The sequence below is a fragment of the Octopus sinensis genome, unplaced genomic scaffold, assembly GCF_006345805.1.
Source record: "Octopus sinensis unplaced genomic scaffold, ASM634580v1 Contig18900, whole genome shotgun sequence".
In the NCBI taxonomy this organism is placed as follows: Eukaryota; Metazoa; Mollusca; class Cephalopoda; order Octopoda; family Octopodidae; genus Octopus; species Octopus sinensis.
The window spans coordinates 315,891-387,979 of record NW_021836126.1 but is presented as its reverse complement, the minus strand read 5'-3'; the positions used below and the strand labels follow the sequence as shown (position 1 = coordinate 387,979).

At 37.5% G+C, this 72,089-nt stretch overlaps 3 protein-coding genes across 3 annotated transcripts; 1 reads left to right on the top strand and 2 right to left on the bottom strand.

Moving 5' to 3' along the window:
- Positions 1–3,204: 3,204 nt before the first annotated feature.
- Positions 3,205–4,719, bottom strand: LOC118761965 (ubiquitin-like modifier-activating enzyme 1). The gene is made up of 2 exons (XM_036500169.1): positions 4,088–4,719; positions 3,205–3,406 (listed from the first exon to the last, which is right to left on the bottom strand). Exons 1-2 carry the CDS (start codon positions 4,717–4,719, stop codon positions 3,205–3,207), a joined length of 834 nt encoding a protein of 277 aa, XP_036356062.1.
- Positions 4,720–27,870: 23,151 nt separating this feature from the next.
- LOC115231821 (probable ATP-dependent RNA helicase DDX56) lies at positions 27,871–30,528 on the top strand. Its single transcript, XM_029801754.1, has 4 exons — positions 27,871–28,000; positions 28,915–29,036; positions 29,727–29,906; positions 29,953–30,528. The coding sequence occupies exons 1-4, from the start codon at positions 27,871–27,873 to the stop codon at positions 30,430–30,432; spliced, it is 912 nt and encodes a 303-aa protein (XP_029657614.1). The 3' UTR covers positions 30,433–30,528.
- Positions 30,529–44,476: 13,948 nt separating this feature from the next.
- On the bottom strand, positions 44,477–49,218 carry LOC115231820. Its single transcript, XM_029801753.1, has 3 exons — positions 46,646–49,218; positions 45,202–45,952; positions 44,477–44,626 (listed from the first exon to the last, which is right to left on the bottom strand). Exons 1-3 carry the CDS (start codon positions 49,216–49,218, stop codon positions 44,477–44,479), a joined length of 3,474 nt encoding a protein of 1,157 aa, XP_029657613.1.
- Between the last annotated feature and the right edge of the window lie 22,871 nt (positions 49,219–72,089).

Here is a 72,089-nt window from a genome sequence, read left to right as displayed (position 1 = left end):
AAATGTCACCGTCTGTTCACAAATAATGAATGTTGCTTTGTTTAGTCCAATTTTGAATTCTTCTATGTTTAGCTTGGAGTGGTAGTATTTGCTCGTCATCTACGCTCGACATGCACATATCACCAATGTGTTCTTCCATTCCTCCCCAACTGGGCGAGTACCACGGGAGTAGTTCCCTGCGCGTGCGCTGAGAACTGGACGGAACGCGGATTTATGGAAACGGACGAAATCGAACGAGAATGCGGTCATTTCTGCCATAATTCCGAAAGGCTCGTCCGGCCTCACAACACTCTGTTTGGTCGGAATTGGAATTTCTCGAACCTCAAATCCACCCCACTGACGTGTTAGTAGAACAATACGCGGACACGTCGGATTTCCGAGTTTTTGACGACAAGGACTTTACCCACTTCCCCCAAAACCCCAGATCACAGTCAATGTGGTTCTCCAAGTCCTTTACGCAAATGTCCGGATGTGTCGGACACAGTTTAAATCAAAGTTCGCTAAAACTCCGGTCTCAATCCTGCCAGAATAAATGAGTCTGTTGTTGGGAGTCAGTCTGCACTAAATGTGAACGGAGAGAGGTAAAAACCTTAATTGGTATGGGACGGAATGTTTGGTGATGAGAGACAATCATTGTGGCCAATATTAAGAGTATTATTCCCGTTAATTATGACTGCTGCTAACAGGTTTAGTTAAATACTGCTCAGTGAAATAGTTTGCCGGCCGTTCTCGGCTTTTCCTCACTTGCAAGGCGGACATAAGTATTCGACGCGTAATACAAGTTTTCGGGGTTCTTGACGTCCTCTGCCATTGCACAGAACACGACAACGAATGGATTTTTCAATGTCAAATCTCCCCCGGCATTTGGTCCGCTTTAACTTCATTTTCCCACGACTTTTCTTCATTTTGACTCGATCGAGAACAAGCGTGGTGACTGAAAGTATTTCCTATTAAATGTCACGTGTGTTGTAGTCGCTGTCCACAATCAATCCGCATACACTGAGAATGTACTGGCTCTGCAATGGGTAGAACGTGGTTTCGTAGGATGAAATGCAAATTTTGTCAAAATTCTCCTCAAAATGAGTTAACAACAACTCGACTCGAACTACTCAATGCAGGATCAGTGGCTTACATTTTCGACACATCTTCACTTTTAATGTCCGTTTGTTCTTTAAGACAATCGCCGACCGTTTTATTATTAGCCACCAAATTGAGCGAGAATGAGTGGTATGCGCATTTTGTCTGCTGTTGGTTGAAGTGGCGTGAAGATGGTTGTGTGAAATTGATGTTGTTGTGGAAGAGTCATGGAAAATATATTCCTTTCTACTTTGTTTTTCGCTTGTATTGGTCTAAATACACCACCCAATCTCCCACAATTTTGTATTCCACTCTATTTTTGTCACCGGTAATGCGCAATCCGTAGAACGCATTCCACTTCGAGTTGCAATATTGTAGACCTGATTCTTTGGATGCCATTTCGAAGCATCTGAGACGAATAGCAATGTCCGAATTTTTCCATTTGATATTTTTGAATTTGGTTATTTCAAGTGACAAATATGACAATCCTGTGATACATCACAGCACTACCACCCGGTGCGCAAGACAACTTATTTGCAATGGAAATACATTTGTAAGCCAATCCCCCTTCAATGTCGACACTCGTACACAAAAAATATCTGATTTTACTGCACTGATTTTTTTTCACTGACAAATACGCGTTAAACTTCAAGAACCCGAGATGATCTACCTACACATTTCGCAACATCAACAACTCTTTAGTTTGCTTGTTTGTTAGTCAATGATATTTCCTCAGCATCAGCACTGTCTTGTTTGAAGTAAGTGTGGAAATGGATGTGATAGTCGTTGTATTACTATCGAACACAAGATAACCTCTGTTATACTTGTAATATGGTATAAATAAGTCATTCTCAATTTCAACCTCTAATGTCCATTTAGTGAGGCAACTTTTATTATGAGTGGACTGCTTTGGAGAATTCAAAAAAAAAACAATTCAAAACCGTGTGCTCCTTATTCTACAACGGTCCAGTTAAATAGTAATTAAATTGCCTCGGCACAGAAAAAGGATTCTCTCTAATGGTCTCTTCTACTTGGAGCAAACTCAATATTGATAAAATTAATGAGCTGTACGCTTTCTTTAAGAAGCATTTGGGGTCTCAACATCCGTAAACAAATATTTATATATACATAAATATGTATTTAATTTAATACTTAAAAAATCAAAATATAGTCATACTAATAGGATATTCGCCGCCAGTGAAAAGATTGGCTTACAATTTCCTCAGAGGAGGAGGGTAAATGGAATTGGATTGAGGATGGCCAGCTGGTAATATATATTATATATATTTCAAAATATATAGTTTGTTGACTGGATCACATTAATGATATTTCCTGCCTAGATTTATTCACATTAGATAATTTTAGTGGTGTATGCTTGTTGACATGTTTAGGCTGATTGATGGCACGAACCAAGCACACAGCACACGCAAATCGTCGGGAGCAAAGGTGCCAAGAAAGCAGCTGTCAGTGAAAACTGCCCGTAAAAGTGCTACTGCGGCAGCAGGACTCAAACGCCGCGAAGATTTCGGGCGGGAGCGTTGGCTATGAAGGAAATAAGACGATACCAGAAAAGCACGGACTTGCTGATAAGGAAGCTTCCCTTCCAAAGATTAGTGAGGGAAACAGCACAACACTACAAGACTGATTTGAGAGATCCAAAGCTCGGCCATTGGGGCACTCCAGGTTGGACTGGTGGAGTAATTGGGTAGGAGGCATCTGAGGCGTATCTCGTCAGTTTGTTTGAGGATACAAACATGTGTGCTATTCATGCGAAACGAGTGACCATTATGGTATCCGACATTCAACTCGCCAGGAGGATTCGTGGGGAGAAGAGGCTTAGTTCATTCACTTTTTATTTTATTCATTCTATTCGGATTATTCCTTGAACTAGTGTAAAGTCATATTAATCGATGGACTGGTAGGGGTACTGTAGATGATTCTATGTATTATGGACTTGACCTCCTCTACAAAGCCAGGGAAGGAGGTGCCATCCCTACTCACTTGGAAGGTCAGGAGGGTGGATGGAATTAATTGAACAAGTAAAGTAATTAGAAAGCCAAAATAGACAACTCTTGATTAGGGATAGGAAATAATGTTAATGAAACTCGTTGTATTTAAAAAAGTTGGTTACTCCATGGCCATACGAGTGCGCTGTTTAGGTGGTTGTGCTCTTGCTGCATGAAGAAGGAATATAAAATGGCATTTCCCTGAGACAACACGTCGACCGTTGAATCGATACTCGTCCCTCAAGTACTCGAACAATTGGGACAAAGTCATTTTATGAGTGATCTCAATGCGATCCCACAAAGTCCAGGCAAAACATGGTAACCTAATGAACAAAGAAGGCAACCTTGGAGACAGGACACTTGATTGGAGTGCACTTGAGCAACTGGTTGACAGCCGTGTCCCGAATATGTGCTCGAGTAGGACTCCAAGTCAGTCATGTTTTGCACAATCTTGTACAAACTCCAGGCACACCAATCCCACCACCAGAGAAGTGGTTGTCGCCATTGCCGGGACTATTTTTCCCGACACGAATCGAGCATTGTAGACCGTCGTCGGTTCGATTCCGTAGTTCTGTGCTCGCAGGTTGGCCACACACGTCAAAAACTGGGCATGCACATCGTCGTCCTTGTCGTACTGCAGAGGAGTGAGAGTGACCCTGCTCTTGTCCTCCACCAAACATTTTTCCAAGTCCTCCCGACATCATCCCCCCGGGTCAACAGGCTGCTGGTCATCCCGCCAATCTCGAGTCCCTCCTGGGGAGTGAAGACAGGGACTGTGAGTGACTGGAGTATGTCCACGACGAGAGTGACTGAGGGACTATTCCCAAGGACTGTGCTCGGAGGTGTGCGGCGAGAGTGATATATATGTATGTGAGTAGGCTGGGATGAGGAAAGGAGAGTACATTGGCGACATCGAGAGTGATGGGGGAAGGACATCGTTTGGGGGGAGCCCAGAAGGGAGTCGTGAATGGTGGGTGGTCTGTGTGAGTGTGGGTGGGGAATACGTGATCGGGGGGAAGTTGTGGAGTAACTGTGAAATATTGTTGGTAAAGTGGTCATGGAACTGTCGGAAGGCCCAGGAGACGCGCATGAGGAGGGGCCAATCAAAGGGAGCGTGCAGGGGTGGTAGAAATCCGAGAGCGAGGACAAGTGGATGAGGAACAGAGGAGTGAGGAGAGAAAGAGTATATTTGTGGGCGGCCTCGATCTGGTTTGTAGAAGACCCCGCGGAAATAGTCGAGGGCGAACTGAATGCAATGTTCAATGGAATTGAGGAAGTGTCGGACAGTGCAGAAGGCAAAGTCGTGAGTGATGGGGTCGTTGGAGAAGTATGACTCGGTGAGGTGGGGAATGTCAGGCTGGCAGTGCCCCTTTGCTCCGTGAGTGCCCGTCAAGTCTGTCGAGGGCAGTACAGTGAGGACAAAGTCTGTCGAAGCGTTAGAACTGGTTGTTGAATAGAAATCAGTAAGTAGAAATATAGGATGCCGACTTGATACTCCAATGCCTGGATGTTCATGTCCTTGTTCAGTTCCTTGATTGCTCGAGCTCGCAGCTGCAGTGGTCGATTTAGGGCGCATCATATCGGTGGAACGGAGAGAGAAATTGTCTGTTGTGGTGGACCTCTCGATTCTCTCCATGTCGATGACCCAGGTAGTGCCGGAGCCACAACTCACTCCCATCATTGCAAAGTTTTTGAGGAGGTTCACAGCCAATGGCGCCCATGCCGACGATGTTGAGGGACATGAGTCTGTTCTACTTGGTCGCCAAAAAGATGGACTGGGCCAGCATATCTATTGCCGGGGTGTACCAGACCTGTGTCGGGGACACACAGGGAGCAGAGAGTCGAGAAGTAAACCACTGGTGGATGGGATGTGAACTGCCGTGCATCCCTTGATGAAGACTTCCTGAGCACACAGACTCCCAATGACTGCGTCCATGGGGCAGAGGGCATGCTCCACAGTAATAAGAGAGGAAGAGGGTTGGAGGGAGGAGCTGGGCAGTTGTTGGAAGGCACGAGTATCAGTCTGGTGGAGAAAGGGGGAAACCTCATACCTGACTGAGGGCATTCGGTGATAAGTCGGGACGAATAATTGGGAGGTGCGGAAGCCTGAATGAGTGGGAGGCATATTCGGAAGGACAGTCGTCAATGAAGTAGGAGGAGAGAGTTCTACAATGAGGGGGAGGCCTACGAAGGACATGACCACGGGCACCTTTGACAGCCCTGACTACTCCTCCTCCCTCGTACTTGCCGAAAGAGGCATCAATGGAGAAGGACGAACTGCCTGAATGATGAGTGATGGTTACTGATGAGTCAGATAGGCATCGGGGGATGCTCGTTTATTCCATTCATTGCTTTCACTTGGGAAAACGTTGATCACGATTGTGTCGAGTACATGTCGTATCGTCGATGTCGCTGGACGCTCGTCCGTATATCACCACTCCAGATCACACTTCCGCAATGTACTTGTCAATCACGAACAGTAGGCGAGGAACAATCCCGTTCCGTGTCATACACTGTGAAGCCTCCCCAAAGTCGCAGAATATTTTGTCTGACAATCACAACCAACTCACCAACCCAAACACGCCCAACGAATTACACAAAATCAATGAGAATATTCGCCCCACGACACCACTCATTTCGATGTTGTTCCGTCACCACCACAATGCCTATACTCACTCAACACTTCCATAGTCAACTCCCCCGTCCTACACTCACCACCACGTTCTCGTTCAGTTCTCTCAACCGTCCCACCACACGCTCACTCGCTCTGTTTCCCCACACTCCCCCCGTAAAACTACTCCATCACTACTCACTCTCACTTGGCTCGACAGGTCCTCATAGAATATTCTAACTCATTTTGTAGTAATAATGTTCGAAATTCCGTCAGGGTTCCATTTCCTGCTGCATAAACATTGTTATGAGGATTGTTGTGATTTGATAAATACGTCTTTATCCCAGCCTTCAGAATCGAAAAACAGCCTTTTCGAATTGTATATTCTACTCGCACGCCTTCAAAATTTCCATACAAATAATAATTTCCTCTCCAGCTAAACTGTCAGATAATGCCGTCACAAATTGCTAAATTTGGATTTTATAGATCCAATCTGTGATTCAAATCTCACATTGTTCCATTGTCATCAATTGTTAAAGTGACGTTAAGATTCACTCCTTTGCTTGCCCTTACTGGAACTATCGCACGTGATCCTATATAGGATCGGCCGAATTTTTTTAATGTAGAGATTGAAATTTATTTCGTCCAGATGTATTTTTCTATTTGTATTACGTTGATAATCCAATGTAAATATTTTTCTATATTTTCAGGATTATTCCTGAAATTGGTTCTCTTCGCGACATTTTGTAGGTAATCAAGTCGGTTATATTGTTCCAATACAAACTTTATTAATTACCAATTTTCGTAATTCCTTCAATGTAATCGATGGATTATTCTCAATTTTTTCAATTATCAAATTCATATCATCCGTAGGTTTAATCGTTGCATCCCTTCTACCTCCACGTTTACAAAAATACGGATTTCCACTTTTTACAATGGTTATAGCTGTTGTCCTCTTGACACCAAGATCGCGAGCAAGTTGTATATAATCGCCATCCTTTTCATTCTTATTTATAAGTGCTTTTCTTGTAGCTTCTGACACTCTTGAATTTTTTCTTTACAAAAACAAAAACGTCAAATCAGAAAATATAAAATAAATGATAAATCGGCAAAAGTCAAGATCAACATAAAAATATCAAAATTGATGAAAAAAGTTTCAAAATTGAATATCACATTTTCAAATTTGATTGAATACCGCATTGTAAAATTTGAATATTGAATGTCAAAATTTTATTTTAACTAATAATTTCTGGTGAGTTTATCAATTAATATCGATTAATCGAAGGGAAGGCCAGAGGTCTGGCGGATCGCCAAACTGTTCCCCTGGATAACGGCGATCGAGAACCGTTGCAATAGCCAGTCCACCTCCCGAGGATCGTGAGTGCGCATTGAGATTTTGGCTCCGAGCTTGCGGAGGAACTTTTCCGTCTTAGGACCAAGAGCACCCGACGTCTCTACCGCTATCGGCACCACGAAAAACTTTTTTGAAAGGGCAGAATATTGGAAGCTTTTAAATCTTCAGCTTCTTAGCAGCAGATTTAGCCTCCAGAGCACACGAAGTTAAATGAGAAGCAGAAAAAGTGTCCCAGCAGGTTGCGTCTTATACGAGGCCTTTTCCACCCTCAAAAGGGAAAAGGGTCATCCCGTCAGGACGTTTCCCGTTACCGCGGTCAAGGCCCGGTGGTTCGAGAACCAAAGGAAATCCCGCCGAGTCGATGTCAAAATTAATATAAAAATTGTTAAACTTTAACTGAAAATGGTATAGTGACAAATCCTGAATAGTGATTATCTAAGTGCCATAATGAAGCGGTGAGCGTCTCTGTCAAGAATATAGGATAAAAAAATCAAAAAACTAAAGACTCACTTGTTCAATCGCTAATGACCCATTAAAATTAAGTAATACGTGTGGATAGACTAATAAATACGAAAACCAAAGTCCAGTCTAAATAGTCGGATATATTTGTACTGGAAGAGAAGAAAACCATCATTTTTTATTAAGATAACTTTTCAGAAACACCTAGAAGTTGATAAGATGGACGAATATGAACTTCTTGCTAGTTAATTAGCGATGGTCAACAATTATAAATGAAATAATGGCTTTGATGTTACCTTGAAACTGTATTGTCAGCAAGGTTTAAAAACAGCATCAAAATACCCTCAGTTATAATAAAAATCCATATAGAGACTATAGCTATAAAGAATCCACTTGAGGGCATACAAATTGAGAACAACAATAGATTTTTATGCCAAAATATTGGCCTGGAGGAGAATAGGTCCATCCAAAGGAAAAAGACCGACGGAGAGAGTCAGCCAGGTGGAAAAAGTAAGTAGGGAAAAAGGGAAGAAGAACAATCAATTTAAAATGGATGTAAAACTAAGTAGGGAAAAAGGGAAGAAGAACAATCAATTTAAAATGGATGTAAAACTAAGTAGGGAAAAAGGAAGAAGAAACAATCAATTTAAAATGGATGTAAAACAAGTAGAAAAAAAGGGAAAAGGAAGAAGAACAATCAATTTAAAATGGATGTAAAACTAAGTAGGGAAAAAGGGAAGAAGAACAATCAATTTAAAATGGATGTATCTGTTAATGGGAAACACCCAGTGATACAGAAAAATCGTTTAAAAGAATGCATCCTAGTTGAAAGCCCAGCATACATATCTATGAATTATTAACTGAATTAAACATTATTCACGATTGGTGGATCTTTGTATTTACTCGCATTCAATCAGTTTTTCTTTGTTGATAGTAGGATCACAATGCGTACTACTTCATATATAATTATACCTTTTCAGTATCATAATTTCTGCCTTTTTTATTTTGACAAACTCCTACCTATTTGTAAGTTTTAAATAAATGAACAACTTGGGATTTATATTGTATTTAAATACTATTAAGAATTATCATAATAATTTAAAAATATTATATAAATTTACTTGATGAAGTATTTTACCTTGCGCAATCAGAGACTAATCAAAATCGTTGGCAACTTCTCTAGAAAATCTCTGGCAGTTGGAGACACTGACAACGACTCGGTATTTGCAGATCAATCTATAATTAGAGAGACGAGATTGTCGTCGGCAGTTTACAAGGAACATTAATGATCTTTAAAGGCACTGAAACGTTTCCAAATTACAAACTCTCAGACTTGGGCTTTGTTATAAATTAACATAATTTATAGATTTATATAATTCTTATTGGAAAGGCAGCCCCCGGAAAGTCTATAATTGTTATACTGACAACTGACGGACTCGCTCAAATAATCAGTCATACACAACGAAAGACAGTACTTAGGCGTCAGCCAACATTTTAGAGTCCGTCCTCGGCCAATCTATCTTACTACAACCGAGTCGCGGTACAACGACTTAACTCTGCTCCAAAGTCCGCCGTCCTTCGATACATTGGTGGACATTTTTTGTCATCTTTCAGAGGCCGAGAAAAAGCTGAAGTTAATACTGCTGCACAAAAACGATAAAATGTTGATATATAACGTTGATAATTACCATTTTACAAAAATAAGATCAATTCCTATTCCAATGGAGGTATGGGAACTTATTTACTGCAAGATCTCTTCATTTACTCTTCACGATAAAAATGGACTTGTCCTCGGTTGTAGCATCTCGCCTCAAATCCTCGAGTTGAATGAGCACATTTTTCCTCCAAAAAAGGACTCCCAGCCATCCAAAGAGATAAAAATATTCCGATTGTTTCTTTCGTTTGATATATTCAGACCAGAGCTTAATGACGGTGACCCTGAGTTGTCATACCTCCCAAGCGATACCAGAATCTTGGGCGATATTTGCTATGATGAAGACCGAAAAAGATTGGCTTGTGTCACCTGTGATGGTAGTTTCCCTCTTTGATATTTGAAGGCAAGTTTTACTTAATCGAAAACAATTTGGTCATTTCTTCCTCAATTTTGTCTCCAATCACCTTAGATTTGCAGAAAATGACTAATATGGTGCGAGAGTAGTCATTTAAATACAGTCAATCATCGATAATATTCCCAAAGAAGCTGATGATGTTTATATTTGTACTCGAGATGGCAACCTTAGTGTTATTTGTGCAGATGGATCTCAATGCTGCTCGAAATTTAATCAGCAAGTTTTATCGTTTCTTGTTGGTTGCCTTTTTGGTTATTATTTTTTCAAAGGACGTTATAGACTTTGTGGGCATGATATAAATCCCACTTTACTCTATATTGGGACTGACGGATATTTGAGAATTTTCATTGATTTTGCTGATGGATATTCCCTTTGTGGCGAGAATCGGTCTATATGTCGGTTACTTGTCTCAAATCCGAAAATTCATGAGTTTTTAGAAAAAAGTATTTTTCATATTTTAGCTTTCCAAGAAAGTATTTCTAAAAGAACACTAATGAAGATTATTTACAAAACACATAATATGTAAAATAAGTCATTTACAATTCGATCTTTGTATAGTATAAATCGAAAATACACGAACTAGTTTCAGGGCGTAGTGGTTTCAGTCGCTTGAGTATCTTTCAAAAGACATGTATTTGATCATCCGAGTTTATTGCGAGGCTCACTGAAATTGTCTGAAGACAATGAGTTGGACCTATTGAACCTTAGTCCTCAAACCCGCTTTTCCTTAATCTCCAGGAGCCGTTGCCCTTATCTTTTAGAATTTACACACTCTCAACTATTTCTTATTACATCCACTAGGACCTTAATCGGAGACGTCTTCCCCAGAATCTTCGAATCTGATTGAACCAGTGCCTAACACACAAATGCCGCTGCATGACGACAGTAGACGAAAATTTTCCATTCCGAGAAGGCAGGTTACTCGTGGGTAATCTACTTGTACGGGCACGTTCCCAGCGTCGCATATTATCTCGTCGGTCTATCCTCTGGCCATAAGGCGAACAAGGCGGAACGTGCGAAAATCAACAAATATAAAATTTCCTGGGATATCACTTATCCCCCTTCCTCTGGCATCTCAGAAAATCCTACCATGGTCTTTATCGATGGCATCAGGAGAAGGATTGCTTCCTGTCGAAGTGAGAAACTCAGCATACTTAGAGTTTAGTGGACGAGCCTCGCCACTCCCAAACCGTCTATAAACAGTAAATTGAACCCACAGTTAGTTGCGCCTGCGCAGCGTGGGGAAATACGATCAGCTACACTATTCGGGGAAAAATTTCGAAAATTCAATCAAGAATGTGCAAAACTCTAGAAGAACCAAACGAACAACTAAATGCTGCCACTTTTGAGGAGACCTGGTGAAGAAACGTGGGCACGACGTACCCGATGACACACCCGCAGCGCCTCCACAAAAAATGTATGGAAAAAAGGGAAGAACGCCAGGGAAAAAATGAGGACCCTCTTAGAGAAGCTGGGATCACCTGATTAGTTATTTTGTGTTTTTAGACGGTGGTATTGGTTGAATAATACAAAATTAAACGCTAAAAAGTGGCATGTAGCTAACCTAACCGTATCTTTTTTATCTAAATAATATGCTGTGTGTCTGTCAGTCTGTCTGTGGACATCAACTTCAAATTAGGAAAATACAAATAAATTGTGAAAATTTGTTCCCCTTATAATTAGCTAATAAAGAGGTCTTCCAAGAACCTTCCACTCAAAATCTAACATATCAAAATGTCATCGATGATGAGGTACCTAAAACCTTCCCTCCAAAAATCATTTTCTGCAATTTGGTTAAAATGAACAACAAATATGTCCTCGACTCACATGATGAGGTCTTTAAAACCTTCCAGGCAAAAAAATAAAAAATTATTTTTAACATATTCATAAAAACGACAGCGAGAGTATTAACAGGCTCAGGGACAGCTATTAAAGGTAGTTGGCTTATTTTAGAGAGCGAGTGCTTTTCACATGGAGAGCTGTCAAGGGTAGGCAGAAGAAAAAATTTATTCATATATGACAAGGAAGGACAGACGATAAACATCGTTTATCACGAGGCGTTAGAATAGAGCTACATCAAACCAGGTTGTTTTATATATCTACTTTAACTTCTCCACAGGAGCTAGGTCGCGGTGAGCGAAGCAAGCTATCACTAAAATTAATCAGATTTTATTTTTTAATTTAATTTTGATCGGTAAATTGAATTTCAAAGATTGAGACGATAAAAGATGCTTTCTTTTTGGTTAACGCGTATTCGTAACTCAGTGGTTAGAATTTATTTTTATTTATCTAATTCAATGAAATAATACGCAGCCGGAAATCCGATTCGCTTATTTAAAACAGATTAATTTATTCCGTATCAAATGAAAAAAGTCAAAATTTACGACATACAGCAAACTAATTTAGCCTTGTTTGGAAGTGACACTGAAAGGAGTGTTAAAAGTAGCCGTGTCTTCAAACCCGTAGAATCTGCTTCAAAACTCGAACCTGCCTGGGAAAACAGTGACCAAGAAAGTTTGAAAATTTGAAGAATTGTGGCAAGATTCAATTTAAATGTATCGAGAATTTTAAAGTTACGCCTTGGAATGTTGAATTGTACGGGAAATTTTATAATGGTGACTCCTACATAATTATAAATGTATTTTTATCACCCTAACTTCCTAAGCCTATAAAAAAAACTAAAAACAGCAGAGAATTGTCATATTATTATTTTATTTATTATAGCACTTTTCACGAAAGCCATAATGTTTATAGCCCCGCATGTGCAACACAGAGAGAGAACATGTTATTTAGTAACTAGCTAATCCGAACGAGGGGAATCCGAACGAACGATGTCTCTGCTCCATCTGTGTTTATCGCTTGTGGCGATGTAGACATCCGGTTCCGCAGTGATGTATCACTGTTGACGGCGTCACTCGTCAATCCGGGCTGCATGTAATATGCATGGAACCTTCGGCCGGAATGATGACAGTGAGATTCGAACCCAGGAATTGTCATATGATCTGCACTTTTGGATTGGTTCCTACAGTACTCCAGTGAGTGCTTGAATTAGCATTTGAACAATAGGACGAGTAAGGAACTGCTGCCTACAAAACTGTGGAATTGGACACTTATTTGGATGATAGAGCGATTCAATACCGACAAGTACAGGGCTACGAATCGGATCTGTTTCTTAGCTATTTTAAAGAGATTGTGTATGTCTTATATGTTTTATATAAGCATTATGTCGGGAGGAGCTGAATCAGGTTTCACTCATGTAAAGCCAGAAGAATACGTTCCTCGTTTATTACATTTTCACGGACTAAAGAAAAACATTAAAGTTATTGAGGTTTCCGACCAAGTTTAATTTCGAATTCAGGTGATTTCCAGTAAGAAAAGTCTTGACGATTCTGATGCCTTTATTTACGACGAAGGAAAACAAATCAGAGTTTCCGGCATTTTAACAATGTCAGAAAATGTCTAAAAATGTGTTTTTATACTTTCTAACCTACAAGAAAAGACATAAAGAAAAGCATTATTTGCGTGACTTGATATACATGTGTTGATATGTGCCGATTTTGATTGTCTGCACGTCCAGTCGTCCGAGTATATTAAACAGCTCAGTGCTCATCTCCTGCTTACTATATTCGGGGGTTGTCTTCATAAACAAACTCAACAAATGCTTAAAACGATAAGGACGATTCTCCAAACACCACTCAACTGCCTGAATCGACAGTTTTTCACTACAATAAAACTAAACCACAAACTTGAACACTTTATTAGCAATTCGAGGAGATTCCACCACATCCAAATCATTGCTAACCGGTCGCTTGGCAGGGGAGTCCACTTCTGGCTTGGACTTTCGTTTCCCCACATCGAATTCATCATAAATATCCTCGTCAGGAATGATAGAAGAATCACTCCCTCCTGATATCTCCACTCTGTCCTCGGTGTCCTCACTGTCTAAAACACACTCACAACACACTCCAACCTGATATTTGTCCTCGTTTGACTTGTTCCTCCTTCCTGGCATCAGAAACCTCTCTATCTTTAGTAGTCTCGGCCACTGGGACCTCATCATTGGATTCGGACTCAACCAACTCCTCCATCACCCCCTTCTCCGAATACTTTCCCACTTCCCTGCTTGTTTCATTCTCACTTTAAACTGTTTTTACTTATAAACCTGGATGAGTCATAAACCTCCTTCATTTCCCCGTTGCTGTCTTCTCCTGATTCGTCCAATGCCTCGTTATCCTCATTGAATTTAATATTTTTGGGTTTATCCTTCTCTGTGGGCTGGGACTGTGGTTTGGTCTTTCCCCCACTTCTAAGAATCTGGAAATAAGACACAAAACTACCAAATCCTTAGTCCTCGACTCATTAGACGTGTCCTCGTCTTCTTTCTTCATTCTTCGGGATATCATCAACTGGTAGTGATCCACATATTTATCATGTCTATTTATAAATGGAAAATATACTTTTTATATTCATTTTCTGCCTCATCTATCGACAAATGTTTATATCGACCTGTCGGATACATTTTGTAGACTGAATCGACCAGATATGCGTCGAAAACACCGTCCTTGTTCTGCATAAACACATAGTAGTCCGCGTTTTGGTTTATTTGTCCTTCCTTTACTCCCTTGAACCTGGAAATGACGAATAAACACACTTTCTCGTGTCCTTTCCAATTCCTTGTCTGTAAATCCACGGCTGGTCATCTACACTGTAATCTTCCCGTTTTATTCCGTATTTCCGTCGTTTGGCTTCATCGCGGAAGTCTTTTCCGTATTCAGTCCCGGCACCGTATTTGGGGACCACGTCGCTGTCGTTGGCGAGTTTGTATTCACGGAGATTGTTTTCCCGTTGCATAGAGATCTGGTGATGTGGGGAGAGTTGGTTACTTTTGAACTTTTTGAAACTTTGACTTAGTTGCCTGATCCGAATGCCAGCAGATGAAAACGTTTATTTTTTGTTCTAGTTTTGTTCAGTGATTAGAATAGCTCGGGTCACGAACTGAATACTCTCGAGAAAACTGAGAATTATCCATCACCACAAAACAATATATATACTAATCCTTTTTATTTAAGTTTTTAATTAAATAATCTTTTACATGGAAAAGATATAATTAAAAGTTTACACAGCCATCCATCAGGAGTGAACCTCGCCGACATTATCGACGTTGCCTTGCCTCTCACGATAGCAATAGAGATCAACTGGAGACTCAGATAAGCTCACCTACAAATCCCAAAACCATGGATAGCCAACATCGACTATCTCGGACACTCAGAGATTAAGAAATGCTATCCGTCGAAAACTTTCTGAAGGTGGAATCCGTGCTGTTGTGAAAACCCTTGCAGATCAACACCGTATAATTGAGCAATCTGAACAGTCCTATACATCACTTGTTGAGCGCCACCCAAGTCATCGTGTTATCTGTTTTTTTATCTTTGGAGGACTTGGGTGGCGCTCAAAAATTCTGCCTACGTTGATAACACAACCAGCTCAAATAGGGGTCGGCACACCGGGGGGTTGTGAAGCGGCAGTTCATGCTGTCCTAACATTCACCAAAAAGAAAGAGAACACTCTTTCCAACCCAAAAAAGTCAGCATTCGGCTGCTTGTTCTAATGAGTAGTTTATGTACAATGTGAGGTACCAAGTTAGTTCACAAAAAATAATAATTGAAAATAATTTCCGGTTTAATTGTATCGGACAAAAAGGAAATTTAAATACAAAGTTTTTAAATTAATCACGTTAAACATTGACTCACAAACTGCGCATGAACTCACACAGTTTTATCAATTGTTAGGATTTAAAACCATTTGTGTTCTGTACTGACGGAAACCAACTAGCCCTCTTATGACCAAGTAACAAAGTCGGGCTTATTTTTAGCATAATTTGAATGCAAAAAATTAGAATTTTCCGAAGGAACTAAACAAAATTGAAGGTCATGTGCCCTTTGAAAAACGTCAGACTGCTAGGGTTCCTTTTACATGAAGCTCGTAATTCTCAAAAGCCTTTCTATCAAAGGAAGTAAGAACAATTTTTGCATTCATGAGAGTTAAATGGGTCTAACCAACGTCCAGGATTCAAAAGTAATAAATTTCATTAAGGCTTGTTAAGTTCTTAGACGAAACAAACATCAATTAACACCCAAAATATAATTTTGTTTTTAAATTTGAACGGCGGTTTAGGAAATAGTGTTAAGTGGTGTTTTTGGTTTGTCCATTATTGATCGAAATTTAAAGTAATGTCACAGCAAATCAGCTTTCCAATAAACAAAAACATAATTAAAAATAACCTTAAGCAAGAAAAGCCTTCACTTCACAGTGACCTAAGACGGAGACTCACATAAAATAAAAATTCGATAGCAGATTTCCGTTCTCAGACAGACTTGCTCAACGAAAACTATCAAAACACACAAGAACGACTGGAAGTGACAGCCAAAATAGACGACTCGACATCTCAGTCCGCAGTGGGAAGTTTTTATGGCCTTCCTTCAAAAGTGGAAGAAATATTGCGTTATCGTCGTGGCATCGAAAGCTGTATGGTATTCGGCTTTAATTATCAATGCAAGACTGGCAGGTGGAGGCCCTGTCAATGCCCACAATTCGTTCGGGAGGGAACCTGATAATATCTCTTCCACTAGCGGACTAGCGGAGGCAAGACTTTGATGGCAGAGCTTCTCACTCTCCGAACAATATTGTGCCACAGTAAAAAATGTGATTATCGTCCTTCCATTTGTGGCTATTGTAAAGGAGAAGGTCGACTCGTTTACTGAGTTTTCGGTCGAGTTGGACTTTCGGGTAGAGGAATACGCAGGAGGACGAGGAATGTTGCCACCAGTTAAACGTAGCCGTCGTTCTGTTTACATTTGCACTATTGAGAAAGCCATTCAAGTGTGGAATGTCGTTTTTTGAAACATTACATGCATAGGAAAATTCGGCTTTATGTTTTTTTAAGATAACACAAGAATATAGTAGTTCCACGAGATGGGAGAATTCTTATTGGCTACAGTGTTACCACTGATAGGGGGAACTCGATCGTCCCTATTGAAGAATAAATGTTTAGACTACTCAATTACTAATGTGAAAACTAGTCATCTCGGCCTATTTCAGTGACCTACATCAATTAACACCCAAAATATAATACAAGACTGATTCGGCAAATCTGACCAGCAAATTCCGGTAAATATGCAGCACGTGTCAACATATCACGCACAAGTGGAGAACCCTTATAGATTGGCTTGTATGATGCTGCACACTTCAAATGGATTGAGGTAATCATAGTCCATTGGATTAAAATCTTGCGGTTCCTTACTGCATGATGCCAATATTTTCCTAGCCTGAGAGGAAACGTCTGCAGGTGGACCCAGCTTCAAAAGACGATTCCCAATGTTGATAGCAGTCTGGAAGTTCCTGAGGCGATAACACAGATTTAAGGCAGTGCGGAGAGTCAGTATTTGATGGGAAAGTTGGAGAGAACAATTCGAGAAATAAAGGGCTAGTTCGCATTGTCGAATTTGACTAGCCAATGTGTCCTTTGGCATCTTCTTTCTGTAAATCTCCATCGAAAGTCCAAGAATGCTTTCTGAAAGTTCCCTTTTGTAGTCTGCTCGTAGGCTGCGGGAATACTTTTCTTCAGGTCACTTAATGACATTGAATACAGACTCTTCCCTGACTTGTTCCCGATTTCATCACTACGTAACCCACAGCATTTACTTATTCAGCTGAGGATATAAAAAATAGAACTGGTTGATGGCAACGTGGATAAAAATGATCTCGACTGAACGTAAATACGAATGAAAATTGGTTCAAATGGAGAAAAGTCAACCACCGAATAACGTGTGCGTAATTCCTACAAAATGACGACAAATGAGACCATCATAGCTGAATCAAATGCCCCCGCAAGAATGTAGTCAACCACAGACTTGGCGTTTATTCCCCACACAGCGGCAGGGGACACACCTTCGTCCACCACACTACCCGTCTCGACTGGTGAAATAGACTGCTCCAACTAATTGATTGAACACAATCACCAACTTCAATTGGAAGGTCAATATCATCGACATCCCATTATCCAATACTGTCTTCTCAACGTCACTCTCTTCTAGACATGACCAAATGACCAGTTACTGTCAAAATCCAAATTCGCGTCATTCCCCCAAGCAGACACATCCCCCACGACCTCTTCTGGCTCATCACATTTAATAAGGACGTCTCCAATCACTGATGTCGATGCATATTGTGGCCAATTGGAAGTAAGAGTTATCAAGGGAGGAGAGGGGAGAATTAGAGGGGGTGAATCATCCACGAGAGGCACTTTCTCTATCAACTGAGACACCTCTGTCAATCAATTTCGTCCCATTGACGTTAAGCCCTCGATCTGATTTCCCGTGAACAAGAGATTTCGTCCCATTGACGCTGGACAGATTGAGACTTGGGCAGCTTCGAGCCAAACTGAGGCTCTCACAGACCACAGGCGGCAGAGTAATCGTCAGACAATTTCCGTTCGGGGAGGTTTCCTTTTTTTTATACCATCTTGCAATCTTATCAATATGACCAAGAGTTATTTTTCATGATATTGATTTGCTCATGGAAAGATCTATAAATAAAATATCATCTTCATAAATGACCATCTCCATGTTAGGATGATCCACTTTGGGAATGTCACACATCTTATAATTAAATAAAAGTGGATTGATGACAGATCCCTGTGGAACTCCTCTCATAAGAGAAATTTTCCTCGACAATTGGTTTTCGACGCGTATAAATGTTTCTCTTCCCGAGAGGAAACTCTTCATCCAAAGTAAGGCTGTCTTTTCATAATTATTTTAACGTGGATCATTTTTTATAGCGCGGTGTCAGTGTTATGACATTTTCGCTCGGTTTCATTCTTCGCTCGCGAATTGTTACTTTGACAAATAAAAAATATTTTTATTTAAAACTATTATTTCCCACAATTTCCCACAATCAGATTTTTTCTGGAGACACAACTGTTTTTTATCCAGAAGTAAATTTAAAGCTAGTCTCAAAAAATCATTTCTTTTATTTGTTCAAAAAAAACAAGGAAAATTAATTATAACGATTTTAGACCAACAAAATAAATTATTTTCCTTTGTTAAGATTTGGGATACCTCTTAAGATTAGTATTGACATATTTGAATTGCAAACATCGAATATGTTGAGGTTTTGGGTATTCATCGAGACTGACAGAGCTCGGAGATGTCCTACCATTTCACCACAAGATATGCATCTCCGGGGATGATCACCATAGTAAAAGGACGATCCCTGTTTGAAAAGAGGTTTAGTGCTTTTTAGAATTTGAATCTCAAGGATATCAAAGGTAGATTATATAGTCGAGCATAACACTGATTTCTGTTAATTGTTGTAAAAGTCTTTCTAAAGAATATAATAAATTAAAACAAACTTATCATTGGATCTTTTTTACGCGATCCAGAAAGAGTTAGAGGTACTATCGCAAGGGATATCCCCATGCGTCACCTACATAGTTTGGCATTTAATGAAAAAGAAAAATAATTTATTTTAAGAAGCGTTTTTCATTATTTTAATTAAAAAATCTTCCAAGAAGATTTTTTATCAGTATAGTCTCAATCCTTAGACCATGTAAAAAATGATAATGTCACAAGTTTATAAATTTGAAATTAATCAATTATTGTCATAAATTAAATTTTAATTCATCCATGTTAATTCTTTGATTGAGAGGACGAGCGAATAGACAGGCAGTTTCCACGCAATATCGCGAGCGAAATGCGCTGAAAAATAAATAAATTAGAGTGTAATTAGCGCTTTAATCAAACATTGACACAGGGTATGACAAAACTGGTGGATAAAGAAAGAACTACAAATTGGAAACAATTTTCAGACAAAGTAAGCTTTTTCCTATAATACGACACTTCACTTGGCTATCAATGAGATCCCCTTCAAAAAGTTTGGGGGTATTTCTGGAATTAATACGGTGATAAGTTTTTTGATTTTTAGCAATTATCTTTCTCTTGATCGATGCACTTATTTAATCCCATTCCTCTGTGAAATTGGGAGGAATGCGGCACGAAAAAAATCGATAGATATCTTAGGGTCACACCATAAGAAAACCGACAGACCTCCACGATCTTCTTATAGCGGTAAGGTTTTTGCAATCAAGAACGACGTGCGTTACTGTGTGTCGTCCGTCATGGCCAGGGGTCAGCAACTTTTTTGTGGCAAAGAGCCACTTTTTACTTAAACAGCAATTAAGCATAATTAAAGAGCCACCATATTAAAAATATTTTGTAAAAAAAACATGAAAGAAAATTTAAACATAGAAAGTATAAAATAATTAATACGACGACTGTCCTTGTATCTCGTTTGACAGTGGTATTAACTCGGGATTTTTAATTTTACACAAGAATTAAAACTTTCGTCAGTTAGCTGACTCCTCAATTTTGATTTTATTGAATTTATTTCTGATAATGACTTTACGCAATTATATGTTGATTTGTTATAATTCCAAATGAGAATTTTTTTAATCGATAAAATGACTCAGGAAGGCTATTCCATACATCAAATATTAACAAATCTTGTCTTTATATTTCGTGTTTCTTAACAATTATTTTTATGTAATTCTTGCTTCAATTATTGAAGAATATTTGTTCTTTTCTAATTCTTATAATTCGGTGGTTAGGTGGATTAACTTTTGAGCCCATAATTCCTTACTCTTTAATTCCAGTAATATTATCTTACAATCAGAAATTTTTATTTCAAATGGTGCAAAATTTAGATCTTCTGTTTTAGCAATAAGAGGAGAAATAACGAACAATAAGGTAGATTTTTCTTTTTTAAATAATGGAATCTGCTGCAATTTTTTAATTTAATTCTGACCTGTTCTGAAATGATTTGTTTATCAATAAAAGAGTTTCTTTAATATAGGAAAACTCGCGTAGAAAAGTGGAGGAACACCAGAAAGCTTGGATCTATACTTGGCGACTCAGGAGATATTACATGTCGGAAAATCTTACTTAGCCAAAATAGCACTCAAAAAATTACAATCGATTTTATTAAGAACGTGCATTAACTAACTAACTTTCTCTTGATTTTGTTAATTTTACAATTAACTTTTACATTCTCAAATCTCAATTTATTTAATTTATACAAATTTAGATTGAGATGTTCAGCGTTACTTCACTTTGATATTGATAATTGCAAAAAATGTAATTCAATGCGGCACATGGTCGGAAACAATGTCCGCTTCCAACCTCGGTATTTAATTGACGTCAAGCATAGAAAGAAACCCAAGCGATCGTAATCTTTACAATTGCTTTATTAAAACTAAACTTGAGTTACATCAAAACATTATTTTAACAAAGTAATATGGATTTATTTAATGAACATCCGCAACAATCCATTTGACGACATAAACTAAGGAATATGTCTTTGTCAAGGAAATTAATGATCACTCTGATTAGTAATTAAGGATAATTTAATAATTCTGGTGGCGTACACAGATCTCACAATCTCCCTAATTCTTAAATTTACTATCCTCCACTGTGAGTATTACATTTTTTGACATCAGACAAGTCAAATTCGAATATAAATTTTATTATTTGAATAAATTATTAAATAATTGTACGACTCGGAAAGCAGCACAGATTGGGTGGCCTTCACAAATTCTCTACGAAGACATGACCAATGCATTCATCCTTCTCCCCCTGTCGAAGAGGACGACTGGAACATCCCCTCAATCCACCTCACCAACATCACCCTTCAATCACACCCAGTCGGACTCCTCCGTCTGTCCATCAACCCTATTTCCGCTACCGTGGAAGGGACGAGTGATACCCCTCCACTTGCAGAGGACACTGTCCTTCTCCCCCACAAAGACACTCCTCTACGTTAAAGAAATATTCGGCCTTGTTGAAAAGCCCTCCTATGTGGTCGGTCTGTGTGAGGAAGCTCTCGATCTGATTTCCCGTGGAATAGTTCTCAACAACACACAAGTGTTCTGTGTCCCCCAAGACCCCACACTCACTCAATTTGTCTTCAATGTCGACTCCCTTAAACAGTCTCTTCTTGGAGGTCTATTTTAGAACACGTGGTTCTGACGCTTCTTGGATTGGGAACACTGAACCACTTCCAGGTTGTTCTATTTAGTCTTATTTCTAGCACTTGGACTACTCGGACGACGAACAGGAGAAGTGTGCCCGACTCGAGTCTAAACTGGGAGTCACCAATGAGGAGGCTATACGAATTCGCCAACAAAGGAAACAGAGATCGATCAATCGAAGAAAACCCCCCACTATGAGAATGTGGCCTCCTCCTTGGCGATATCCGCCACGATCTGCCTACCCTTACTATCCTTTCTACCCACCATTTTGATTTACATTATTTTATAAAAGATTAAGACACAGTTGAAATGATCCTACTTTGTCTGATATTTGGAGTATTTCTCTCCTTAATGAACCACGTCTCATAGCTTTTCAAGTTTTGTAGGAATAAACTATTAAATCACCTCAGCCTGTATAAAACTCATTTCTAAATAATTTTCCGAAAGACAAAAATACTCAAACACTCATCCCATTTAAGAAGTTGTACGTGGTCTTCCTATAGTCTTGTAAGAAACCAATTCTCTATCTATTATAGAAGGTTTTTATTTTTCTTTATTTGTCATTGTAGTCTATGAATACGTTTATGTTATTATTCAATTCTACTATCCCCACGAGTAGAAATAGTCTATGAATACGTTTATATTCTATCGACATGTCCACAAAATCTTAGAGAGGATGTTGAAAAAATGGCATAAGCGGAATGCACAAGTTGCGGGGAAAGCGATATGTGTTAATAATAAATTAAGTAAATAAGCCCACAAAATAAATCAAAGGATAACAGTATTAGTAAAACTAACCCATTAAACCAAGAAGAGAGTCAATATGTTTTATTTCCATGCAGTATACCGCAAGTACTGTTTCTCGGATGGCAGAACTATTGTTCTAATAGCAGTAAAGCGGTTTATGGCTTCTTCATCACTCAGAGAAGAAATATAATACAATCGTCACCTTGCTACAAATATACTAAAGTAATTGTCAACCTTCCAATTAACTGGGGTGGCTAAGGCATGAACATCAGTCATAATGACAGAATCAATCACTCGTAAGAGCTCACTAAAATATTAAAACTACATAAACCTAACATTCCTTCCAGTAGTAGCCGGATAGAGAATACTAAGTCTCATGTTCATATTTTTATCAATCAAATAAACCTACAGATTAGTAAAACCAAACTCGCCTATAGACGAGTTTTCGCTTAACTCGCCTAATTTTTTTTGGCGACAACTCGTCTACGAAGAAAAATATTTTAAGGGTAAATAAAATAAAATTTTAAAACAATTACTTTTTATTCTGAACTTTTAAAGCAAATCAAACCATCAATTAGCTTAAAATAGCAATATACTTCAAATTCATAAAAATTTTCACATGCTATTCTCAGTTCAAGTTCCTTTTTGCAGTCTGTCGCAGACACTTCAAGATACCTTCCTGGCTTAATTTGTGTCATTTTTACGAAAAGTCTTTGTTCTTCCCTGGCCAAAACATTGATAAAAGCTGCCAAATTTGGGTGCGCTCTGTTAAAAAAACTGTTCAGCAGCTTATGCCAACCTTCCAATGAATTGGTCGTCCTGGGCATTGACTTTAATACCCGATAAAACAACTCCAACAATCGATCTCATTTTTTCAGGAGATCAGTTTGAAATATTTCTGGATAAAATGCGCTTTTTACCGCTCGTCTAAAACCTTTTTATATACTTTATTCTGGCGTTTTAAAATTTTCAGCAAGATTTGCGTAATTATAAAGATCCCTACTCAGTTCTCCACGTGTGTGATATCAATCGATCTCATTTTTTCAGGAGATCAGTTTGAAATATTTCTGGATAAAATGCGCTTTTTACCGCTCGTCTAAAACCTTTTTATATACTCTATTCTGGCGTTTTAAAATTTTCAGCAAGATTTGCGTAATTATAAAGATCCCCACTCAGTTCTCCACGTGTGTGAAATCAATCGATCTCATTTTTTCAGGAGATCAGTTTGAAATATTTCTGGATAATATGCGCTTTTTACAGCTCACAGATCTAATAGTTGTTTAGTATAATCCTCAAGTTTTTGGTCAATCGGCTATATTTATGTATTGAAATTATTTACCAATGGACAATGTGGGTCAAAATGTATACAAATAATGTGTGTAAGAGTATCGATGTCTCCGGGACAAGAAAATTACAAACTTTGAGAAAATGATAACATTGTTTGTACTAATCAATAAAAAATAAATGTTTACTTTTTTTTCTTGGGCCAGTGTAAATGCAAATTGCCGTAAGGGATAAAAATCCCCGAGACAGTATTTAAGAATGTCCCACAATGCCTGAAATAAACTGAGAACAAAAAACTGAATTGAGTCTACAGGGAGACAATAACTGCCCGAACAGTAGACAATAATAATTCACCAATTTGACAGTTTTGGGGGATATTTCAATCTGGGAATCGGCAAGCTGTAAATTTAGACAAAAATATGTTCACCAGTAATGGTTTCATTAATTTTTGATAGACGCTTATCAAATAGCAAAGTTCCTCTTCCCGATTTAAATAAAGGGGACTAAAAACCTGTAATAAAAGCATAAATACGTGGATTGGGATAGACTTGTGTCCCCCAACTCAGAAATAGACCCGGAAACTGATTCGTAGTTATCAAATGTGGTCTCATGAAATAAAAAATCAATGTATCGTTCAATTATACTCTGTCATGTTAATTCATCCAACTTTACCTTGTAAAAATTGGTCGATTTCTCAATGTTGTCAACAACTAGCAAATCTCTGAAAGCTCTTACGGCTTGTTTAGAACAGAGGGCTGAAATCAGCAGACGATCTTGAGAGAACTATCGAGGAACAGAGGGACTTGAAGCGATTAACAAAACGCATCCAGGAGAGAGTGGCACAAGCGAGATAACTTTACTAACGTTATTTTGCGGTGTGCTTATTAATAATAAGGAAACAAACAAAAATCAATTCTTAAAATTAGTGTAAACGCACTTTGCACGTTGTTGTTGTGGTCCACTTTTTCTGTTTATTTGCAATTCAATTATCTGTTGTTTCTATCTAATATTTCTGATCTATCTAATCTTTTCCTATCCATCTAATCTTTCTCTGTCTATTTTTTTCTATCCATTATTCGTTCTGTTCTCATTCCTCCATATGGTGGTCTCTCATCCCACTCTTAATCCCGTTTCTTCCTGCTCAATCTGCACATGGTTAACAAAATCGTGTTATCTGTTCTTTCATCTTTTTTGTGTCTCCCTTTCCCGCCGCACTTCGGAACGTATTCCATCTTGGGTCTGTCCCGCCTGTCTTTCCGGCACCCCATCATTTTCATCCCCCATCAGCCACTGCCACTCTCGGCTCATCAAACAAACGTCGGCCACTTTGATGTCCCGGATCTTCCTGAGCGAATGACCAAAACAGAGAGATAACAAGGAAAGGACAGCAATTATTAATTTCCGTGACTTTCGTTGAACGGAAGTCTACAAAATAATCAGACAATATTGGAATGTATTAGACGTTGTTGACAATCAAACGAGTCTGCCAACCCAACACTCCCAACATTGCTCAGGAAAGGAAGGACATGTTCTACCACTCAGTGAATACATTTCGACAACCAGAAATGCCGATTTGTGTGGTTTCGATTGTTTTTTGGTGGCTGCGAAGAGAGCACTCCAAACTGCTGATTAAATTAAGCGAATCGGCGTGTTGGACAGTCAGACCCTCCAAACGAAAGTCGAGTTGTGCATTTTCACAGCTTGTAGGTCAAGTCGAGACCGTTCTTTGTGGTCCTCGACTGAACAGGAATGTCTACTGGATGTGTGGACGTGCTGGGCTAGTAGACTGCACATGTCCCGGGCTTTGTAGACTCTGGGAATTATCACTCGACCCGACCTATCCTCCATTCTTTCAAATTGCTCAGTGTTTATTGACATTTTTGTTTCTAAGGATTCATATCTGGCCTGGGAAGATGCTTCAAGTGAGAATAACCTTGTATTCTCTCTTTCAATTGCTCGTTTTGCTTGACGTAGCAGTTTATTTCCATGTCCTATGGCTGATTAAAGTCGATTCGAACTTTGTTGTTCAATTCTAGCAAGGTCTGTTGTCTTTCTTTAGTCAACTTTTCTCCATCCTTTAACAACTTTTCACAAATCTGCTTTATTTTATTGCAGTTCAAATTTTCTTGGAGCATCAAAAGAAACACAACAAAATATTTTGACGGTTAAAAGGCGGCAAAAATCAAACACTTTCTGACATTTTATTGTTTAAAATAAACATATATTTAACAAAACTAAAAAACATATAAACTATATTAATTAAAAAAGTTTAATTTCGAAAAATAAGGGAGCTGATTACAACTGTAGACTGGGAATGTTAGTAAGCAAATTAAGCCAGAACTGGGGAATGGTGAACATACCTTGGTGAGTTGTGGCATTCCGTAGTCCGTGAATGGTAGTACCACTTGTGGACACCCAAACGAGAGAGAAGCCCCCGATAGTACCCCATGAATGAACCAGACATGAAATGCCACCGAAATGTCCTATCAAATAAAATATCCCCGACTCTCTCCCTTTTCTAAACAAGGACAACACAGAGTACCCTTATCCACCAGCAAACATATTTTCCCATTTCCGTGACAGTGGTGGAGTGCATAGGCAGTGCACAGTCCCTCCACCTAAATGAGTAGTTTCCCCCTCAATTTGAATTTCCATCAATTTATCAATTGGACTGACATAAATTGTCCCCGTCGGCACTGAGGATACTGTCCAGAAAAGAGATAAAAGTTGGTCAAGTCAGAGGGAAGTACATATTTGTTGAGTGAGTAAGGACAGTACCACATTCCACTCCTCGATTTGAGTAATAAACACTACATACCCCCCAGATTTATCATCGACTGTCACGAAGGGGAGTCTGTCTGAGAAAAGTCACGGAAAATGTATTCAGATGGGTCATTAAAGTGCCTACACCTCCTTGGTCATTAAAGTGCCTGCAATGACTTGTGTAAATACACCACATTCTTCAAAGTACTCATTTTTATTGATTTAGAACATTCTGGAAGGCGACCAACCTCCCTCCATTTCCAAACTCAAGACTGACCCAACATTCGTGGTGGAGGTAATCCACAACCAGCAGTTCCCCATCCTCCACTTGCTGGTCGAGTATGGCTTCACTACGTCTGGTCGGTCTCTGGGTACTCCTTCAGGCATATTCCAGTCTCGGGGGCCACTGCTCTTATTGCTGCGGGCCAGTGCTACGAGATCACTGTTGGGCAAGGACTCGGATCCGAACGAATTCGACTTGCACTACTCCCCATGTATGCAGTCAGGGAGAACGACACAGCACTCGTCCAACTACTCCTCCGATATGGAGCCTCCACCAAAGTGCCTCCCAAGCCGGAAAAGTCGTCGGAGAGTGGGTGGTCAGTTGTAGTCTCGCCGTGTGTTTGCAAGTGTGGGGCAGTGCAGAAGGGGACACCCATTCACGTATGCCCTCTTTCCATTGATAGGAGGACGCCTATGAGAATCCATCATTCTCAGTATTCGTGAAAAGAACGTCGAGTTGCTTAAATTATTGATGGAGTACAGGCAATACACTCTCCACAGTGTTGTCAATGGCTATAGTGCTCTCATTGAGGCAGTCAAGTACCGGTCGGATCAGATCATCGACGTGCTGTTGGAGATGCCTGGTTGTCCACCCAGACTGACTGTGTTTAGATGTGGTCAGTGGAATTAATGATGTCTGTGGGTGTGGCCTAAAGACGGCTCTGTCCATGCAAACACGGGCATTCAGACATTGCAGAACGACTTATAGGACTGGAGGCGAATGTGGAGTTGGGTGGACGGCCTGCCCTGATGGATCATGGGAGCATCCCGAGACAGTCACTCTACTGTTGGACAATGGGGCTAATCCTTGTGCCCAGACACACCTATCTACGGTCATGTTTGCTGCGGAAACTGATTCCGTGTTGGTCATGTCCACTCTCCATGCAGCGCTTGACTCTCGAGACCGGTATATCTCGTATATTTGTGGCTTAAAGTCTGGCAGGTCAGCACAGGACACCTTCCCCGAACTTGCGAATGTCCTCCCCGATGGACGTCCCCCCAATGCAGGCGTGAGCACGCAGATTCTTGTTGTTCAGAATTTATATGAGCGAGTACTTCGGGAACTTCCGATTGAACCTATTCTGGATCACGTGGAGCTCCGATTTGTTTAATTTGCCCGACTTTTTGTACATGGAATGGCCACAGATGGGGAAGATGAGGGCTGCGAGACCCCAGTAGAGGAGATAGGTGGCCATCGACATGACCTGCCACCTGACAGTCGGCCAACCTTGTCGAGACGAACCCCCATCCGTGCGGACATTTCCTGTAGGGAGAGGGTTGTGGAGTGTACTCGTAGAAGGGTAGCGAATCCGTGAATGTTGTGTCGGAGGAGGAGGGAGTGGTATGGCCTGATTGCCCGGTCGATTGTGGGGGAGGGGGGAACACTCTAAGTTGATGTTCCCCCAACGACAAACACAGTCTCGTGCTTTCCCCGATTACCAAGTCCAACTCAGTGCATGTCCTCAGTCTATACCTTCCCAACAAACCACAACTGAGAATAGACGTCAAAGTACAGTTTTGCGAGACAACTGGCATCGACAGCCTCCTGGAAGTGTCTTAATCATTTTCTATTTTGAGACAATTCCGTCCCATCAAGACAGGATCTCATTATTGAACTATCCCTGTTTCAACTAATGTTGCTGATTCTCGTCTTTTAGAGATATTCTGTTATTTTCAGTTTTAATTGTCGTGCCTGAGTGCGTTGTGTTTCTTGGTCTTCCTAATTGTGTCGTGTGAAATTATAACTTGTGTGTATTCTGCCACATTTTGTAGTAAGATGGTCAGCTGTTCTCTTTGTTGATTTACAATGATCGAATAACAATTTCGGTCTAGCGTAAATACAGCATTCCTCAGTTAAAGGAAAGCTATTTCCCTGTATTAGTCACCCTCCAGATTCAAATTTACGTCCGTATTTTCTAGACTCTTAATTGTCGGTTTATTTTCATTTTCTTCTAGCAGATCTTTTTCTGTTCTTTGGACGCCCATCTCTTTGCATTGCCAATGTTTCAATAGACAAAATCGACAATATAGAATTGCTTTGCTAATTGGGGAGTTGTCTTCTTACTTGATTCACGATGATGGTATTCACTGCAGGCACACTCAGGCACTTGAATAGCACAGAATGGGTTGACTTGTCGTTGATTCGTTCTAGTAAAAATTTCTTTGTATTTCTTTGGCAGTTTCGAGGTTTACCCAAAGGAATCCTTACTTCCGAACGACATGTTCTACCATCGTGGATCCACGGCATAATCCAGAATCAGACTTTGGCCGCATTCACATTCACATTGTATTGGATATGGCTGTATTCGAGAGGGCTCTGTTGGGGTGATTGGAAATGTTTACACAAACTGTTTTTTGGATTGTCTTAGCATTTGCCTGTGATATTCTCCTCTAGTTGAGATCATATATAAAAACATTAATTTATTGTCGAGAAATTAACTGTGTAATAACAGAAATTAGAGAAATAAAAGCATAAATAAAAACAGGCCAATCCGACACTCTGGAAAGGGAATTGTGAATTGTATCATATAAAGTGCGAGGGTTACTTTCCAGCACATTGCTATCCGTTCTTCGAAACAGTCGAAATGTACACCACTCGATTCCTTCATAACTTCCCGCTATAATTCAAATACTTTATTTACAAACACTTTGAACAAATTAATTATCACAAATAAAATAAACTCGTCGACACTAATTTGTAATCCTCTGCACAGTGTCAAAAAAAATAATATCTCAAAAAAACAAGATAGGAAATTTTCAGAATTGTTCAATTAATTTTCTTATTTTTGAACAAATTTAACCACTTTTAAATTCATGTTTAAAGTTAATATTAAATTTAGTTAATTTCAAATAAAAATATATTTCAGCGTGTTTGTTGTGTTTTGTATTCCTAATTCTCTAGGCCAATAATAACAGCACATGCCTAAATTTTCAGATTTTAATCTTGATCTCCGAATATTAAAAGTGTCAAAATTGGTTGTTGTATTGACAGGGAATAGAAGACCTCGGATGGGCCGAACCAACCCCAATCCAAGAAAAGATAATTTCATTTTGTGGTGAAGGAAGGGACATTGTGGCTCGAGCCTGCACTGGCTCAGGAAAGACAGGCGCATTCCTCCTCCCCATCATCCAATCGACCCTCTCCACAGTTTGCCACCCAAATCGCGCCAAAGTATCACTCTGATGACATAATCCGGATTTTTTTGTGCCCTACGAAGGAAACATCTCACCAAACACACAAATTCCTCAAGAAAATGTGCAAATATGCAGAAAAAGTGACCTCAGTCAACCTCTCCGACGACACAAGTGTGGAATTTCAGGAATATGTCCACGTCTCCTATTTAAGGTCGTTGCTGACGAACTACAAGCCGAATATAATAATTTCGACATACAAGCCTCTACTCCACCATTTGCACTCCCAAAAGATCCAAATCAACCCATCCTTCAGGATTTGGGCAATCGACGAAGCCGATCTTTGTCTGGCACTCCCACACAGGAGAAGGAAGATCATAGAAGTGAAGAACACGTATTTCAGAGACCCCCACCAGGTTATTCTGACCTCTGCCACGGTCGGGAGGAAGTCGTATCGACACTTTCTACTCAAAAACGCCGTGATTCTGAATTTGAATCGGTCACATCTGCCACCCCCGTCCCAACTATCGCAATATGTCCTGAGTTGTGGGAATAAGGAGAAATAGCAAGTTCTGGTGGCCCTCCCGAAACTGCGGATAATCAACGAGAGACATTTTCTAGTAGATGTTGGAGTGCTGTCACGTCCCGTAATCTTACATCCATATCTTGCGCATAAGATGTCTCGTCTATGTCTCCTGTATGAAATTTACAAAGGTCGCGGAGTACAGATTCAAAGTATATGGTGAATAGTAAAAGGGAGAGGGAATCACCCTGGGGTGTCCTCATTGTTGTTTTTAAACTGCCAAGTTGCTATTTCTATCTCCAAAATAGTCGAGTGTTATTGGAAGAAATAAAAAATAGGAATTGAATTTTATTTTAATAAAACTTAAATACGTTTTGTGTTAATTTAGGGCATTTTAGCAAATTTTTTGCTTATTTTTTCAAAATTATTGCTTTTATGTATTAAACTTGGTATTTAAAGGCAGCTGAGTAGTCGAGAATCTGTTGTTTGACTTCAAGCGGCTGCCTGTGCGAGTAGCTTCGTTTGGGTTTGACAAATTACGCCGTCATGGATATCTCTTCACATACAGATTTCAAACATGATAAAATGTCACGAGTTTCCTACCAGCCAACAGTTGCACTCCAACAGAAAGAAAACTTTATCCACCCACGGTTCTCGGATTTGCGATGTTCTTGTTGGAAAATTAAATATTTTTCAAATTAGTCACAAAATTTTAAAGAACCAAAAATTGCAAATTTTCGAGAGTCAAGGTTTTTTAATAATTATTGAAAATAATTTTGTAAAATTTGGTGACAAAGGTTATTTAAAATATATCAACAAGACTATTTATTTAAAAAAATTGAAAAATGTTCGACTCGCCTGAGAGCTCACTTCAGACAGGAAATAAACTAAAGAAAGAACTGTCACTGTTCAACTCGGTGTCCCTGCTTGTTGGAAGTATCATTGGATCAGGAATTTTCATAAGCTCAGCATCAATTCTACGGCAAACAAACAGCATTGGGTTATCCTTAATTATATGGGTCAACGCTGGTCTGATTTCGTTGTTTGGCTCCTTTTGCTATGTCGAATTAGGGACCATGATCCCAAGCTCAGGGGGTGACTACATATACATCATGAAAGCCTTCGGGTCTTTTGCCAGTTTTTTGAGGATTTGGATTGAGTTAATGGTAATCCGACCCGCCACGAATGCGGTCGTATCACTGACATTTGCCGTTTATTTATTAAAGCCAATTTATTCGGGGTGTCCCCCTAACCAGCCCGCCGTAATACTCCTAGCCAATTGCTGCATATGTACATTTGGTGTCAATATGTACAGTTATTGTGGCAGTCATCAACTGTTTGAGTATCAAGGCCTCTACTGTGCTTCAAAATATTTTCAGCGGAATCAAGATTGCTGTCATTTTTATCATAATATCCGCAGGAATATATAAACTAGCATCTGGTGGTTCTTAACCGTCACTTTTAGGGAGTTTGGACACGTTGGCGTCGGGTTTTCAAGGAAGCACCAGCAACATAGGACAGATTGCAGTGGCCCATTATGGAGGGCTATTTGCATATTATGGCTGGTAATTCATTTTTTGCATTCTTAGGCAATACTTGAACACTGTTTCCGAGGAAATGAAAAATTTAAAAAAGAAGGAATTATTTTTACATTTTTTAGGGATATGCCCAAGAGCATTCTTTTTTCTATCCTGTTTTGCATGATTGTCTATACTCTCTGTGTTTGTTCTTACTATGCTGTGCTTACCAAATCCGAAGCAATCAACGCAGATGCAATCGGACTGGTGCAATTCAAGTAACAATTCTAGTCGTTCGGCAATAAATTTCACCATTATTTTGGCTACTTTATTTCCGTCGGAGTCGCCTGCTCAACCATCGGAGCTCTCAACGGGAACATGTTCACTTTTTCGAGGTATTCTATTGCCATTTAGTCAGAGAATGTTTTTCATCGCCGCTCGTCATGGACACATGCCTGGTATTGTCAACGTGGTCAATATTCGGTTCAATACTCCGATCGTCGCAGTAGTCCTTGCTGTAAGGATCAAAATCAGTTTTAGGCAATCATTTCAATGTTGTATACGTTTTATAACGACATTGTCTTCTTGCTAAACTATTGTGGAGTTATGTCCTGGCTTGCCATTGATGCCACAGTTGTCGCTCTGCTATATTTGCGTTACAAGTCTCCCAATTTGCCGAGACCCATTAAAGTTTGAGAGAAAGTATTTTATGCAGGTTAATCTGGTCTTACCGATTACTTTCATAATCATCGTCACTTTACTTATCATTGGCTCCATCCTAGCTGCCCCAACCGAGGCAGGTTTAGTATTTTTTATTTATCAAGAGGAATCGGTTTTTTGATCACACTTTCTGCCATTCCAGTTTACTTCGTCGGAACTCAAATACACAAATTAAAAAGGATTTATCAATTCATAAGTAAGGACCCAAACTTAAATATTTCAGATAGAATACAAGCTTCCATTGCGCTTCTTACCCAATCGGTGGAAGAAAATAATGATTGACATGAATATCTTTCTTAATGAATTTTAACCAAAATTTTTGAATTTTTGAACTCAAACCCAATTTGAAAATATTTTTAGGTCAAAGTTAAAGATATTATCAAATTTTTTATTTTTCACGATCTATCTGATAAAGAGTTAGACTTTTCAAACTTCATAGATTTGGCATCATTCTAAAACTTAAACTAATTTGTTTGTTCGGCCCTAAAGATGGTATAGGCGGAAGATGTAGAAATTTGTTTATTTATGTTCTTTTTATGTCAAAATTACAGATTGAGCGGAAACTATTTTTTAATAAAATTTAAAATTAAATAAGTAGGCACTAAAGCTGTAAACAAGAAAGTCTCCATGGAATGTATTTGTGTTGTTTATTAAAAAAGAACCACCAAAAGTATTAATTAGTTATTAAGAGCACTTTCGAGAAAACATAAAGTTATTTAAGTTTCTCTTTTGTCGTGTTCCGAGCTTTCACTCCGTTTGTCTCGACCAGGATTTTCTGTTGCGTGCAATCTCTTTGAGGTTGTCCAGGTCATCCGCAGATCCTTAAAATATCTTCAAATTTTCAGTTTTTTATTTAGTTTTGGACTCAAAAAATAAACTTTGATATATTTTGGATCAAATTCTGAAATACATTTTTGCTGGCTTTTAGTAACAATTGGCATTAATGTAAGGAGAATATTCCGAGAAACCAGTCTTCCAAGTTTAGGAACATTTACTTATTCTTAAACAATAGTATTGCTTATAATTTTACATCTAATTTCTCTGATAAATAACTCAGATTAATCTCTGAATTATGAGTCTCGTTTGCATCAAAATATTTGGAGATTGTATTTTCGGAATCCACCTTCAACTTATGGGTTTCGCTCATATTTGAGCATAGCATAATTGAGTTTTTTAAATTGGCATCTGAAATGGGGTAGTTGAACTTTATTACCTTAATGTTTCAGTTTCAAAGTCAAACTTTCACTTAGTCATTTCAGGTGAACTATAAAACTTCCCAAATGTATCTAAATCAGTTTGACAGAAGCCTAAAAGTCCCACAGAAAGATAAAAAACAGTAAAACATCTAAAAGACTAATATTTGTGATTTAAGGTAGACAGGACCAAGAAAAGTCGATTTTTGAAACATCTTACAATGCCAGATGAATATATGTAAATTAATTTTTTTAATATTTAAAAAGTGATTTTTGTATGCTTTGCTGTTACTGCACCAAGTCAAGAAAACATATCCTTTCTTAGGTCGAGAGGTGTGATGAGACATAGTTATGCCAAAAAATGGTTTTTATAATACAATAATATTAGTTGGCCGTCCATCCTTCTACAAAAATGGAGATTATGAATTTGTTAGATTTTAAAATTAAATGGGTTTGCAATCTAAAATAACAGTTTTTTAATGTAAATAATAAAAATAATAAAGAACCAGTAAATATATTTAGAACAAACTTGCGCTTATTAATTTAGTTCTTGTTGTTGTGTATGGATAATCAAGAAAAATATGATATTAATGATATAAAAACAAATTTATTTAAATATAAAGAATTTTTCGCCATAAATAATGCAGAACCATTGTTCAATGGCATCATGAACATCCCTGACAACTGTACAGTATCAAACACACAATTTAAAAGGTAATATAATTCCACAACAAACAAAAAGATACGAAAAGCTCAAAAAATATAACGCCATTCTAATCGATTTCGACTTCCCAGATATCCCCACTTGCCAGCAGTCTAAGATCGACCAAGAAGAGAGTTAAGATTATGAATTAGACGAATTAATGTAACAAAAATCCTGTCAATCCCACTAGAGAACTATGCAATGAAATGCAGAGTAATTTAAAGCCCAAATTTGACGCTTTTCAACACAAGAAATTTATTCGAGAGTAAAATAAATTACACTATCTCAGAAAACAGTCACAAATAACAGCAACTTTGACTCAAAAAAGTGGTTTGGACACGACTAATGGCACATTTGAGTACGAACACGCTGAATTGGCACTTCAGGTTGTTGTGAGTAGGTCTAATTAGAGAGATTGGGTGGCTCTTTTAAGGAGTTTAAAAACGTTAATTCTGATATGATTAAAAGGATACCATTTGAGGATTTTATAGGTCGTTTTGAGGAGTTTTGTCGTGATGCAATCACAGTACTGGACCTGACGAAGAATATAAAAATCATTAAGTTCTTCGAATTTAGGAACTTACTGTTGATTTAAAAAGTCATAAATTACAAACAAACGAATCCCTCATTTCAGATTGACCAATTAGAGTAAGGACTGAATGCTATAAAAATAGAAGCAATCTCAAAACAGTATTTCATAAATTTGTTGAAAACGATTTTGTAATAATCAAATGTATATTTTTTTTAAATCATTAATATCGATTTTGAAAACAGAAAGAATAAGTAACTCAAAAAAATGTATACACTCAACCCTCTCAAATTGGCCATTTTTGGTTCCTTGAGAAATACTAAATAACAGATTCTTTGATTATCAAGTTCAACGGTAAAAAAAATTTGAGAAATGGCCAATTAGAGAATAAAATCGATAATTTTTCAAAGAAACTACTTTAATTTATCTTCTGTGTTTACGCAGAAGCGTGAACACTCCTAAATGAATATGTGGATATGACGATATATTATGTCAAATGATTCTCACCTACTGGTATAGTAATAATGGAGTCTGAAAATGGCTCTCTTATTCAAGAAGATAGCAGAGAATTGGCCAGTTCATAAACCAATTAAAAAATTTGTCTTTTTGATCTCTCAGTTTTTATTCATTTAAGTTCCCCATTGTTATCTGGAGTTTCAAATATCTGAAAAAATGGTTGCAGAATGGTTCCGTAAGCCAGAGATTCGTTGTTATAAATGCCAATTCTACGGGCATATAGCACGTTTTTGTAAAGCAGAAGTAAAATGCTTGTGGTTACTAATGCCCAAATCCGAAAGGAATCACGAAACTCTGCATCAACTGTGGATCATCAGAACACTGGGCTACTTATGGAGGCTGCCCCTCAGCGAAAAATAACAAAAATACAAAAGCCAATCCACCTTCTGATTCCGGATTTTACACGGTCTCTAAAAAGCCCAAAACATGACCTCAGTTTGGAACGATTGTCTTTCAACAGATATCTTTAAGAGCAGCGTTTCTATTGAAACCCAAACGGATGAACCTATGGACGCAAAATATAATGAAAACTATACTCAGTCTAAGGTTAGGGTTAGGAATACACACTTTTCGATTTTGAATACTTCTCTGCATGAAAGAACAAAGTATGTCATGAATTATACGGACTGGAACTATAGAAAATTGCTTTGAACATCCATTTCCTAATATTCAAAAGAAAAAAAAACAAAGAATAAAACAAATAAAGGAGTAACATCTTAGCTGAATTTATGCAAAGATATGAAAATAGTGAGGAATATTGATTATATATTTTGAAGTTGAAAAGCATAGATACATTCAAGATAGCCAAGATAGTGAGAAAGAGTTCAAACCGTACAATAATTTGATAAATATAGAATACTAACAAGTCTTGAGACTTGGAAATGTTTAAAAGGGGTCCGATAAACAAGTAGATTGAAGAATGCGATTAAAAATGAAGAGGAGATAGATTTAGCATATTCGACTCTATTGAAAAAACCATACCATTTTCAGTTCAATTTTGACATTTTTTGCATCAATTTTGACTGTGGAATAATAAATATTGACATTTCTACATCAATTTTGAAAGAAATTGGCCGTTTGTGCATTCTTGGTTTCTTAATTTTGCGAGACTATATAGATAAAACATTATTATTTTTTATCAAAAAAAATTTCAAATAGTTATATTGGAAAATTCGTTTTTTCAATATTTTCTTTTTTAAACATTTTACTCATTCAATACATATGAATTCTCTCTTGCATTCATCGTCATACCTGATTTTGTTTGTCTTTGATTTGAAGTGAAAATATTGAAACTGAGGATAATTTTCAAATACGGTAATTCCGGAAATACGGTAGTAATTACTTTTGAAAATTACGAATGTTATGTAGTGAAATTTTGTCTTATTTGTATTACTAATCCTGTTTTAAAACAAATAGACTTTACTGATTTTGATCGTAAAAGAATATCAATTCTAACATAAGTTTTAAAAATATTAAAATGCCCCAGCTAATATAGATAATTTAAGTGCATTATTAATAATGTTTTTAATTTTAATTTTTTTAGAAAAAGTCTGTAATTTAAATAAATATTCCACGTATTCACCACGTGGTGTTTTGTTCCACTGTTCTTCATTATTTTTGTGTTGTTAAATCTAACTTTTAGTCCCTATTTTATATGATTTTTATTCAATTTTTATCAAGAATATATTCAATAAATGCATTTTAGTAAAAATTAAATACGTTTTTCATTTGTCAAATATTTTCAAACAGAAAATTAGTCAAATTAATTTTTACTCTCTTATCAGTGAATTAATTTTTATTTAAAATGCATTTTTGTTTATTATATAATACGGGTTGAGATTGACCGCAAATTCCCCATTACCAATTTTCCCCAACCAATTACAAATTTTATTACAATTTGGAAAAAAACAAACTTATTGTTTTTTTGTATACCATCGATTTCTTTATCTGGTAGAACATCGGTTAAGGCAGGCATTCTCAACCTTTTTTTGTTCATCGCCCCCTTAGATATTTTATCGCCCCCTTTGAAATTTTATCGCCCCCTTGTCCACATACAATTCAAAAATTTTTGGGCATTGTCCCTTAATTGGTTGTTTTTTGTATATAACTCAAAAATCAAAATTTAAAATAATAAATCAAATGTAAAAAATTGAATTTTTATTAAAAATTATTAGTGAGACCCTTGATATTGATGCTTACTCGCTAAATATAGGGTTTTCGGATCAATATAATAATTTTTCGAACCAATATAATAACTTTTCGAATCATAAATAATTTTTCGAATCAATATAATAATTTTTCGAATCAATATAATAATTTTTCGAATCAATATAATAATTTTTCAAATCTTCTGAACATTCAATCGAACCAGCGATGGTTCGCCGACAAATAATCCTATTTTTATTATGGATAATGCGAGGATTCATCACTACCGTGGACTGGAAAATGTTTTTCAGTATAGAAAAACTTGGTAGTCCGTGGTAAAGCCAAGAATGAAAAAGATCTTAGATGCCTAATTACATCTAAATTCAACGAAATATAACAAGTGAACATTGCGGATCCTTCTACAGAAAGATGTTAACGTATTTGAATAGATGCTCAAATTCTGAAGTGATTCAAGAATAACGACATCATTAGATATTATTTGTCGGCGAACCATCGCTGGTTCGATTGAATGTTCAGAAGATTTGAAAAATTATTATATTGATTCGAAAAATTATTGTATTGGTTCGAAAAATTATTATATTGGTTCGAAAAATTATTATATTGGTTCGAAAAATTATTATATGATTCGAAAAGTTATTATATTGATCCGAAAACCCTATATTCTATGTCGGGTTTAATTCTGCTCAACTTTAGGCCATATTAAACCCATATTTTAAATATTCGTTTTGATAATGACGACTTTTCTTATTTGAGCGAGAAGACATCTTAGATACCAAACAAGAATGTAAAAACAGCGTGCTATTCTAAATATAAAATTTAAGGATAAACACTATAGAACAAATATTAATAAATCTGAAACATTATTAAAATTAACATGTATAAATACTTGTATTATATTAAAATTCGAATATTTTATTAAATATATTATCGCCCCCCTCTACAAAATTATCGCCCCCCTGTACAAAATTTTCGCCCCTAGGGGGGCGATTCGCCCCCGGTTGAGAACACCTGGGTTAAGGGACAAAAATAATCAAATATATTTTTTGGACTAACACAAATTTGCGTTTAAGTCAGACAAACATAATTTTCGATCCGCCTTTTAGCAGGCAAATAAATCTATTGCAAACAGTCTTCAGTTTATTTTGTATTGTCTAAATTTGTTTGGAATAAAATGAATTTACTCCAATTCTTGTCTGAAGAACACTAGCGTCATCGAATCGATTTATACACTTGGCTATAATATCGGCCTTGTCTTTAAAAATTATTACAATATAACGTGGATTGTGTTTTGAACTTTGTTGTGTATTATTTTCAAAATAATTGCATTTTGTTGTATCAATTAATATAGAAAATTTTTTCCGAATAACTGGAATTTTACTATAAAGTAATAATTATCTTCACTAACCAGAGAAGATTCGTTTTGACTGTAGAATGTGGAATAAGATTTTCACTATGGAATTCGTTAGAGGGAAATTTCATAATTGTTTCGTTCATTAGATATTGAATTGTCAACATATTTACATTTTGTGGGTGAAGAATTGAAACCCTTTCCATTAGTGATACAGATAAATCCCGTCTTTCTGCTCTAATTCGAATTAATCCACGATAATATTACTTTATGATTTAATTATCGGAGGTAATTGGGAATCATCACCTGCCATTTTGCATTTTTTGGACAATAGTAGTCCGATCCATCCTGCAGATTCCAAAGCCTAAATATAATTACAAATTAATGAGACTTGGCTGCATTCATCAATTATGATAACATCAAATTTTTCAGGAAACGAATTTAGTTTTGAAACACCAGCTAATGTGGTAAAGACAATTCTAGAAGCCGAATTATTTCTTCTATCTCAGTTCTTCTGACGTTATTATTAATGTTCATATTATCTCGACGTGCTTCAGAATTAAATATATAAACTCTGGAATCACTATTTCATTTTTCGATTAACTCCAAAAGCTGACATTGCCATTTGACTTGAAATCGAGTTGGCTAACATTCGAACTTCGTTTCCAATTCTTACAAACGAGGCCTCAGGAATGTTCAGGAAACTGAATCGGCCAAATAAATTATCTTACGTGCGCGGCGCAGACCGGCAACAGTGGATAACAAATCCTCGAAGGGGATGTCACAAACAACCGGGAGAGACGGAAGTGGGGGATTTTGAAGGGGTACTGGCTTTAGGGGACAAGCACTGAGACACGCTGGACATTTCCAGATTGCGAGGGCTGCAGATGATAACTTAGTTAAGCCGGCACAAGATAGGTGCACATCTCTCTGACAGTCAAAGCACTTTCTCGCCTTCTTGCGAGTGTTATTGGTTAAGCAAATTAAGCATTGGAATGTTTGAAACGATTGGATATGAGATGGGATCATAGATAGGTGAGAATACAAGAATATAAGAATGAATACAAGGATATCAGAATGAACAATATACAATATAAGAATGAACAACAATATAAGAAAGAGCAACAACAACGTGCACGTGAAAATGTAGACGAAAAATAAATTAGGTTAAATAAATAGGTGAATTTTTTTTTTTTAGTTAGCAAATATTTAATTAAAATGGGGAATAAGTTATACACGAATTGATAAAGAGCCTGGAGGTCAATAGGTGAATTCAAACAGAAAAAGCTTCTAAATGTTATTTATTTAATTTTGTCCTCTCAATGCTGCCAATGTCAGGCAAGAAAGCCTAAGAAAACCAAGCCGGCAAATGGGCTCCGTCCTGGTCACCTCAAAGATCTTATTGCTCGTAACACGAGCAACTCTACGTTGATAACACAATTACAACCAGCCCAAATAGGGGTTGTGAAGCGGCAGTTCATGCTGTCCGAACATTCGCCGAAAAGAATGAGAACACTCCTTTCGTAATCGTCAAAATTAAAAATGCCTTCAACTCGATACGGCGTGATACAATTATGGAGGATTGCTTCACATACTACCCATCAGTGTACAGCTATATTCATATCTCATATGGAAAACCATCCAGTCTGGTGGACGGCCAATATCACATCCCATCGTGTTCTGGAGTCCAACAAGGAGACCCACTGGGGCCTGCCTTGTTCAGCCTAGGAATTGCCCATGTCACAAAATATTGTTCCACTTCCCTGGTACAGTCGAACCCCGCCCCAACAAAAACCCCGCCTTGGGGCACCCTCGGTTTTTGGGGCGATTTTATTTTTTAGTACATTTTTCAGCAATATTTTCCAAATTTGGAAATTATCAAAACCCCACTATGGGGCACTTTACTAATTTATTGTAATATTATTACATAATATTTTTTTGAATAATATTATTTTTGAACATTTGATACTTATCTTTGTGTAATGCCTTCCAAATTTCTATTGAAACAAAAATTAAAATTGCAAAGTGTCTACAAACTTCTTCTGAAAGAGAGGTTGCAAAAAAATTCAAGATAAGCAAAGGCACTATTTCCCGAATAAAAAAACATTTTTTCTTTCATTAATAAGGATCAGTCATTTCAAGATTAGTTCAAATAGATGAAGTTGAACAAGTTTCTAATGGAATAAATCAATTTGAAAAACTTGACGAATTAACTTTTAATGCTTTTCGTCGATTGAGGGAAGATTCCTTTTTTTATTTCGGGTACATTAATCAAAGTCATCGCGAAGAAAATATCAACAAAATTTGATTCTCGAACATCTTTTAAAGCCTCAAAGGTTAGACAGATTTAAGAAGAGACATGATCTGGTTTTTAAAACCATTTCTGGTGAAAAAATTCAGCAGACAAAAGTAATTTGCCAAAATTTTTCTTTCAATTCGATAATTTATTGAAAACTTATGGTCATGAAAATATTTTCTGGATGAACAGAGAAATTTTCTAAATGTGGCTATCAAAGATTAACGACGACTTTCTCTCACAAGATAGAAAAATAATTTTAATAGTAGATGATGCTACATGCCATTCTTTATTTGAATACTTAAATGTTAAATTGTTTTTTCTTCCAAAAAACACAACATCTTTGATTCAACCTCTAGACATGGGTATAATAAAATGTTTTAAAGTATATTACACAAACTTCCTAATGGACTTTATGTTTGATTTGAAAGAAGATACAACAATTAATCCTAAATCTTTGAAAAATATAGATATGCGACAGATTATGGTACTTGTTAGAAAAGCGTGGATGGAAGTTAAAGAAACAACAATAATTAATTGTTGGAAGAAAATTGAGGAAAATAGAGAAGAATTAGTTGAAGATAAAAATTGCGGGGAAGTAATATCTGAAGAAAATGATGATCTAGTCAAAAGTCGCGAATTTTATAATGGAATTGGGATAGAGGACAAAACAACGATATTAAAACGTATGAAATGATGGATAAGTTGGAGAATATAGCGCAAAATACATCTTTCGAGACACTCAAAAATTATTATGAGTTTAGATTTCAACTTGGAAAAGATTTAAGAAATAAGAAAAATTTGAAATTGACTGATTATTTCAAAAAAATGTTTTAAAAATAATGATTTATTTTAATCAGAATCAAATTAAAAAACAGAATAGAAATCTATTAAAATATAGAGCAAAAAAGCACAACTTATTGTATTATCGGTATATAAACACTTTGGAAGATGTGAAAGAGTTCTTTGTTCGCAAAGTAAACCAAAATTCAAGTTAAATGAACTATAATTCAATAGTTTGAACCAGACCCCTGTTTGGAAGGGCACCCCCGCTTTTTGGGGCACTTTGGTGCCCCACCCCGGGGTTAGACTGTATTTGGATGATTGCACCATGGGCGGCCATCCGAAGAATGTACTAGATTGCCTAAAAAGTCTGATAGCCCAATTGGAATCCATATGGCTAACCCTAAACACCAATAAGTGTAAAGTGATCAATTTTGAATTTTCGCAGCCTGAATGGAACCAGATTCTTGATACATTCAGAGAGATCATGCCTAAAGCCACAGAAACCAAATCAGAACAACTAGATATACTTAGATGCTTCTCTGATGCGGGAATCAGTAACACTCTAATAACAAAAGAACATCAACTAAAAACAACATTCAGACGTCTGGAGATGTTGTACGCACATACCTCCCTATTCCTGCTAAGAAACGCCTTGCCAGCATAAAAACTGAATTACGTTCTTCGGAGCGCACCCTACTACCTGGAAATGCAACAGCTCGAGTATATTGATGGTCTCTTTCGAACCACCATTGAACGCATCACCAATGTGAAATTCGACGACCAAGGGTGGGACCAGGCGACCATACCCGTTAACCTGGGCGGACTGGGAATCCCTTCTCCGAAAGATTTAGCTTGCCCCGCATATCTATCCTCTTTGGACTCCAGTCGACTGCTGATCAGGATGATTCTCCAACTCCAAACTGAATCATCTGAAATCACAGACATAAAGCATTCGAGGGGGATGATGCCTGAGAAGAAAGATCGTTACAGGATCATTTGCGAGGATAAATATGAGAGGCTTCTAAACCAATCCAACCAACACAGACGTGCCTGTCTAGTGACTGGAAGATGCGAATCGAGTGGAGCTTGGATCACGCACTCCCCGTTGATAGTGTCGGAACCCACCTTGACGACGATACTGTCCGCATCAACATCAGACTTGGAATGGAGTTTTGCCGGACTCACAAATACCGGTGTGGGGCCACGTCGATTGTTATGGACACCATGCTTACTCTTGTCGAAGAAGTGCAGGACGATTCCCAAGACACAAGGCGATTAACGAATTTTTCAAGCGAGCCGTGGAGTCTGCAGGATACCCCGCCGTACTTGAACTGGTCGGGCTTGACAGAGGAGATGGAAAACGTCCTGATGGGATCACAATTTTCCCATTTGAAAACATTGCCGGGAGCGCAGTGGACAGACTGTATGCCGCGGAAAAAACGATGAGGGCAAAGGAGAGAAAATATGAAGCGCTGCGAGACCGATTCGTGTTCTGTTCGATTGTGGTCGAGACAACTGGAGGAATAAGTGGGAAATCGCTTCGCTTCCTAAAGAAGCTTGGACGCTTAGTTACATTAAAAAGCTACGCCACACGAGAGACCCGGTAGCTTTTCCAGTTGAACTCCGTTGCTATTGTGAGAGGCAACGCAACGTCAATAATGTTGGCGGGGTCCACTTCGGATGGATGCTTTTGTTAACTTTTAGTAAATTACAATTATTTTACAATAAATCATTTAATTTTTAAAATATTTTAAATTTATTGACTTAATTAGGATAAATTACATATCACGTTTTATGCACGTTATTTTCTTATTTTGTTGTGTTTCTGGTTGTTAATCTGGTTCCAATTAATTATTGTTATTATTGGGTGTTAATTTTTATTTTTTCTTGAAATTAATACTTTATTTTTATAATATTTTTGTTTTTTATTTGTTTGAAGATTAATTAAATTGACTACTGGTAAAATATTTTCTATAAAGTTTATTTTGCAAGTAAATTTGTATTTATTTTATCAATCAATTAATCTTCATTCATAAGGATTTCTTAAATTAAATTTAATTCTTTATAGTATTTTAAATTTTGATTTTTTGGTATTTCGATCTTTTTTTTAGTATTTTATTGTGTATTTTTATTGTGGCAGTTCATTCTAGTACAGTGGTCGGCAGAATTTCCGACTTCACAGGCCGGATTATAAAATATTATTGGTCTGCGGGCCGGATAATTTTTTTACTTATTTAAGGCTAATATTAATTAATTGAATAAAACTTTCTTAACCAAACAACGAGTAAATTTTATTTTAATTGAACTTGTTGTTTAATTTTTCATATACTGTTGTTTTTTGTTCGAGAGTTCATCGATATTAGGTGCATAGGTCGTTTTCGATAAAGTTAAAACATCATTAAGATGATTATCCGCAATTCTTGTTCTATGATTATTTTTCCTGTGTTTCATTTTTGAAAATAACTGTTCGCAAACACAAAGTACTTCCAAATAAAGATATCATTTTTTGGAATGGCTTACTAACAGCGTATGTTTTCTACGCGGTTGAACATATTTCTCATAAAATTCCACAATGTTACAAAGATTTGAATAAAAAATCGTTTTAAGAACATGATCAGACTGCAAATCTATAAGTTTCAATTGATAAATTTTATTTGCTGATTTCTACATCAAAAGGTATAGAAAACATTTAAAATTCGTCCGAATGAGCTCTAAAGTCCAAAAATCGAGATGAAAATTCGGATTTTAATTCGATAAGGACTTCTAAAAGAATGAATATATCATTTGATTTTGTTTCTTTTAAATTTGGGAAATGAATGAAGTTTCGATTTTCGAATTGACAGATCCACAAATTAATCTTATTTTAAAAAAAAGTGGAAAACGGAATAAGCTAGCTATTAAGTACCGGCTCGCACATCGAGAGACATGGAGCTGAATGCCGATGATTTCACTAATCCTAACCCTTTCTGGTATATACATAAATGGTCTGGATTTAAGACCGCGAAGCAGTGACCAATGAAGCGACTAACTTTATTTACGTGTGCTGACGCGAATAACGACTCTACCATCACTGCTCTTTCTAGTTCATTAGGGAATGCTGCGCATAGGGAAACCACACGAGATAATACTGCATTCCCAGCATTATAAAAAGGAATAGTGCAGAATCTCAATGCTGACATTGGATCTTCAGGACATGTATAAAGCATTTTGTCTAGTAAACAGCATAGTTTATCTAGACCTCGGTCTGGAAGATATTTTTGGTACATTTTTAATACAAGTGAACGTTCCGGCTGGTATGTTGGATCTAAGTTCCGCATTACTGTGTGAAATCTGTCCATTAGTGGGTCGACAGCATCAGGATTTCGCTCTGCTGCGTGAGCAAATCTTACAGGCGCTAACACTTTCATTAGTGCTACTCTCCATTCTTCGAGAGTTACTCTTCCACCTTCTGTACCCGACTCTCCATAATTTAAAGCCATCGGTGCGGTTTTAATCAAAAAACCTTTTCCAACCAGAGAAAATCCGGTTATGTCTTGATACGGATTCGTTGTCCAGGAACATTCCAGCAGAGGAAATCGGCAAAGCGTCAATCCAATCGACCGAGTGGGGTTGACAGGCACAATTAATGCTTGCCAACTGAAACTGGTCAGCACGTAGGCGGATATCTTCGAGTGTATGCGAACAATGTATCTCATCCAAGTTCTTTTGAACTGAGGGGACGTCCGGGATTTTAAGCCCACGAGAAATCCACATGTTGACGACACCTGCCGCATATTCCGACAACTCGGGCTGTTCAGAGAAGGGGAATAGAACAGAGTTCACGAAACTAGCGGAAGCAGACAACGAGGAAAGGTAACATGGGAGGGATAAATCTCCACAAGAACGAATGCCGATGCCCCCGTAACGAATAGGTAAATTAACCCGTCGCATGTCTGAAGGTTTGAATTTGATATTTACGAGTAGCTCAAGAGTTTTGTTTGTTTAAATTTTATGTTAACCATATTTAGTGTGTCAGCAATATTTCCCTGTATTCCAGAAATAAAGTTGTACATAATCTTTAGATGTAATTGTTTTCATTCTATCTACTTTTTTTTTTATTAAGAAAGAAACTAATTAACTAAGTAATTTTACTAACTAAGTCCAGAGCCTTCGAAGTGAGCAGAAGGCGGCACTCCACGCACCTCCTCCCCTTCTTCCTCCTCTTCTCTGGCACTGTAGACCTTCGAGAAGGTGCAGTCCAGCGCCTCTTGCTGACTAAACGTCAGGAAAGGGCTGGATCGGCGAGCATCAAACGAGACACTCTCCAGAGTCCTCTTAAGAACAGTTGACTGTATATAAGCCTGTAGAGACTTATCTACATCCAACTGTCTTAAGTACCGCTTGTGGTATTTGGTGACCAGTCCATCCCATGTCATCACACACGGGATGACATGGACTTTGCACTGGTGCATCAGTCCTAGCTCGTTTGCAAGGAGGTCATACTTCCTCCTTTTCTCCACTTCCACTATCTGCAAACGGTCTAGGCACGTGATGCCCACCTCCACGATAACAATCTCCCCGGTGACCTTATCGTGGACCACAATGTCGGGTCTGTTGTGCTGGACAACAATCGAGGTGCGTATGGGGGTATCCACCTTAATGCACACCCGCGAGTTCTCACACACCGATTGAACTCGATGGGTTCGCAACTTTCTGGACCGCCTCAAGCCGTACTTATTGCAGAGCAAAAGATGGAGGGACCTCACCACCTCGTTATGCCTCCATGTGTAATCATGGTAAAGCATACTCCCGCACTTCGTGGCTAAATGGTCAACGGTCATTGCCTTACTCTTACAGTGGTTACACTGTTTCCGTTGACCATTAAAAAAGTTTCTATCCTGCAAATATGAGAACAACCCTTCTGATCGGGGAGAGTTATTCCCATATTTCAGCCACGTAGATGACGACGATACGTCAATGTGCGGGTTGTCCAGGCTGCTAAAGAGAGTCTTGTGAAGGACTTTTAAGTTGATCTTTTTAATTAAAGACTCCTTTTGAAGTTTGATCAACTCCTTCACATTAACTTGGGTAGCACCTAGACCATACTTAGCCGACACATAGCCTTTTATGGTCCCTAGGTGTGTACCACGCGCTTTTTCAGCAGCAAGGATGGCAGCCTTCCTTTGGGATACACTCGACCCACTCCACAAGGTGTCGTGCATCTTAGTAAGAATTCGCTCACTTAAGTGTACGATGTTACTCAGTCCACGTCCTAGCTGCCCGCGAGACAAGTACAATCTCTCCTTATTGCTTGCCAACACGTGGACATGATTCTCTCGGAGTACTCTTCGGACAATAAGGTCCATTTCATCGTACTCACTCGGCTCGAATTCGATCAGGCCAACGTAGTAGTTTAGCAATGAGATGGCATACTCGTTCAAGGCATGAAATAAGTTCCGTGCATTAAGCCGAGTCTTACATAACATTGCCGCCCTACTACGCACACCCTCCACTACACACTTTCTCGTTTCGGGTGTGATTAATGAGGCTGGACTCTCAACCACACCAAGATACTTATATCCTTGGTGTTCCTCCAAGACTTTGACTAGGTCACCACACACAGGGGTGTTAGTCGCCGACTTGTTGTAGTTGAGCTCCAACCCCACGGCCTTCATGAAACCTTTCAGGACTTTACCCATTGAGTGAAGGATCTCTGAAGACCGAGCGAACAGCTTAATGTCGTCTATGAACATGAGATGGTTGGTGCTAAAACACCCTCCTTCATGTTCGATCGACATTTGTTCGAATTGGGCAGTGAGGACTCTACTCAGCGGTTCTAGGCAGAGGACGAACAGCAGCGGAGACATGCTGTCGCCCTGTAATATGCCCCTCTCTAGTTTCACCTCGCCTATATCGCATTTGTTGTAATTTAGATGGACGTTCCACCTGTCCATCACAGTTGCAACAAATTTGATAAACCACATTGGCAACTTAAGCCTTCGCAGACACTCAACGAGGTAGGCATGATCAACCGAGTCATATGCCTTCTTCACATCCACCCACATTGACACTAGTGAGTTTCCGTGGGCTCTCGCGAGGCATTTGTTGATCAGTGCCTGCTCCTTAGCTCCCTGGCAATCCCGCCGAGTACCTAACTGGTTCTCGGACAGAATCCCATTCACCTCCACGAAATTTCTGACCTCAGTAGCCACCACCTTAGTCATCAACTTGTACAGGTTGGGCATACAGGTTATCGGACGATAATCTGTCGGAGCGGAAGGGTTATCTACTTTAGGGATCAAATAAGTGACCCCAGTACATAACCACTCTGGAATCGAGCCAGGGTCTAGTGTAAACTGTTCGATTGCTCGACACATGCAATCATGGATAGGTTTGCAATTTTTAATAAAGAAATTATACACTTTATCGACCCCAGGTGTCTTCCAGTCAGAGAGACGGGTTACTGCTTCATCGAACTTCTTGCGGATGTCAGAGACACCACAAGACTCGGTCATCAAGGGAGCATCGGGTCCACAAAACGGAAACGACACACCCTTGCGAGGACGTGCTTTCCACATACTCCCCCATGTGTCAAGCATTTCGGCCTTTTGCTGGGTACCCTCCTTCGTCTCTCCGTGCAACCGACGATAGAACGACCTGCGATTAAATTCAAACAGGTTGTTCTCCCGCCTGCGCTGACACCGAGACTCATGAGTTGAGAGCTTCTTCTGATAAACGAGAATCAGCTCCTCCCTCTCTGCCCGGACACGCCTCAACTCGTTGAGGTCCCATTTGGCAGCTCGTTCCCGACGAAGTAAAGTACGCACCAAGGGGGGAGTCTTGCCCTTGACCCCATTGCTCACATTCAAAATGTGCCCAGTCAGCGCTTCCAGCTCGGCTTTCCTTGCGGCTACTTTTGCGGCAATGTTTTCTCTCCATCTACTCTTTGGGGCAGGCCTCTGAGTGATTTCATCATAGGTTGTCTGTGCCGAGTACAAATAAAGAGAAATCTCGTCCATTGTCTCCGGAGGCTCACGCACGATCGCGTAAGCTATGGCACGATTGATGCAACCCATCACGTCACTTCTGAGTTGCCACCGAGGTATCTTTCGGGTCACTCTGCGGTCCGCAAGGGGGACAACACGATTCGCAGAGATATGCCTACTAAATATCTCCTTAACCTGCAAGAGTAGCGATAACTCACTACTCTGGTGCTCGTGTTGTTCAGAACACGGGGGGCATCCTGACGGCGTAACCGCAGCGGCAGTCCTCCCCCGCGAGCCAGGAGGAGGGGTCTTGGCCAGCTTCTTCAGTGCATCTAACGATAGGTTCGAGCTAAAGCGTCGATTGAAACACTGAAGCAGGGTAGGCCACCCATTTCTGGGCATCCTGGAAGCTCTTCCCAACACTTGGGAAAGGGCGGATTTAACCCAGTCCTCCCGGGTCGTGCACTCGATCCCTTCAGCAATGGCAAAGACGATGTTCTTGCCATCGGACGTCTGTCTCTCCGATGCGGTTGTCCATCCTGCTCTAGGTATATTATTATTAATAATATTGTTAGTTTCTTGTTGTCCAGGTAGAGCACACATCGAGATAGTAGCACGTTGCATAACAGACTCTTTATTTGTTCAAGACTCTTTATTCGTTGCATAACAATTATTTGTTCAAGTATCCGTGTTCGATACTCTTTAATTGACAAACCTTCTCCTTGTTGGAATAAAATTTGGTTTTTTTAGAAGAGATGTCTCTTTTCATGTGAGCTTTTACTTTTGACCATACATTTTGTATGGGGTTAAGCATTGGGCTGTACGGACCGAGACGAAGAATGTGAAAATCATTAAATTTTAAATATTTTTTAACAAATTTTTTTCTCTTGATTTTGTTAATTTCACAATTAGCTTTTTCAGGGTCGAATCTCAATTTCTTTAATGTATACAAACTTAGATCGAGATGTCGAGCGATACTTGATATTGATAATTTCGGAAAAATTAATTCAAATTTTCGTTTTATTCCATGAAGGGTAATTGTGCTATAGTCTTCAATGCATGATATAAAAAAGTCGATATGTTCTTCGTCAAACTTTTTTCTATAATTTCCACCTCTCGTGTCAGGTTTAACTCCATCCATTATCCAACGATATCCTGTTGTTCTCGAGATATTGAGTTCAATTGCCTTTTTTTCCAATCCCCACCTGATTCTGCAGCTGAAATTAAATGTATTTCATTTCTATGTATTTGATTTTTCTCTTCCAATGATTTACGTGGCATTTTTATTTTCTGCGTCGAAATATAATATTTATAATAAACGTAATCTTTTATTGATCCCATTTAGTTCGTTATTAAGTCCAGTTAGTTTGACGTTAATCTCATTTAATTTTCTTCTAATCCCACTTAGTTTGATGTTAATCTCATTTACTATCGAAAATTATAATAAAAATTCAATTTATGAGAAAAACATACCCCCAAAAGAAACACAACGTGATGGGTTCGACTGCGCAGATCCCAAATATTTTGTGACGCGAGGCGACAACCATCTTAAGTGCTTTGTCGACATTGCCCAGTGGACCGGTTTTTTAGCTGCCAGATTCTTTGCAACCCGTGCATTTATCGGGCATCGTAGCCCGCCAGTTGCCCAGTGTTGTTGCAATTAATGCAATTTTTTCAGCAGTATTCGAAAAGCAGTTACCAATATCTTTAAATTTGAAAAATATAATAACTCGTTTATTTTTATCAATAAGTAACTGCTGAATAATTTCTATTAAGACAGCGGTTTTTCCTGTTCCAGCCAGTCCTCGTATAACTGCAAGATTCGGTTTAAAAAGGCATATTTAACGGCATCTTTTTTCACATTGTTGAGTTTTTGGTAAGCAATTTGATTGAAGAATGCGATTAAAAAGAATGGAGAGGAGATAGATTTAGCATATTCAACTATATTTAAAAACTAGGTAAAAAATTATTATTTTATTTTTTCATTAAATAAAATTTCAAATATTTATATCGAAAAATTCCATTTTTCCGATATTTTATTTTTTCATGATAGCAAGTTCTGAACTTTACATTCTGAAACATATCTCACTTTTAAATGATACTGTTAGTAGACAAATAAATGATCTTGCTGAGAATATTTTGTGGATTGTAATTGACTCAATTGGCGTCTAAATTCTAAGATATTTTTCTGATATTTCAGATTTTGATAAATAGTATCGTTTTCTGAACAACCCATTTTCAATTTCAGTTGAAAATCTTTCGTCTGAAAATTGTATAAATCAGGAAGAATTTATCGACATGAAAAATTATGGATATGAAAAACACGTATTCACTGAAGTTTCGCGAAGCGATTTCTGGATTCAGATGGCTGATTCCTATTCAGAATTAGCAAATATGCTACTTTAAGTGCTTATTCCATTTGCAACTAACATATGAGTGTGAGACGGCATTTTCAACACTGCCTACCATTAAATCAAAATTCCCAAATAGATAAGATGTGTCAAATAAAAAAATAAAAATCATTTTAGTTTTCAAACAATAATTTATTAAGTGTCATTTCTCATAGTAATCAAAACTAAACCATATCATATAATAAATTTCTACTTAATGTCCAAAATAACCATTTATTTAAATAGAGAAAAATAAAGAAATTAATATTAGTTTTAAATTCGATTTCCAATATTATCAATTTTCTCCGACAAAAATTCTATAAACTGAACGACCATGTTGATCACATTTAGATCATTCGGTGTCAGATTCTCTTCGTTCAAAATATATTCGTCTAAAAATTGGTCTAATTCTTCAATTATGTAGCAAATTTCATTTAATTCATTTTCAAGATAGTCATTATTCTCATTATTGTTCGGGGTGGGAATTCTTTTCACCATTTCTGTTTTTTTAATTTTTTCCTATTTATAATAAATAGGGTAATCACAAAGTTGACCCAAAAATATCAAAAAGTTGACCTATAAAGAGCCAAGAATTTTTTTTTAAATCAGGAGTTATAAAGAATCATATAAAATTTAAGGTTCTCCGGTTTAAAATTCCGATCTTTTGCCTAAATTTTATGGAGAATTGAAAATGAACGCTCCACAGAACATGTAGTTGCCTGACATTGGAGTAGTCGCAACTTTTCCATAGGCGAAAAATATTCTTCTCCGTAACAATTTTCATAATTTCATTCTTATTCATTCTTTTATCAATATATTCTTTTATTTTGCAGGTATCTTCTTTCAGATCGAGTATTTTCAAAAAATTAATAGCCTTCTCGATTAAAAAGTTTGTGGACTCAATTTCAGGAAAAACATCTGCAAGTGGAGAATAGTGATTCCATATTTCTTTTAAATCATTAACAAGTCCTTCATGGTTTATTGATTCTTTTGCCCTCCGAATCAATAGGGATTCTCCTTTTAACGAATTGCATATTTCCAACACTCTGAGAAAATGTTCCACCTAGTACTTGGTTGCTCAAAGCCAGCTTCCCCATCTAGTAACAATAGGTTCTAGAGGTAGTCCTATTTCAGAAAATAGTTGCCTTCGACTACTGTTTTTGAGAACAAGTCCTTTAATGAAGGCAATTAAGTTATCCACTGTAAGGTAACTTAGTTTTATCCTTAAACCACAATTGTGTATCAATAAGAATATTGACAAATTTATCTTTACCGGCATCAGACTCATCAACAATTAAGAAAATCCTTTCATTAATTAACAATTGGATAATCTCACTAACACGTCTTTCTGCCAAAATTTTGACATTGTTTCGACATTTTGATTCTGAAGGTAACTCGAATCCAATAGTATTAAAAAAATTTATTAAGGCAGGATTCCGTAATTTATATAATGGAATATTTGCTGAAACAAATGATTTAGTTAGATTGAGCAAAAAATCATTAGTAACAACAGTAGTGGGAAAAAACCTTTGAATGCTCTTTTTAGGCTTGTTCATATGCGATTTATGTTTTTGCATCAATTTGTGTTTTTCTACAAACCATTTTTTATAGAATGTTACACAAATATCGCATATTTTGATAATAAAATTAAGTCCATTTGACCGCAAATCCCATATCAGAAATTTTTCTTAACTAATTACGAATTTTATTACATTCTAAATATTTTAGATTTCTTGCAATTTACAAAAGAAATTTTTTCTCAATTTCTTTATTCTATCTTTAATTGTGAAAAAATCAAAATTATTGTGTTTCTGTATATCATTGATTTCTTTATCTGCTAGAAAATTGGTCAACTAACAAAAATACCAAATATTTTTTTTGATTTGATAATTAAGTGATCACAAACTCATTAACGAAAACTTAATTCTAACTAAATTACATTTTTCACTGCTATAACTCTAGTATGAAAATATCTTAGAACTTTGAGACAGCTTTATTCCATTTTAGGACTATTGGAATAATCTTTACTTCTCATTTGCAAGAAGATAGTATTTGTGTTATTTCCAAACCAAAACTTGTTATAACAGTTCTTGTGGAAAAAATGCGAACTTCGATTAAAATTATTTCATTCTTCTGTCTTGTCGTAAACAAAAATATTGAGGTTTATAGAAATGGATTCTTGTTTTAAGTGTCAACTTTGATTTTGGAATTTTGGGTCGACATTATAGACACATCCGAATGTCCTTTCAGTTTACTGCTTGATCATCCATACGTTTATCATGACCGAATGTAGGAAATTGAAATTTATTTTAATAAGAAAAAAATAAAAGAAATAAATGATAGCTAATTATTGTTTCCGTTTCTGAATCGATTTCTAATAACATCACATCGCTCCGACAAAAATTGTATAAACTGTTCAATTATGTAGATCACATTTATATCATCCATTGTCAGCTCCTCTTCGTTTAGCCATTGGTTTAACTCTTCAAGTGTAGATATGATGTCGATAATTTCAACTAAGTCATTCTCAAAATTGTCGTTGTTCTCATTATTTTCCGGGGTTGGAATTCTTTGCTCCATTTCTGCTTTTCTTCATTTTTTGCTATTTATAATATTCAACGCGTGAGAAGATTTTGTTTCAATCTAACATTTTTATTAATAGTATCACTTTATTTTGAAAATATCAAAATTTTATGACTGAAGTAAATTTTTTCAATTTCCTAAGTTTTATTAAACAAAATATATTTTAATTGTTCAAAACTTTTGTTTTGTACATTAGATATATTTTTTATGAATTGTAATTTGTCATTAATTTTATACATATTATGAGTAGGGCAACCGCAAATATGACCTAAAAAATTTCAAATATGACCGATAAAATATGACTTATATGACCTTAAACGAAAAAATATATGCCCATAATATGACCTAATAAATTTTTATTTTATGTATTAATAAAGTTTTAATAAGACTTATATTTCGAACTAATCACTCAAATTTATTGCAATATAACGAAAAGTAATATTTAATGTTATCATTTTTAAAGTTTCTATCCTTCTCCAACATCTTTTGAAGCATAGAAAAACTTCTTTCAATGGAAATAGTTGTTGCTGGACATTTCCATAATATCGAACAAATTTCTGGTGAACAATTATCAATCTTAGCAGTATAAATTTCTTTTAATCGATTTTTATCTATTCTTTTACGGAAATATTTAGATATTCCCCATAGATCATCCCCAAAATTTATCACATTAATAAATTTAACGGCATCCTCAATGGTAAAAAAAGTTTCTTGGCATTGATGTAATCCATCTAATATGTCACTATAACACGATTTTATCAATGCAAGGTTTCTTTCCAAATTAATTAAATCTAAAGCAGTTTTTACTTTATCTAAGATTTTCCCTTTTTTGTTAAATTCAGGACCAGAAACTATAGTGCGAACTGTATGCATGTTTTTCGAGTAGTAAAAGGCTGCACTAAGCCAAGTTCCCCATCTTGTAATTATTACTTCAGGTGGTAATTCTATATTGTCAAAAAGATCTCTTCAAGATTTTTTTTGAGCAATGCAATTTTCATCGTGGCAATCAGATTATTAATATCCCCATAGTGTGTACTAATTTTTAAGGCACAATTATGTAAAAGATGAGCAAAACAAGTGATGTGTATAACATTGTTATACATAATTGACAATGTTTCTGGAGCAGATATCATGTATGATGCAGCGTCGATAACCATAAAACAAAATTAAATCGTTTGACGTTAAAATCCTTTAAAGTTTCATCGATTATCTGGAAAATAACTGAAGCATTACATATTTCAACAGAAATGCAATTTAATAGATAAATTTTCGATGGATTACAAATAGTCTCCCCAAAACATTCACAAATTTATTATTTGAAATTTGGGTTTCATCAACAATCAAAAATATTTTCAAATTTAAAATAAGATTTTTTATTCGTTCAAAATTTAGAAGATATTTATCATACACCAATTTGCGGAACACAACAGAACTTGCAATTAAGTCCCCCATTAGTACTTCTCGTAAATTCGTACGGATATTTATTTAATATTTTAGAGAGTTTGAATTCATTAGATTTTTTTGATTTAGGCATCTATTAATATACCTTTTTTTATATAAAAACCTTTATCCCACTCAACAAAAAACCGATTACATCTCACGTTATAAAAAAATGAAAATCTCATATAAATATATTTAAATATTCATTAATACAAACAAAATTTATTTTTGAAAAAATAAACCGTTTTTTAAATACCCTTCTTTGATTTAATTTCAGTCAAGCTTATAATTCAAGCTTGATATTTTTTTTTCATTACTTTCATAATATTTAAAAATTATAAAATGTATTTTACTTTCATTCCGTTTAAAGTTATTATACTCTTTAATAGAATGAAATAGGCTGAACAATTATTTATATTGTAATTAAGACAATTTAATCAAAAATCGTAGACTATTTGCTATTTTATTTTACAAACAGTCGAGCAAAAAACGTAAACGATTTGAATACAAACTGTGATCGAATGGTCAATAGTGATTACGTGCGAAGACATAACGGAGTACGTTGATAGATTCATATGTATTTTTGTCGACGATACGATATAAACAGACTCAAGACACATTTCTTGAAATCTATAGCAGCTAAAAACCTGCAGAAAAGACAAAAAGAGCTCAAAAAGACCCGAAAGTTTAAAATTATATCAATTTCCTAAACTTTGTATATCTGACAAAAGAATATATTTGAATTAGATTGTTCATCGTCGAATCAGTTTTTTAATTTCCATAAAATTCTTTATTCCTAAATACTTGTTATTTAGATGCCTTAACAATTATTGTGGAATCCTTTTAACTGCTGTATTATTACTTTGGTCACTCGACCGAATGTCAGTTCCCAGTATTATTATAAATACATTATAAAATTAATAGAATGTTTTAATTATGCATGTTATACATATGTAACAGCGGAAAAAAAATATTTTCAAACAAAAACGCATTGCAAACAAAATGGAGGCATTCTTTCCGTGAGTGACATTTTTAAAAAATGATGATTTTTTAAGTAGATACATTTCTAAATGATATTTACAGATACGATGCGTCAAGTTATGGAAATAATGACATGCTTACAACTTAAGTTATTTCTATAATTTTTTGGGGTTTTTTACAATTGGAGAGATGCCAAAAATTGAGAGTAAAAACACCAAAATGATTATTTATGCTGACGATATTATGATACTTGACTCAGGAATAAATAAGCAATAGTATGTTAGAAAAAAGTAAAATCTCATATTGCAAAAATAGAAGAATAGTAACATAATAATGGCCTAAATTTATCAAGACGAGGAAACAAACAAGAATGAGAATAATTTTAACTTTCGCGTTGTATATTTATCTGTTCAGGACGCTCAAGACCAGGACTCCATATTACATTGGGACACCCAAGAGCATCCCTGTATCGGCTGGAAATGGAATTTACATTCATAAGAGGAAATATGGATTTGAGGAAATTGTGTTTTTTAAACATTTTAATGAGAAAAATGTATTGAATCAATGTATTCTTCGAACCTTGTATTGCCTACGCTTGCGGATCATGGGGTCCGCGGCTATCGTGGTCCAACAGGAGGCGAATCGAGGAGGCCCAACAAAGGGCCCTCAGATTAACCGATCGTTGGTCACATGATAGCCAATGAAAAATAGCGATATAATAAATTATTAATTTTTGTTAGACATTGATTAAAGTTAGATTTAAAAGTCGGTGTTTTTCTTAATAATAGAAAGTTGAAGAGCCAATTTATTTAATCTGAGAACCGATAAACGATTCTGGAGGGGAAGTTCTGTTTTTTTCTCACAAAAGGAGCATTTAATTGTCCACCCTGTAACACTAAGTTGTTTGACAATGCATCTTCTGCATATTGTATGTCTACATTTGGGTAAGATTAGTGGCTGTCGTTGTTTCTCGTTGTAAATACGATTACAAGAACAACAGATTCCGGAATTCTCTTGTTCAACGTTTGAGGAATCAGAGCTCATCGGTGATTTACTATTTTCCCTTTCCTCAGTGGGAGATTCTTGAGATTTGACTTCATATCCGTCAAAAGAGTCGTAAGAATTGGAGGTACTCGAAGACAATTCGCTATTTTTGATTAAAAAATACCTTTGTTGTCGAAAAGATTCATCTGATTTGGATTCCGACGTTTCACCATTTTCTGATGACATTTTCTACTGGGGCGCTAAGAAAATTTGTTTATAAAGATTTTTGTGCACATAATTCCAAAAACATAAAAATAGTTCGAAGAATTTAAAGTATTTTGATGTTTTTTGAAAAGTATAATAACCTATTTTCATCACCAAATCATTTTTTTTCGACTAAGCTTCCAAACAATGATCATATTTTTTGAAAATCGAATTTCACCCTTCGTTATTAGAATTGAAAATGGAAAATCACTTTTATGTAAAAAAACTAAATGGATTCACGGTATATGTAATTTCTATAATTCGGATTTCGAATGTTCTCTAACGAAAATGTTTTTCCGACAGACTAAATTTAATAGTCATTGGTGAATAATCTTATAAAACACCACATGATATTGAAGTTCAAAAATTTTTTGATTGCGTCGTTAATAGTCTATTTTAATGAAATCAATCATAAACTTGTTTATGGATTTGGACTATATTATATAGATTTTTATACACAAGGGGGTATGGTCTCGATGTCTCCTTGTGGATATAACGGTAAAACTGATCCGCCGGATCTAAAACATTTCTAGATAATATTGTGACTGAAAATCTGCAGCCAGATTGTTAAGTTCTTTGATTTTTACACCGGAGTAGAGGCCATTGACCACTTTGAGCGTTACCTGAGCATATTGAAAAATAAATTCGCTCGTTTAGGCCATAGCAAAGCTTTGTGATTCGGCTTGTGATTTTATCAAGGAACACTTTTTTTGTTTTTCCGTCTAATTTGAAATTTTTTTTAAAACAGCAAAACCTCATTTCTCAACAAACATTTTTCGATTTAAAGACTTTTTTTTTGATTGAATTTAAATTTATTTCAAATCAAAAGAGAATAAAGTGTCATGGAGGTCTGAATGTTGTGTAGATGACAGGTCGTCAGCACGGATCGCTCATGCACGTCGGCAAAGTGCGGAATCGGACTCCCAAAGTGGACAGCAATTGTTCATTTCTAGATTCCCAAGACAGAGAAGAGACGTCGAAAGATTGGTCGTTGTCATCGCAGAGAACAGTACAATAAAAGAGTCAAATGCGTCAAGATTTCCACGATGAGAAGAGTGGGGCCCAACTCTAATGCTAATAAAAAACAATATGGTTGGGATAGCACAGACTGGGTCGGGGAAGACATTGGCTGTTTCATTCCCTCGGTGACTTTCTTTAGTTTTTGATTCCCGCCATGGATCATATTGCTAGCATGTCCCCTGTCCGGAGAGGCGACGGTCCAATCGTTGTGTAGTATTTCAAGGTTCTGGTGTTGGTGCCGACCAGGGAATTGGCTCAGCAAGTGCAGGCTGTCTCCAATGATTTGATGATGGGCTACAAGGTGGTCTGTGTGTATGGAGGGGCAGAAAGAAGGAGGCAGATCAGGGAAGTCCGTGAGGGTTTATGGACTGAGTTAGGGGCACAAATAATTATGGCCACTCCTGGGCCTCTGATTGACTTTCTTGAACAGGATATTGTGGATTTGTCGAAAAGGTGTTTTCTACTCATCATGGAAGAGGCTGACCGAATGTTAGACCTCGGTTTCGAACCTTAAATCCGAATTATTATTCGGGTTGTGTGGTTGATTGATTGTTTAGCCTGATCGTCGTTTGTTGATGTTTTCTACGACGTTGCCGAAAGCAGTGCATCGACTTGTCGGTACCAAAGTCGGTACCACCACATCACGATCGGAAACCCCGACATTTGTTCCAACCACAATATTACGCAGGTTGTGGAAGTGGTGAACGACTATAATCGTGACGAACGGTCAGTCGAGTTGTTCATTTGTCAGGTTCCAGTCTATTCTCAGGAGTATAATGGAAGAGAAGCAAAACAAGACACTCGTGTTCTGTGAGACCAAAAGGAAATCGGATGAAGTGTCGTGGAATATTAATCACCTCGGCTACAGGTCGGCCTCTATTCACGGGGACAAGTCACAAATGGAGAGAGAGCGCATTCTGAGTGGTATTGCACATAATAAGTACAATAGAGAGTATTGTTTATCAGTCTACGCTTTCTGACCACACAAACATGATAAGTTGTCCACTTAATAAGGAAATTAAATTCATGGGCCTTTCTACAATAATATAGTGGGTTACGAGCAGTCATCTTTGTGAATAAAAACCAATATTGACAGAAATGTCATTTACACCAACTAACCTGCATTCCCTGTCACTGACATCTACTAATGGGTTTAGAAAGGTTTTAGTGAACAGCCGAACACACCAAACATTTTTATCGTCTGTCAGTAAATATGACGTTTAATTGTAATTCATCAGCGTTTTTTACTTTTTGTATCTTTGTGTCTCAAAAAAGTTTTTTGAGAATTGCTTGTGTTAAATTAGCAATTTGAGTGAATAAATTGAGAGGAGAAAATGTAGATCTAAAATTAATCGTCGACTTTTCCAATGGAGCGGTATTCTGGAATTTAGCCGAATTAATAGAATTGTAATAAACATTAATACTAGTTTCTGTGATGAAAACGCGTTGCGGAGAAAACTCGTTTGATGAGTTGAATTACCCAATATGTACATTTAAATATTTTGAAATATTCCACGTCTGCTTTACTGCGGAAACGTGAGTTTCGTGACAATAAACGCATTTAGAGATCTACTCAGTTTAGAATCTCTGTAAAAATATTATTTTAACCTTACAGTACAATGGCACCAAATGTCCCTTTCAGTCACTCACAATGAGTCGTACGCTACCCTATAAGTATTTTTAATCTTAATAATAAAATACCCTATAAGTATTTTTAATCTTAATATTTTGCACGTTGCACGTTGTTGTTGTGGTGCACTTTTTCAGTATATTTGTCAACCTATCTTATCTTTTTCTTTCATTTTATCTCTCCATCTATCATTTCTTTTTCTTTCATTTTATTTGTCCTTCTATCTCTTCCATTTCTTTATTTCATTTCTTTCTGTCCTTCTTTCTTCTTTCTTTTCTATTTCTTTTTTATACATTTCCATCTTTCTTTTCTATTTCTTTCCTACGATGGCTATTTGCTCTTCGTGCAAAACTAGCAACGATCGGAAGAAAGGTAGATACTGTTCTGGCTGCAACAGTTTCTTCCACCTTTCGTGTGTTCGACTTTCCAGGCGCGTTTCAGCTTCTCTCATAACCTGGAACTGCCCTGTTTGTCGTTCTTGCAGGCCGGTCCCGGCCAACAGTCCGCCGGAAATCCCTGCTGAAAGTTTATCTCCGTCAGCCGAAGATGCTTTAAGATTCATCTATTCTTCTCGCTGTAACCGCAAAATTCCGGCACGGATACCGAAGGCAGCGAGGATTCAAGCTGCTCTCTCTTTGTCCACAGCTATAAACCGCGCTTTGTCATCTAATGACCAGTCTGACTGGTTACTCCTTTTTGGTTTTGCTGTTTTCGGTATTGGGATCCAACCCTCCCGGCCCGACAGCGAGTCTAAAAAACTTTCTCCCGCATCGATTATTAAACAGCAACTCGCCCTATTCGATCATTGTACTTCTCTGTTTCCCTCCCAGTTCGATTCCCTCCACTCTGACTCTCACAAATGTGTCGCCCCTTCTGTGGTTAACACTAAAACTTCCTCCGATTGCATTTACCTCCGTCGTAAGGTGAACAGCAAGCTGTTGGACGGCGACGTCCGCGGAGCTGTCAGACTTGTTGCCTCCTCTAACCGGCTTTTGTCCCCATCTCCCTCCGCATTGTCTAATTTGAGATCCAAGCACCCCAGTCCTCCAGTAAACTCCCGCACCCAACCCGCTGTCGATACGACCGCCCTTCCGCAACTGCTGGTTACCGCTTCACAGGTTGAGAAGGCACTGAAAAGTTTTTCCCCAAGCAGCAGTGGGGGTATAGATGGGCTGAAGCCCGGACACATTAAAGACTTGACTTCACCTCTTACTGCTGAGGCAGGGCGTCTCCTCTTGGAATCTATCACCAATCTCTGTAACCGTCTTATCGGTGGGAATTTACCGGATTTTGCCCGGGCGATTTTCTTCTCGGCTAATCTCACTGCTTTGGGCAAAAAAGATAACGGGGTCAGGCCGATCGCCGTGGGTAATGTTTTCCGCAGATTAATGTTTTTCGCAGGGCGCGCACCACGCCATGCAGCACTTAACGACGTTATTCAGAGGGGGCTCACGGCCGCTGGGATCCCATCAATCCTCGAACCCGTCGGACTTGCGAGGGGAGACGGAAAAAGACCCGACGGCCTATCGACTTTCCCGTTTGAGTTCGGCAAGTCTCTGTTATGGGATGCGACGTGTTCAGACACTTTCTCGGAGCTCAACCTTCCTTCTTCAGCTGTCGAGCCTGGCTCAGTCTCTCGCAAAACCGAGAAGATGAAGATTGGAAAGTACAAGGAGCTCTCTGAACGGTATCTGTTCACTCCCATCGCCGTCGAGACTTCCGGCGTCATCGGCGAAAAGTCTCTTTCCTTTCTAAAAAAGCTTGGCCGCATGATCTCCCATAAACGGGGAGACCCACGCGAGTCCAAGTGGCTTTTCGAAAGGATTTCCTTGGCCATAGTACGTGGAAACTGTGTTTCCATTTACGATGCCGGGAATTTAGTTAGTTAATAACTATTTGTTAATTACATATAAAAAAAAAATTTAATAAATAATAAAATGGTATGGTGTGTGTCTGTCTGTGTGTCTGTCTGTCTGTGTGTCTGTCTGTCTGTGTGTGCACACCAACTTCAAATTGGCAATACGATGTCCTCGACTTACATGATGAGGTCCTTAAAACCTTCCCCCCCAAAAAAAAATTAAAAAAAAAATTTTCTGCATTTTGGTTAAAATGAACAACTACGATGTCCTCGACTTACATGATGAGGTCCTTAAAACCTTCCCCCCCAAAAAAATTAAAAAAAAATTTTCTGCATTTTGGTTAAAATGAACAACTACGATGTCCTCGACTTACATGATGAAGTCCTTAAAACCTTCCCCCCCAAAAAAATTAAAAAAAATTTTCTGCATTTTGGTTAAAATGAACAACTACGATGTCCTCGACTTACATGATGAAGTCCTTAAAACCTTCCCCCCAAAAAAAATTAAAAAAAAATTTTCTGCATTTTGGTTAAAATGAACAACTACAATGTCCTCGACTTACATGATGAAGTCCTTAAAACCTTCCCCCCCAAAAAAATTAAAAAAAAATTTTCTGCATTTTGGTTAAAATGAACAACTACGATGTCCTCGACTTACATGATGAAGTCCTTAAAACCTTCCCCCCAAAAAAAATTAAAAAAAAATTTTCTGCATTTTGGTTAAAATGAACAACTACAATGTCCTCGACTTACATGATGAAGTCCTTAAAACCTTCCCCCCCAAAAAAATTAAAAAAAAATTTTCTGCATTTTGGTTAAAATGAACAACTACAATGTCCTCGACTTACATGATGAAGTCCTTAAAACCTTCCCCCCAAAAAAAATTAAAAAAAAATTTTCTGCATTTTGGTTAAAATGAACAACTACAATGTCCTCGACTTACATGATGAAGTCCTTAAAACCTTCCCCCCCAAAAAAAATTAAAAAAAAATTTTCTGCATTTTGGTTAAAATGAACAACTACAATGTCCTCGACTTACATGATGAAGTCCTTAAAACCTTCCCCCCAAAAAATCAAAAAATTATTTTCTGCATTTTGATTAAAATGAACAACGCGAATGTCCTCGACATTCATGATGAGGTCCATTAAAACCTTCAGGCAAAAATCTCACGTATTAAGAATATCCTTGATGAAAACGACAGCGAGAATATTAACAATGATGAACTCCCAATTATTCGCGATAAAGAAATTCAATTCATCCTATGTTTTTCTCTTTAAAATTAATTGCATATATCATTATCGACCATGAATCAAAATTAAAGCTATTATCATATTTGACTTTGACAGAATGTGCAATCACAGATTGCACGACTTTGAATAGAGTGTGCAATTAACAGATTTTGAAAAACCACTTTGATAGTTGAAACCACATTAGCACAATCATTAACACAATTTACCACCAATTGACGCACGACCTTGAATAGAGTGTGCAATTAACAGATTTTTAAAAACACTTTGATAGTTGAAACCACATTAGCACAATCATTAACACAATTTACCACCAATTGACGCACGACCTTGAATAGAGTGTGCAATTAACAGATTTTTAAAAACACTTTGATAGTTGAAACCACATTAGCACAATCATTAACACAATTTACCACCAATTGACAGCGCAATCAGAAGAATTTGCGTAAAAATATTAACTATTTACTTGAGTTTTTCGTAAAGATAGAATTTATTTTCGGTATGCCTCTTTTCCTAAACTTTTTTATTATTCAAAAATAATTTTTTAAATAGATAACCGAAGGAGGAAAAACGAAGCTGAAGAAAAACGGTCAGCTTAATAGGTAATTAATTAAATCTTTTTTGTGTGTCGCTTTTTTGTGTGTCGCTTTCTTGCCTGCCGCATTTCCGCCTGCCGCATCTCCCCCTGCCCCATTTCCGCCAGTAAAAACAAAAAAATAAAAAAGAAAAAAAAGGAAATTACAAAGGAAAAATGAAAAAATTAAATATAAAAAAAAATAAACCACAAAAAATGAAAAAAAAGTTTGCAATGACAATAAACAAGGCCCAGGGACAGTCATTAAAGGTAGTTGGGTTATTTTTAGAGAGTGAGTGCTTTTCACATGGACAGCTGTATGTGGGATGCTCGAGGGTAGGCAGAAGAGAAAATTTATTCATATATGCCAAGGAAGGACGGACGACAAACATCGTTTATCAACAGGCGATAGAATAGGGTTACATTAAACCAGGTAGTTTTATACATCTACATAAACTTATAGTTGTTTGATGAAACAGGCCCTCCGCAGGAGCTAAGTCGCGGTGAGCGAAGCGAGCTGCCGAGCTAGTTACTTACTATGTTGTATTCATGTGTGCTAGAAAATATGCATATTCACTAATGATTCCAGCCAACAATGTTCTAGATATTCTCACTGTAGGGTTACAAACGAGAGAAGTGGTATTTGTTTTTTTCTTGTTAAAGTAGTCTTATATTTAAATACACCGGAAGTACAAAGAACCGAGGAAGCATATGGTTGGTTAGTTTACTTATAATAGACTGCAATCTCTGTCAGTATCGAACAATCAGGAAGAAATGCCTGTTGTATTCAAATTCATTTTATTAATTCCACTCTATATCTCGAATTTGTTTCTGAACAAACTAATATTGAACCTTCCAAATTGTTTAAAAGTTTGTGAAAAGAGTCTATTAAATGTTTGATGAAGTCAGTGAGAGTAATAAATAGCAGGATCTTTCTCCAAATACGAGTGTAGTCATACAGTAGATTCAAAGAATTAACATATGAAGAAAACGAATGAATAATACAGCAATAATAAAAAACTTAGCCAAATTTACTAGGCAAACACAAATAATGAGAAAAGTAATTAGGAGTAGTCCTCTGCAAATAACAAAAATGAGACAACCAGTCCTCGGACGACGGGGTTTCTGTTCCTACGCTCAGTCCTTGAACGTACTCGCACGTACATGGAGTGAATGGCACAGGACACACAATATCTGACGGGGTAGAACACCCTCGGAATGTGCGGGACTGCAAATACACTCCTCCAAGCACATACCTTGAGAGGTGACTGAAGAGTGAGTTCTGGGAAGGTGACTGTCCTGGTCTATGACTCCGTCAAGACAACGAATAAAACAAATAATACCCCAACAAAAAACACAACACAGTCACTATTATGTATAACCAATATTCCACATGTTTGGACTGTTCTGTATTCCCCACTCGCAGTCGCCTGTTCTCCATCCGCAGTGCCTCCAGTTGACAATTCACCACATCCAGTTGCCTACTCAATTCCGAGTCCTCAGTCGGGAAGGAGACGGGCACTAACGAACGGGCCACACCAGGCGAGTCCCACTTCTCATCAGTGCTCGACATAAATAGGAGACAGTTTTTTATGCCCGAGTCTACATTCCCTGGTTTCCACATGACTTGAATATATATAATATGACACCCGACACTGCTATTTGTTGTTGGGGTTGTATTATTCCCTTTGTAGGTTTGATTGTGTAACTTTTGGGGAGTGTTGTTCTGACTTTGAAGTTTATTGGGGAGTCTGCCAGGCAGGTCAGAGTGATGTGCAATGTTTGTGACTGCTCACAGGATTCTATGTCTGGGCAAACATTAGGCTTGTACCAGGGAATGCAAGTTTATTGGGCACAACCTGCATCATTTGCGAATTATTCATTATTTTGAATATTTTAATAAATACATGAATATTTTAATAATAAAATAAATGATTCGTAAAATAAGACAACATATTTGATTCCTCCCGATTAATCTGGACTTTTGAAAATATAGATTTAAGGATTCTACTCAGAAAGTCTATTACCTTAAAAATAGTATCCCTGTAGAATTTCTTGACACAGTTTTACAAAGCCAATTCTTTCTCCCTCAACATGGAGTCCACATTTTTACAATCCAAACAGGTATCCCCGAACAATCCATCACATGAAGTTAAAAGTAATGATCAACAGAATCTAAAACCTTCTTGACATCAACCCATGCGGAATATAGTTTATTTTCATATTCATATTTAGTCACTGGTTAATAAGGGCCTGCTCTTTAACACCCTCCACTGTCTCCTCGTTCAAGTTGATTGTCGGAAATTAAGCCAAATGCATCCACGAACTCAGACAGTCTCCCACTAACACACTTGGTAACTAACTTATAAATGCATATTATAGGGCGTAAATTTTTCGGGGTCTCACAATCATTTTTTTAAGAATTAGGTATGTTATCCCAGTGTTAAACGATCTTTCTAGCATGCAGTTTCCATTGATCATTCTGCTAATTTCAACACATAAGAATCCGTGCAGAAATTTCAATTTTAAACGAAGAAATTATATATTCCGTGGCATCCAGATGCTTTCTAATCGGGGAAATATTTAATGATCTCCATCATGTAACCCTAATATAACATGTCTTAACTGCCAGTTATTATTTTTTAACAGTGTCCGGCAAAACAGTTATTTATTTCGGGTTTTTTGTTCCAGACATTTTTTAAACAAAATACACTTCTCACCATCAAAAGCATATAAAGTCATTTCATTGGTCCCTGAAATATTTCTGTAAAATCTTTTTCTGTTTTGTCCGAAGCAAACATTATCTTTACAAAAGTCTTTCTTTGAGTTATACACTGCTCTTTGTTTTCTTAATTCTGATTAGGTCATGCATCAAAAATTTGATATAATAACGAAAAAGTCAAACAGAGGTACGCAAACACCGAAGGGACGCACAAAGTTGAAAGAAGGCCTTCAAAGGCATCTGAGGCCGAAAGGATACGGCGGCTGGTACGGACAAAACTTGTGGAAGGAGACGTAAAGGCCGCTGTACAAACCATATCCTCTGACCTGGGCACCCTTCCATACAGCACTGCTACTGTTTCCGCATTGAAGGCGAAACATCCCAGCGCCCCTGAAGACTTTCGTGAATTCCACCTCCCTAATGTCATGCCACTAGTAGCCTCGGCCGCGGACATCTCCAATAGCCTGAAATCTTTCCGTCGCAGCAGCTCTGGCGGTGTGGATGGCCTAAGGCCTGGGCATATTCGTAATTTGATATGCGTGCTCTCATGGGAAAACAATACTACCTTGCTCGAAAAGATCGTCGAGCTCTCTAACAAGATTCTGTCCAACGACTTATGCTCGTTTTCCCGCGAACTGATCTTTTCCTCATGTTTGACGGCCCTAAAGAAGGCGGAGTTCCCCCCATTGCTGTCGGAAACATTTTCCGAAGGATTGCTTCCAAGATAGCAAGCCAGGTTCTGGGGAACTTCTACCGTACTTCGTGCCAACACAGCTCGGAGTTGGTGTCCGAGGAGGCGGTGAGGCCGGGGTCCACGCTTTACGTGAGTTTATTAGTTCTTTCACGGATTCCCAACGAATTCTGGCCAAGATCGACTTAAAGAATGTATTCAATTCTGTTAGAAGAGACTGTATTCTTGAAGCTTGCGCCAAAAAAATTCCGTACATCCCACCGATTGTCAATTTGGCATACTCAAAGCCTTCCGCGCTTATATTCGGGACAACCATACTTGATTCTACTAATGGAGTTCAACAAGGTGACCCTCTAGGTCCTCTCTTATTCTCCCTCGCAATCCACCAAACAACGAGATCGTGTAAAACTGATCTTAACATGTGGTATTTGGATGATGGAGTAATTGGAGGAACCCCCGAAGGCATCTTGGAAACGCTGAAGTTTCTTGTGTTTAATTTTGGAGCGCTTGGGCTTGAATTCAACTGCGGCAAATGCGAAATTGTGAATGTCAACACGGACAAACTTTCCTTTTGGAAGTGGATGACCGAATTCGACAAACTGCTACCTGGATGTACCTTCCCCCTCAAAGAAGACTTGATTTTTCATCAACACTTTAATATATTTTAGTGATTTTGTTTTAAATTCTAATATTTATGCTATCAAAGTAGTTTTATTTAAGGATTATTAAAATACAGACAGCACTATTAAAATACATATTTTAAAAAGTTTAATATTGGGGTCTCCATAAGACTCCACTACTCAAAAAGCCAATAGATATTTATTACAGGAATGTCGTGCGGTAAACACTGCCAATTTTTTGAAATGTCTATCAGGATGCATTCTAGTTTACGTAAAAAAACCATTTTCATAAAATTGCTTTGATTTTGGAAACACGAGTAAAAATTGAGATTATCACTTTTGATAAACTAACCACTTTTATAAATACAATTAGAAATACTTCTGAATATTAATTTTTAGTTTTTGTTAACTCAATCAGAGAAATCAATGGAACCCGCGACCTCTTCCGCGACCTATTTCGACCTCTTCCGTGAGATTGAACTCTCTTCCGCCGGACTTGACTCATCCGCGACCTGCTCTCCTCCGCACAGGTCGTCCTAGACAACCACTGCGTCTGTGTTAACTCCAAATCACTGTGGTCTTAGCATCAGAACAGCCTCAAAAGAACTGCCAGATTTATCGAAAGGGTTTTACTTGCGCTTAACTGCAGAAAGCTGTTAAAGATTCAGAAAGTTTGTGCAGTTGCCCAAGGAAGATTGGGATAGATTCTTGTTCTTAGTTTAGGACATTATTTTGAGGACACGTGTTATTTGTATATATGTCGGGAGATGTTGTGTGATGGAAAAGGAGAGTTTTCTTATTGGGCTTATTTCTGGCAAGTGAGTTGTGGACCTGTGGGAGTATGGCTGCAGTTATCCCTCAGTTTGAAGAACAAACTCGAAAACACCCTCAATGACTCATTGGAAGTTTTCAAACTTGAACAGGCAATGATTTGGGTTTATTTCGAAGCAAAAGAAGGAAATTCCTCGCTTTGTTTATTCATTCGACTCCTGCGAGTGAGGTTGTCCTCAGAATGTTCCAACTGCGATGCACGGCAGGACCGATAGGTTTGCGGTGTGTCGAAGTAAGTCTACCAGTCTATGTAAGGTCGATGTGAATGTGGCTCATCTCAACCCACGACTGTGTTTACTGTTGAGTATTCCCTTCAAGTCTGACAGAGACATGAAGGAATTGTCTACTTGTGAATTGGGAGTCAGTCTGTCGAGGAGGAAGCGGACATTGCTCATCTGAGAAATATCATGCAGTCCGAGGATTTGCTGTCTCCGTTATTGACGAGGGGTCTGAACCAGACGACCATTTCTGGAATATGTGGAGAATACGTTTGCGTATGACAGATTTGACATTTATTTAAGGATACGTACTTTTGGGAGGGTTGAGACTATTTCGTGGCTTTAAGGAGAACGAGTGTTTCACAGTGGTAGAGTGATTTGTCGAGTGTTTCACAGTGGTAGAGTGAAATGTACTGATTTCAGTCAGGTTTGCAATGATGATTTGTCGGATAAACATGGAATGATTGTGGATGACAGGATGAACGTATTTGGCTTCCCAATAATGTGAACAATAAGAACGCACGTCTGTTACTCAACTCTGCATTAGTATTCTATTTGGGTCATTTTAGATGTACATAAAACACTTGGCACGTGTGGAGGCGACCATCCCTCGAAAATTGACGATTTAGATACATCAAAGGAGCCAGGTCCTTTTAAGCGTTGTTTCCATTAGTGGAGGGGATAGTGAGAATGCATAATAAAGAATGACTATATTTATACTAATATGGTTATTGTGTATGAAGAGGGAGTTATGTTTTGTTAGTAATTCCCCAAATCTAACACCCTGCCGTGATATTGGATTGTTTTTGCTGTCGGACAAATGTCGAACAGCGGTTATCGAGGTCTTCACATACTACCGATGTCAAAGACTTGTGTACTGTTGCAGGTGTTGCACGTCCTTTGGCAAATCATAATCCCTGCAATCCTATTTGTTGCACAAAGTCCATATTTTGCATTTGGTCACATTTATTCGACAATATCTTTTTTTTGCCAATTCAACACTCTTCATATGAGTCACTCTTAGTCACTAAAGTTATATATTATACTCATTCCAATCACATTTTGCGCCAGAATTACAAGTACCACTAGTATTTTACAGTGAATGGTTTCCATTATCAGTCTACATTGATTAGTGTTATATTTGTGACAGACAACACATTACCAGTGGTCTACACAGGTCTAAAAGACTACGTGGTCTATACAGGTTCAACAAAGGAGTGAATAAATATGTTATGAGAAGTTTACAAGGAATGTGACAGTCTTGGCATTCCAGAAGGAGTATGAATTGTCGAAAATGAACAAATAATTGGGCCTCTCCCTTCCACCACTTTGTGTTGTCCGCAAAAGACAAACTCACTGGACCTGCAGGGGCGGAGGGGGAGCAGCTGGAGAGGACTGCCCCCTTCCTCCACTGGGGAGAAGGACAACCCGAAGTGAATGTCGTGTCTCACCGTCGCGAAACTCCACGTAACCACCCCTGCATTCTCCGGCACAAAAAACCGAATCTGCCATCATTCAGTATTTTACCGTCACACAATTTCCGGCCATTATTGTCACCTCCTTCCTTCCCTCCGACTTGATAAAGTCCTTCACGTCCTCCGCGACCTGCTCTCCTGCTCTCTTTTGTTAACTCAATCAGAGAAATCAATGGAACCCAAAAGCTTTTCATAAATTTTGTAACGAGAATTCTTTGGCTTAGAATTTAATTCTTTTAAATGAATATAAAAAACAACCCATATCCAAAAAATCAAACTGGCTTAAATGATGATCAGCCAAATTTGAAATGCACTTGACCATTTTACTGAGGAATGGGTATCGAGATTGATGCAAAAATGTATTGGAATTCATAATAAGGATCATAAGTCGACGTGCCCGAGTCAGTGCGACGTTGACTCTTCTAAAAACCGATAGAAAACCAACTGAATCTAAGCACGATTATTTTTTTACATAAACTGGGATCATTAGATCTGACAAATAAAACAATGATGACTTTTTTCTCCCTTGCTTGAAAAGAATCGACGCTGTTAATCTCAATATTTTTGAAATCCGAAAGCTTCTTTTTAATTTCTTTAACTTGAACATTGTAGAAAGAAATGACTCCGATATCTGTTTTGGTTAACGCCTGCATCGATCAGTTTGTGAGCCCACTTTGCTGCGAGCTTCGCTTCCTCTTTATAAAATATATTGAATTAAAAAAACCCAAATTTAATTTTGACTTTTGATTAATATTCTTTTCACGGACTGAAGTACCTGTGTCCACAAGGATGAGAGCAGATAAGGTCAATATAGTAAGTCTGATCTCACTGAGATGGCTAGTGAAGTGTATGTATTTTTTGGGTACCGTCTATGTCTCCAACTCCTTCAACTCATCCTCAATATCGGAAGATCGCTTTTTTATTTTTTATCATAAAATTACATTATTAAAAATAAAATCTTCTAAATATTCAATTTGAAAATAACGGTCACTATCCATCAGTCGACGAAAGAGCGAATTTGAAAGACCGACTTCTAACATTTTTTCTTCTTTGCCAATTCGAACAAACTCTCTATCCGGAATTTGGAGTGCACTGAATCGTCCAACAAGGTTGTCGACAGCAACATTCGAAGGTGCAGTCACGATAATCTAAAAATATTAAAAAATTCAAACGCGATTATTTTCGTCGATTAATGATTGCTGAATTATTTCAAGTATTACCGCAGACTTCCCAGTTCCCGGAGGGCCCTGGATTATTCCAAGTCTTGGCCAAGAGAGGACAAAGTTTACGACTTTTTTTTGAACAGAATTCAAATTTTTATTGAAATTTGTAAAATCTAAATTAATTATTTCTCTCAAAAGTTGATTAATAAATTATTCAACAATGTTGATTAACTAACAAAATTTAATTTTTTCTCAGCAAAACAAACTTT

Bases quoted from the DNA above. Each gene is read 5' to 3' on its own strand.
- LOC118761965 (XM_036500169.1), bottom strand. From the start codon at position 4,719: ATGGAGAGAATCGAGAGGTCCACCACAACAGACAATTTCTCTCTCCGT. The intron at 3,407-4,087 runs GTATTCCCCACC...TTTGTTCATTAG, and splicing joins CACAACTTCCCCCCGATCAC to GTTACCATGTTTTGCCTGGA.
- LOC115231821 (XM_029801754.1), top strand. From the start codon at position 27,871: ATGGCCACAGATGGGGAAGATGAGGGCTGCGAGACCCCAGTAGAGGAG. The intron at 29,037-29,726 runs GTATTCGAGAGG...TTGTATTGACAG, and splicing joins ACATTGTATTGGATATGGCT to GGAATAGAAGACCTCGGATG. The intron at 29,907-29,952 runs GTATCACTCTGA...TGCCCTACGAAG, and splicing joins GCCACCCAAATCGCGCCAAA to GAAACATCTCACCAAACACA.
- LOC115231820 (XM_029801753.1), bottom strand. From the start codon at position 49,218: ATGGGTTGCATCAATCGTGCCATAGCTTACGCGATCGTGCGTGAGCCT. The intron at 45,953-46,645 runs GTATGACCTCCT...TTCTCTGAACAG, and splicing joins GAAGTGGAGAAAAGGAGGAA to CCCGAGTTGTCGGAATATGC. The intron at 44,627-45,201 runs GTAAATAAAGTT...GTTTGCGAACAG, and splicing joins CGTTATTCGCGTCAGCACAC to TTATTTTCAAAAATGAAACA.